General features: G+C 39.0%; 1 protein-coding gene and 1 non-coding gene across 2 annotated transcripts; both read right to left on the bottom strand.

The window, feature by feature from the left end:
• Positions 1 to 17,036: 17,036 nt before the first annotated feature.
• Positions 17,037 to 17,173, bottom strand: LOC111757531 (small nucleolar RNA SNORA2/SNORA34 family). The gene has a single exon (XR_002791857.1). It is a non-coding gene; the product is annotated as a small nucleolar RNA SNORA2/SNORA34 family (small nucleolar RNA).
• A 24,615-nt stretch (positions 17,174 to 41,788) lies between these two features.
• Kcnv2 (potassium voltage-gated channel modifier subfamily V member 2) lies at positions 41,789 to 54,199 on the bottom strand. Its single transcript, XM_003472194.4, has 2 exons — positions 52,553 to 54,199; positions 41,789 to 43,070 (listed from the first exon to the last, which is right to left on the bottom strand). Exons 1-2 carry the CDS (start codon positions 53,945 to 53,947, stop codon positions 42,789 to 42,791), a joined length of 1,677 nt encoding a protein of 558 aa, XP_003472242.2. The 5' UTR covers positions 53,948 to 54,199; the 3' UTR covers positions 41,789 to 42,788.
• Between the last annotated feature and the right edge of the window lie 17,890 nt (positions 54,200 to 72,089).

Here is a 72,089-nt window from a genome sequence, read left to right as displayed (position 1 = left end):
TTTCCCCACTATGCTATTTTTTCTACTTATATTTCTTGACTAATCTTAAGTGATTACTTTTCTCCATGAACCTTATGATCATTTTACCTAACTCAGTGGAACATTTTGAGGTTAAATTTTCCTGATATAGCAACATTGCATAGAGGGATAGCTTGAATATAATGCCAAAATTACACATTAAATTATTTATTTCTTTCTGAACCATATTTTTTATCATTAAAATGGAGATGATAATTCTTGCCGTACCTACCTGCCCACCTCTAGCTTTCCTATATAGAGATTCTCAAATATGTAATACGATAAAGAGTTTAGTTTCCACTAGTCCAAGCTTTGTGTGTGTGTGTGTGTGTGTGTGTGTGTGTGTGTCTTTGTGTGTTGAGGGGGACCAACATGAACAAGAACTAGATAGTGCAGGGAAATAGGACCTTTCAAATATTTTATAGTTGAGATAATTTGTTTCATATAAAAGGAGCATTTCGTTTGCTTTTGCAACAGTGTAGGAAATACATTATAAGTTTATAACTTCTGGTATATAGTGTTTCAAGAAAACAAAGGCTTATTTCTATAGGCATCAGGTCAGGTTCCCATCATAGCTTCTATGTGTCTGCTCTGGAACTTGGTACTTCCTGTGTCCATAATCTTAGATAAATTGTAAGGGAAAATACCAAGTACCAGGTAACCACTGGTCAGAATATTCCTTCTGTCCTCGGTGTCCCAGTCCTCTCCGGTGGAAGACATGTCAGTAGTTCTCAATGCCTTGACCCATTGCAAAAAGCTTCCTGCCCCACTGGAAGAAGGGTGACCAGGCGTGAGAGGTCCTAGTATGTGAGCACAATGTCCTTCTTAGACCTTAATGGCGCTCCTGTTCAGATCTTCAGAATTATGGTGTTCACAGGGAACCAATGGATTGTTCCAACCCTAAGTGCTTGTGTGCTTTGTTCAACAAACTTGAGCAAGTATTTGAAGCACTATGACAGATGTTGTTTTCATTTTAGCTGTTTTCTTGGGAACAGCAGGTTGAGCTAGCCTTATAATACTGTTGATTGGTTTTTTTTGTTTTGTTTTGTTTTGTTTTGTTTTTTGCCTTAGCGAAAACCAGGGTATACAACAGAAGGTCACTAAGTCATATAAAATTTGTAACCAAGGGTTTTAGAAAGGTATGAGTCTGTTCAACTCCTTCATTTGCAGGCTTTTTGTATCCCAATGTATGCACTGTTACTGAGCTGGTCTTTGTTTCAAGACTTTTTTAGTAAAGAGAACTAAGGTACTAAAGTTATTCATCCTTTTTAGAGAAAATATGTCACAAATTCATATCTAGTATATAGGGTTAAGATTAACAAATGATTTTAAATTGATATATCTCTTTATTTGTATTGAAAGCCTTAGTTCCTGAGTACAAATAATATTTTTGGTTTTTTTCTACAAGAATATATTTAATTAGGTTAGAATAAGAATGTCAGTATTATCACTAGTTACATGATAATTGAAAACCTTTTAAAAATGGTTCTTTTGGTATTTTGAATATATCCCACTAAGGATATACATTTGAATTACTGTGTTTCAGATTGACTTGAAATAATTCCTTTAAGAAATTATGATATCACCTAGACCAGACATTTCTTTCATTTGGTTTTATGTTTAAATTTTTCATTATAATTTTGAGTTACTTTAGTTTAAAATTATGTATTTATATGGATAAAGTCAAATTTTAAACATATCCAGAAAAGTCTATTTTTTATTTAATTAGTATATGTTTGCTATTTATGTAGTTTGCAGTCACCTTGGGGAGTGATTCCATGTACATAATACATCCGGTTTTTTTTTTCTTTTTAGCTCATTAGTACCCTGTTAAATAAGTATCTATCATTTTTGTTCTTTGACCTTTACGATTTATGTTATAATAATTAGCCTTATATCTATATTTGTGTTTTTTGCCTCTGAGCTAGATTCCTAGAAGCAGAATTAGTGGCCCAAAGGGTAATTACTTTTACAATCTTGCTAGATATTCCACCAACATTTAAAAAAATACAAAAACATTAATGCAAATGTGGAGAAGGAAAACCGTCTACAACCATATCAAATTAACACATCCTTTCAGCTCTTGTGCACGTGCATCTCCCATATGGTGAAAATAAATTTGAGCAATGTTGTAAGGATTATTTTTCTTTTTCTCTAGAGAAATAAACCTACCATTAGAGAGAACAGCTGTTGTCTAACTCATTCTGAGGGCACTGTGACTTCCAACCCAAGAGTTGCTGTAAGTCTCTTTGGTAAACCTGCTGCCAGATGATAGAGGAGGTTTGGTTGTAGGTCTGCTGTGGTCACTTCATTGCCAGTGATGCTGCTGACCCTGATCCTCTGGCAGCTAGGGGCCATGCTCCCCAGGGGTGCAGGGAAGCCTTTTCAGGGTCCCCACTCTACACTTCAGCGCTGCTTCTATACTGCAGTGCTTCAAGTCCAGGCATGCAGGTGTCCTAGTTAGGAATTTGGAGTGCAGATTCTGACTGTAGGAAACACAAGATTTGCATTTGCTTCTCAGGCTCAGGAGGGTACCTTTCCCCCCACGGATGATGCCAGTTCTTCTCTTTAAACTCGAAACACCAGTGTCTATCCCCTCTCTTCCATTCTCAGCATAGTCTTACTTTCTACACTTGGAAATAAACAAAAACTGTATGACAGTTTGCTGATAATTCTTGATTTTACTCCTGAAATACTATACTTAAAATAATTCACTGAATCAAGAGAGCCGTATATACCAAAACAAAAACCAAGGCATGATAAAAATCTTCTAAGAGTCTCCAATATTAACACAGATAAGTCAAAATTATAAAAATAAATTACTTCTCGTTTTTAAATAAGTACAAACAAAGTAAACATAGTATTTAGTGCCTTGTCTAGCTATTTGAGAGGCGAAGATGGAAGCTTGCAGATGAGTCTGGGCTGTGAGAAGCTGTGACCTTGGCCATATCGTGAGTTCCCATCAGCTTTGTAACCCCTGAGTTATAATTCTGCCATCATCCAGAGGATTTCTGATCTCTCAGAGACCAACCAAGCTTGCAGAGCACAGTGCTAACCCACAATGACAGTTACTGATCTGTGTCACGAATGAGTAACTTTCGAGCATTTCAAAGCTGGAGATCAGTCCTTAGTAAAGATTCGTCGGTGGCTGCTGCCTGCAGCAGTGAACCAGACAAAGTCAGTCTCCTCCCTTGTGTGTGAGCAGCCATTCGTCTGTTTGTCCTCTTCCTGTCACAGAAACATACACCCCAACTTATGATCAGCAAGCTGCTTTGTGAGCCTGAAAGTGAAGTCATAGTGAGGTACACAGCCTGACGCAGTTATAGTATCTGCCCTGATAGTCCATGAAGGTACACTGAAGAGTCAAGACCTTCTCTCCTGACACATGCTAGAAACAAGCATTATTGTTGGGTCTTCCGTGCTTCGGGTCCAGATCTTTCATTAAAAAGATTAAAATATATGTGTTTTAAAATTTAAAAAATATAAAATGATAATCATTCACTTCTTACCACCCAGATTTATATCTTGGGTCATTTCTCTTTTAATAATTCTTTTAAAGGAAGATCATTTGACTTTTTTTTTTGTAAGTAATCGTATTTGTTCATTATAAAGAATTCAAATAATTTACAGAAATGAAAATATTGTTAAAAACAATCATCCAAAATATGCCACTTTGTAAGTACCCACCATTGATATTAGTTGAACACTTGAAATACGAATTTGTTCAGTTTGAAGAAAAAGTAGATACAGTGGTAATAATAATTTTGTAAAAAATCGTCTTCTATGTGTTATTTTTAGATTAAAGCTATTAAAGTTTATCTAAATTAACAGAAGAAGCAATAAATGAAATTAAAAGAATTACTAGACTTCCAGATGATTTTTTTATTTACGAGCAATGATGTTATTTGAAAGATTAGTTAAGATTTAGAGAAAGTATAAGAAATAATAAGATTGCAGAGATATTTTTAAACTTAGGTGTCAATCTGTGTAAGGATAACTGTTAAGGCTTATGAAACTTGTACCTGTGCTGAGGGTCTTTGTCTTCTGGAAGTCCCTGGCCAGGGTTGGAAGTTTGTGGACCAAGCTGTATTGCCAAGGGTCTTTAGGGTCAGACTTGTAAGATGTTTGAGCAGACCTGTGGCTGTTATTAATCTCATGACCATCATATGTCTCTTATATCACACAAGTGCAGGTGGCCTCTGTAAGCTGGAATCAGAGGAAATAGTCCCTTATAGATCCTCCAGAAGAAAAATGTCATGCTGTACACCTTGCTTTTAAGCTATGTCACACTTCTAACCTCCCAACTGTAAAGTGGTAAGCTTGTGACTTGTTAAATTTTTATCTGTGTTTAGTTTGAGGCAGGTCTTTGCTATCTAATCGAGGCTGGCCTTGGATGGGTTATGTAGCCCAGGTGGTCCTCACACCTGTTGTCCTCTTGCTTAGCCTCCATAGTGCTAAAATGGCACGCACCATCATCCCTGGCAAGTTTGTGTGGCTTTAAGCTATGAAATCTGTAATCTTTTAATCACCAGTAGTTAGCTATTACGCCACTTCTCTCCAGATTTTAGGGTATTAGTGAGAAGTCTCAGGGTTTTGTAAACTTGCCTGTACATGCTTTGGGTGAGGAGAAGTTGTTCAGTGCTCTTTAGGAAATGATTCTCCTGGTAGTATTTAATTTCCTCCTAATTTTATTCATTACAATTTCCTCCTTTTCCTATTGGGTTAGTATTGTTTTGTTTTAGACTGACTTAGCTCAAATTTTCCTCATGTATTACATTTACTTAAGCAAGGAATATTTTGATACAGTTTCTTTCTGCTCTCTTTATTCAGAAATACCTTTACTGATGGGATTTCACTAGGTGTGGCCCAGGGCTCAGTGTCACAGTGCCTGCCTGTCAAGCATGAGGCCATGAATTTGATCCCCAGCACAAAAATAAATAAGTAAATAAATAAATGTTCATATAGACTTCCGCTCAATTTTTCCTATTCTATAAAATTAGCCCTTGATATCTTTTCTCCAAGTTATCATTCCTTCAAGTCTGTAAGAACTATTAGAAGCCTTATTTCTCCAATCTGAGTCAGCCAATGTATTTTCTGTGATATGAACATGTTATTAGTTGAAATTGTGAGACGCTGTTAGGAATGTATTTATATAGGGCTGGACGGTTTCTATCATATTTGGCTTTGGTTTATATGTGGCAGCTTCTGCCCATACTCAAATTAGTTTTTATGTATTTATGCTAAATTTTCAGATATACGCCACATATATGTAGGGATAATAGCGCTCCAAACCTTAGCCCAAGTAACTCCCTCTTGTAGCGGCCCCACTGTTCAGCTGTCCACAGGGCCCTGGACAGGTGACAAAGCTGTGTGCTTTGACATCACCTACCATTGTGGCTGGACAGCACTCTTCAGGGGGACTGCAGGAGCTTTTGGATAAGGATGGTAGTGGAGTATACACAACTTTTCCCAAGCACTGTGCTCCTTTGCTTCTGCTTTCTGCAGCCATATAAAATTAGTAGCTGAGCAAAGAGGGATTGGCAGCTTTGCTGTTGCTGCAGCCTACAAGTTGTCCACTGCTGTGTAAGTAACCCCGGATAAACTCATTTACTCGCCAAGCTTGGGGTTCATTCTGTGGACCACTGGTTCTTTGTCTCTCAGTGCTGAGGCCACTGTTTCTTCTAAGTCTGTCTGGTAAATTTATGGACAGTCCCCCTCATCCCACACATGTGTACATGTATACTTACATATGTATGTGTATGTGTTCCTACTCAGCAGAAAAATGTCTGACTTGGAAAAAGGAAAAAAGGATTAGAGGTTTTATTGTATTGCTTTTCTAACTCAGTAGTATTATGGCCATGTCAGCAATGCTAAATTTCAATAGTTGATTTTCATTTATATTTGAACACAGGTACCTTCAGCCTAGTACTTTGAATGAGGCCTAATATAAATGGAAGCCACCAGGATACTGTGTGATGGGGGAAATAGTCCCCTTAGCCAGAAATAATTTGAATTTAGTAGCTACTTCTTTTTTTTTTTTTTTTGTCTTTTTCCTTTTTATCAGTACCAGGGATTGAACTCACGACTGCCTGCTTGCAAGGCAGGCGCTTATGCCACTGAGCTAAATCCCCAGCCCCTTTGTAGCTACAACTAACAAAAATTACTGCCATCTCCTGCTTCTCTTTGGTTCACCAAACAGCAGCAGCCAAAGTCCTGGAGATTCTGATATATCTTGCCCAACTAATAAACAGTTGGTCCTCTTACTGCCTGTAAAGTAAGCTGCATTTCTCTGACAGGTTTGACTTGAGAGGAGAAACTGGAGACCAGTTGACTGATTCTGCTCTGGAGTTGCAGAGGCAGCTGGGAATATGGGTAGAGGCTGGTGTTAAAGCCTGCATCTGAAAGTGAAGGTAGCAAAATTTTAAGAAAGAGTAAAAATATCCAGGCCTTTCTCCTTTGGCAATCTGTCTTGGAATCCTAGAATCTTTGAGACTGAATTCACATTCATACAGATTTTTTAAAACCAGAAACCCAAAGAGAAAAGCTCTACCTTATGGTGGTTCAACAACTCCTGTTGAATGTGAAAATTTTAGTTAAAGTTTCTCTTGTCTAGAATCTGTTCTCCACCCACCAGAATTTCAGAGCAGAGAACAAAGGAAGTGAAAGGAAACACACACACACACACACACACACACACACACACACACACACACACACACCACCCCAGCTGTATGGGGGAGGGATTCATAATTTTTAAGCTTAAAGAACAGTTGCAGGAATTGTTCATGTATCCTTCCTTCACTCAGATTCAGTAATTATTCATGCTAGCTCTGCTTGCTGTCTTATTCTTTATCTACATTGATTTTTGTACGTAGGTACATGTGCATACTTTTGAATCATTTCACAGTTAGTTGAGGAGACAATGTGGCTTTATTCCTGAATATTTTTGGGTCTTTCCTTAGATAACGAGCACTTTCTCATGGCCATAAGGTAATTCTCAATATTAAGAAATTAAATGTGAATAAAATACTATTTTGTAATCTACATGTATAGTGCATATTTTAATTTCTTAGAGTGTCCTTTAAGGCTTTTTCTGTGATGCAAGATCTTTTTCTGAATCCCAGGTGCTCTAGGCTGGGTGGCTTATAAGCAACAAATTTCTCATAGTTCCAGAAGCCAGGAAGTTTGAAATTAAGGTGTGGAAAATTGTGTCTAAGAAAGGCCTATTTCTTTATCCCTTCCTTATCATAAGGAAGGGATATGAAGATACCTTTTGGCTCTATTTTATACAGGCCGTAATCTCATACATGAGGATTTTACCCCTATTACTTTCAAAGATCCTACCATGGAAATGGGGAACAAGGAGCAAAGATTTTAACATAACGATTTTGGGGATACAAAAACATTAAGACCATAGCAGTCTCTTGCTTCTCGTTTAATCTAGAACATTTCTTCTGCATGTATGCATCAATATGTTTGTTTGTTTGTACTGAGGACTGAAACGGGGACCGCCAAGCTATATACTAGCACATTGTTCTTTTATTTGGAGGCAGCGTATCACTGAGGTACCCAACCTGGCCTCAAACTTGTGATCCTTCTTCCTCAACCTGCCAAGTAGCTGGATTATATGTATGTGCCCCATGCCCAGCCTGCTAGTCTTTACCTTGGAAGTTTTGAAAAGCATGAACTAGTTATTCTAGAATGTCCTTCAATTTGGGTTTGCCTGATAACATTCAGTTTGCATTTTGGGCCCATTTTGGGCAGAGGTGGTTCTAAGCCTTAGGAGTCTTAGGAAGCACCCACTTGCAATTTGTCCTAATACTGATGATGTTGACTTTGATCACTTAGCTGAGGATCTGCCCTGTCAATTTTAAAGCTATATGTGCTTCTTTTTTAAATAGTCGGATGTTTTATGAGACTGTGACTGTCTATCACAAAACTTTTACCTGCTAGTTTTAGTAATGATTGATGAGTCCCTATCATTTGGATCCCCTTACCATTTGGAAGGGGTTATGCTTACAGAGAGCTGAATAATAATTAAAATATTCCCCAGTGTCATCTTCTTCTTGATGACTCCTCTTTCTCCTATGTTTTTTAAACTGCTGGGACTAAGGCCAAGTGCCCAGGGAAACGGTGAATAGTGGGGATCATTAATGGAGTAAAATTCTTAACCTGGAGCTCCAAAATAAGATCTTAAAGTTACAGCTATCAGATTTAAATAGATTTTAATTTTTAGAGGAGGCTATTTTCTTTTTCTTTTTTCCATTCTTTTATTGACAAAAGCAAATGATTAATTTAGGAATGAATATTAATGGGCACCAAAATTTGCTCAGAAATTGGCTATTTGTTGTATGTCAAAAGATAATACCTCTTTTTTTTTTTTGTACTGGAGATCAAATTCATGACCTAACGCTTGCCAGGCAGGCACTTATGCCACTAAGCTAAATCCCTGGCAATACCTCAGGTTTTAAAAAATAAATTTCAAAGCATAGGTCATATCTGCGGGCAAGAAGGCACAACACCATTTTGGTGGGCACACAGGGAACAACAGTCCTGAAGTCAAATGGAACAAAATGTTGACAGATGTTGGACCTAAGTGAATTTTCATTATTCTTTTTAACTTTCTATTTACTTTTCCTTGTAAAAATCAAAGAGATTGAGGGTGGGCCTTAGCAGACTCAGAAAATTGCTTGTGCCAATTAAAGAAATACGCAATAATTTAAGAGAGACTTTCTGCCATACAGAGGATGATAATATGAGAGACCAAAATATGCCTCTAAAATATGAAAGTTTATTGAGCCGAAGACAATTAAGAAGTACATGCAGGCAAACTTTCTCTGTTTACCTAAAAACAAGATACAGCTTTACAAAGGTGAAAGGTATCTTTTCCCTATCACTACCAGCCAGAAAAACATTAACCTCTGAAGACAGCTTTATCCCTTGGTGATGGTACCAGAGGAATCCACAATGATAAACTTCACAAGCCACTATTAGTTACTTGCTTTTTCTCAAGTAGCTGCTTATAGGGAACACACACTCCTTTTCCTTTGTCTTTTATGTCTCTAAAAATTTGTTGCTCTTTAAGATATTTCTTCAGTTTGAATTCAATGCCACCTCCCTAAGAACTATTTGAAAACTCTGTCTTGTATATATACTTCATATGTATGAATTACAACTGTTGATAAATCAAATGCTTTTCTCTTATTAATTGGTCTGTTTTAATAAGATCCATTCTAACCAAGGACCTTTGGGGAATATTATGGTTTTTTCCAACAGAAACTTTCATCTGGGCTAGGTAGGGATGACTTGAGAGGATGTAATGAATTGAATGGGGATGAGTAACTGCTGTTGATTTTTGAGAAGGGAATCATCATTCCATCTTCTGAGTTGAAACTTCTTAGCAGGTAGGCTGAAAGGAAACACAAAATCTCAGGAAACATGAGCTCTGAGGATCGGAAACTTGTGCCTCAAGTTCTAGGGTATGTTTGAGGGAGATTTCAGGTATCTCAGAGGAAGCCTCATGTGGGAGAACTGGTTATTACAGTACAGACGTAATGGTATATTTAGGAAAAGGGACCTAATTTGGTACCACAAGTTCAGTGTTCTGCAATGTTCCAAGGGTGTCAGATAGCAGTTAGAATGACTGTAAGGGGCCCCAAAGGCTGTGTGGTGGACGTGAAGAAGAACCAGTATGCTCCGTATCAGCTAGAGACTGGATCTCTGATGACAGCACCCAAAAGTAAGTTCAGGAGGCTATGAGAAAAGGAGCAAAGACCAAATGGGATGTGTTACTTTAGTAAAACACGCCACTGGAGAAATAACTGTGGCCGGATATCCATCCTGCCTCTAGACATACCTTGTTGTAAGGGAGGAAAATATAATTTTCACTGTACTCTTTAAAGTTTTCAGCTGGGGTCTCACTAACAAAAGACAAAATAACAAAAGGAAAACATGAAACTTATTAACATGTGAAGTTTGCATATATGAAAAACACTTTCCCCTCAAAGAAAAATATGAGAGTTGTATTTGTTGTCATACAGATGTTTTATTACAGAAAACTACAAAAAAGTTGCTTGTATATACAAAACTCATCAATATTCACGAGGTGATATCCATTGAACCTTTATCCAACAACATTTTGTATTTCTATTAGGAATAATTTGCATCTCATCAAACCTCAAGTATTTAACTTCTATCTTTATAGTACTGCAAATTAATCAAGACAGAAAAGGTCTAGGCCCCTTTGAAATTGGATATTAGAGGTAGGGATCTCTGCTAACCCAGTAAGGTATTTGTGGGGGCAGCAGCAGTAGTGGCATGCATGTGGCCTGGACCACCCCAGTTAGGGAACCTTGGAAACCCAGGAAGGCATCCATTGTAGCAGCAGTGGCAGAAGAATGCAACCAACTGAAGCAGCCCTTGGGGCGTTGCCCCTAAGATGTGAGCGTGGTAACACACCAGCAGTTGCTAAGTCAGGTGAACCAGCTTTGGCACAAAGACAGGCAGAAGAGAAGTAGGTAGATGGGGTAGCCAATCTTTCCATTTAAGAAAATTTATATATGTCAAAGGGCTGGGGAGAAACCCAGCAACAGAATGCCAACCCGGCCCCCACATCCAGAGGCCAGGATCCACACTGTACCCAGCTCAAATCCCACTGAAAAATTGGCTGGTGTAATGGTTTGTATATAGATGTCCCCCAAAGCCTCATGTAGTCATGGGGACAGGGTTCTAGAATGTGTGATTGATTCATGGTCCAGTGCTGGGATTAAGGGTATGAGTACTATACTCACCCTAGGGTGAGTGGCCTACATTTACTATAAGGGATGCAAGAGTCTTATTTCATGTTCCTTCCTTTTGCTCTTGTTGCTTTTGCTGTCTTCTGCTTCCATGAACTGTTGTTCCTCTGCTATGAGCCAATCTGCTTTGGAGCTAGCTGAGTATGGATGGAAACCTCCATAAAAACTATGAGCTAAATAAACCTTTACTCCTTTTACTTTGAGTATCAGATGTTTTGTCCCAGCAGTGAGAGAAAAGTAATCAAGATAACTGGAGTACACAACACATTTCTGAGATGAGTCTTGGACCTACCACAAAACTGTGAACACTGGAGGAATTTTACTTCATTCATGTTTCTATGTTTGCTGGATTGGTTTTCCTTTTTCTGTCTGATTGAGATATTTTTTAAAACTTGGTTTAATTATTACTCTCCTTTCCATCTACTTGTCTTCTCTTTCACTATCTTGCTCAATTTTATGATACTTTAGTGTGAATAAGCATTGTTTTTTTTTTTCTGCCTCATTCATTTTAGTACTCCTCTGCTTCCTCTTCCATTCTTTCCCTCTTTTGTTCTCCAGTTGCCTAAAACTTCAGTGATCATCCTGTGCCCTCCAGCTTTGATACTACTACGTAGGACCCCACTCATCTCTTCATCTTCCCCTTGAGCTGCTTTAATACATACACATACAACAAGGTAAAATCACTCCAATAAAGGGAAAATTATTGCATGCAGGTTCCTGATATATACTGAATTTTGTTATACAACTGTAGAATTTGTTCCTGTTATTAAATGTATCAGGCTAATAGTTTGTCAGTAGCCAGGCTGTGCTTGAGACTATTGTTAACTATACTACTTTAGTCAGGATACTATAGCTGCTATAATCAGTTTTTCTCTCCTGTATGACAACACTGTATGGATTGTATGGGATCATTACCATTATAACATTGTATGGATTGTAGGGATCATTACCATCACCATAAGCCAGGATTAAAGGACTGGTGCTGAGTCAAATAGATAACAACTTCTCACCCTCAACACATTGGGAAGGTAGGTTCTTTGGATAGACACAAAGAACAAGAGCCACTTACCTCTAGAATATATCCCTGTGGAATAGCCATTTCTTAGGGAAACCTTGATACTAGGGATAAAGCTATTACCATAAAAAACTATAAGCATCAACACATAAACCAATACAAAAAGTAGAAAACAGAAAATGACAAGATATAGAAGCAAAATGCAACCCCACACCCCCAGTCCACCAGGACAAGCATAGAGCACAATAAAATAGAAAAAATAAGAAGCCAACCACTGAAACTTTCTGAAATAATAGCAACCTAAGTAAAAAAAAAACAAATGGAATAGGCTATAGAAAAATAACTTCTAAGGTGCAAAAAAATAACAATTAAAATGAACAACATTAAAACAGCCAAATAAAAAATAAATAGAAGAGCTCAGGGAAATAATGGAAAACATGAAAACCCAACATAGGAAAGAAAGAGATTCCATGAAACAGATATAAACAAAAGTCTAGAGATTAGAAACCTCCATTTAAAGATTTCACAATAGATTGAATGAAAGCAAGGGTAGAATGTCAGTTCTAGTGGCTAGTGACCATGAAAAAAAATCCTAAAAGTAGCAAAAGACCATGAAAAATTAATCCAACAGCTACAAGACGAAGTAAAGGAGAACAACAAAATTGATTGGTGTCAGAAAGCCAGAAACAGTGAAAAATACATAAAAATAAACCTCTTTCCAGAAATAATGGCAAAAGCTTCTAAAACTGAATAAAGAATTTGATGTGCAAATAAATGAATCATATAGAACTCCAAATAGCCATTACCAAAATAAGCTATACCAAGACACATAATAATAAACACTCTAGAAATTCATTGCAAGACCACAATATTAAAAGCAGCTAGACCACAATATTAAAAGGAAGTAAATTGCTTATAAAGGAAACCCTGTCAGAATCACAGCATTCTCAACACAAGTCCTCAAATCAAGGAGAGCTTGGAATGAGGTACTTCAAGCCCTAATGTAAAACAGTCTTCAATCCACATTGATGTACCCTGCAAAACTTTCAGAATCAGTGAAGACATAAGATACTTTCATTACAAAGATTAACTGAAGAAATTTGTGGCCACCAAACCAGCTCTAAAGAATTCTCTGAATGCTATGTTAGAAAGAGATATCAAAGACTGCAAACACATGAACATCAACAGAAATAAGCCACCAGGCAAGGTGGCAATTAAATAGAGGAGAAAGACAGAGAACCAGTAACAGGAAAATGACATGTAAAAGATAAGCCAGTACATATCAGTTAAAACCTTCATCTTAAATGGTCTAAACTCACAAATCAAGAGAAAAGGACTGGCAGAATGGATCAAGAAATAGGATCCCCAAACCTGCTACATTAAAGAAACACATTTAACTCAAAAAGAAATTCATAAACTAAAATACAAAGGATGGAAAACAATTCTCCATTCCACAGGAACCCAAAAAAAATCAGGGGTAGTTATTTTATTTGCAGACCATGTAAACTTTAAGCAAAAACTGATAAAAAGAGACATAGAAGGTCACCACGTACTTAAAGGAAAACTTCAAAAAGAGATAACAATCGTAAACATATATGCACCAAACACCAGTGCGCCAAGTTACATAAAAAAAAAAAAAAAAAAAAATATATATATATATATATATATATATATATATATATATATATATATATATATATATTGTCTTTTTCCTTTTTATTGGTACCGGGGATCGAACTCACGACTGCCTGCTTGCAAGGCAGGTGCTTATGCCGCTGAGCTAAACCTCCAGCCCCATAAAAATATTAATAAATAGGAAAAACCTAGTAAGTACTAACACAATTGTAGTGGGGAACTTAGATGTTTAGAGTGTTCTACTCCTCAAAACAGAATACACGTTTGTCTCAGCTACATATGGGACATTCTACAAAATATACCATAGATTAGCCCACAAACATGTTTAAGTAAATGTGGAAAAATTGAAATCATCCCATACATACTATCTGATCGTTGTGCAATGAAACTGAAAATCAATGAAAAAAACCACAAAAATACATTAAAACATGAAATTAAATAACATCCTACTGAACAACCAGTGGGTCACAGGGGAAATTAAAAGTGAAGTTAAGTAGTATATACAATTCAATGATAATGCCAGTGCAACATATTAGAATTTATAATGAACACTCACATCAGGAAAACAGAACAAGCTCAAATAAACAATCTAATGTTGGACTTCAAACTTCTAGAAAAACAACAAATCAAATCCAAAACTTTTATAAGGGAGGAAATTTTAAAGATAAGAGCAAAAATTAATGCAATTGAGCCTAAGAATATAAAGAATCAATGAACTGAAAAGTTGGTTCTCTGAAAGAATAAATAAAATTGATAAATCATTAGCTAACTTCATCAAAAAGAGGAAAGAAAAACAAAAATTTAATTAGGAATGAAAGGGGAAATCAGTGGATTCTACAGAGATCCAGAAATTCATCAATACCTACTATGAGAAACTATATTCTAATAAGATGGAAAACATAGAAATGGATAGATTCCTAGACACAAATTACCCAAACTAAATTAAGAACATACAAAAATTCTAAGTAACACAGTATCAGTTAATGAAATTGAAAATGTAATTAAAAATTTACCAACAAAGATAACCCCAGGCCCTGATGAATTTACAGCTGAATGAGTTAGGGAGCATTGCTTCCCTTTCAATTTCATTAAAGAGTTTGAGGAGTATTAATATTAAATCCTCTCCAAATTTCTGGTAGAATTCAGCTGTGAATCTGTGAGGACCTGGATTTTTCTTTTTTTGGTAAGCTTTTAGTTACATTTCCAATTTCATTACCCATATTGTGTTATTCAGAATTTTTATATCTTCTTTATTCAGGTTTGGTAATTCATATGTTTCTAGGAATCTGTCCATTCTTCTGTGTTTTCTATCCTATGCAAGTAAAGATTTTTGAAGTAGGTATTGGTGATCTTCTAAATTTCCAGAGGATCTGTAGTGATTTCATCCTTTTTATTTCTCATTACATGAATTTGAGCCTTTTCTTTCCTTTTAAAAATAAGACTGGCTAGGGGTTTATCAATTTATTCTTTTAAAGAACCAACTCTTTGATCATTAAGTCTTTGTATTGTTTTCTTTTTCTGAATTGCATTAATTTCTGTTCTGACATTTATTTCCTCCCTTGTAGACCATTACAAAGTTTTATTTATTTTCCCATTTCTTCTGAAATCTATAAGTAAAATTTCTATACATTAAAATTTTTGCAGAGAATATAATTCATATAGGGGAAATGCCAATTACCAAATATGCCAAATTCATGTCCCCTGAAGTCAAAGAATGATTTATAAGGAATAATAGAGGTTTAGAGTGAGAAAACTTATTAGAGAAAAGTAATGGGGAAAAGAATAGCTCCTGAGAGACAGGCGGGGTCTGAATGGAATATCAATGAGCCCAGCTCTCAAAGGAAGTTTTATAGAGCAAAATCATGAGATGCATACAATGTGAGTCAGAATTATGCTTGATCATTAAGATTGCAAGTATAGTTGCTTAGGTAATTTTGATCTAATGTTAACAAGTTTAGTGAGTGACATCATTAACCTTGCTTGATAACCTATAGTCTTGTCTTTAGTCTTAGTGGTCTAAGTCTTAATCTCAGTGGTTTTAATATTAGTCTTAGTGATCTTAGTCTTACTCTCAGTAGGTGGGAGAGCCCATCCCTAATGAGATAACGAAAAATCTCAAAAGGGTGATACCAATAATCTCAAACCTCCATTCATGACTTAAGAAAGTATGTAGAACTAGCCATTGTGACTTTAATGTTCAGATGCACCTGCAGTCACAGTCCTGATGAATTCTCATCTTTTTCATTGACTCCTTCAAGGACCCAGCCCTGTCTGATTGGTTACTATATTTTTATCTAATTTAGCTGTCTATAATATAACCAACTGTGCCCCATCCTACTTTTATCAAATAAGAAAATTTTTATCATGTTATTTTTCTATACATTAATGTGTACACATATATTCTAGGAAAAATATATATGTATACATGCATTACATAAGATATATATGTCTACTTATAAAAAAGATACATTCCATCTATTTTTGTGCTAATTATTATACTAAATCATTTTTATTTTTTTAATTTTTTATTTGTGATGTTCATAGTATATAATTATCACATTTCTCAGGGAGAATAAGAACATTAACATAACACATCTTAATTCTTTTTTTTTAAGAATAAGAGAATTTATTGGAGAAAAGGAATGGAGAATAGGAATGGGGGACTGGAGACTAGAGAAAGCTGAGGCAGAAGGGTCCTGAATGGGTTGTCAGTGAACATACCTCTCAAAAGAAGTTTTTAAATTTTATTTTAAAGAGAAACAACAAAACAAAACAACGGGAATGATATTGTATTTCAAAAACAAGACAGTAGGAAATCAACCATAGTTACTGTAATGCACATTGTTATCTTCTAAATAGATGCTCAGGTTACCAGACACAGGCATGCAAAGTAAGCATGAAGTTGTCTCTTTACTTCAGCTGCTATCATTTCACAAATTCAGGTGTGTGACTTCTAATTTCTTTTGTGCCTGTTTCTTCTGGACTTGTTCTGGGCTGGAGGTCTAAAATTGCACCCTGCTGCTTTGTCCACTAATTCGAGGTTCCTGGGGTACCAGAGAGGTGTGGGAGCATTTGTTCATTGATGTTCCCCTCATGGTGGTGGAACCACGGGGGTGCAATTGCCTCTCCTCCGGGACCACAGTGGTGGACTGGGCCCACCAGGGGGCATTGTTTTTCTAGGTTCACAATGGCTGGCTCAGTGTGGGGGACATGGTGTCCTCTTCTCTGGGCCCATGGTGATGGGCTCACCATGGGAGATAACTTGCCTTTCTCCAGATCTACTGTGGGTAGATCTGGAGATCAGAGGTATGGTATCTTCTCCTCTGGGCCTGTGGAGGTGGGATCACTGGAAATGTGGCTTTATTTTCTCTGGGTTTCAGCAGCTGGCTCACTGAGAAGTGTGCCTCCCTTTCTCTGGGTCTGCAGTGGTGTAGCTTTTTCTCCTTTGGGCCCATGGAGGCAGGTTCACTGAGGGACGTGGCCTTTTCTCCTCTGGGCCCACTATGGTGGACTCACTTAGGGGGCGGGTGGCCTCTTCTCCTCTGGGCTCACAAAGGCAGACTCATGGGGGGGGGTGTTTTGTTCTAATGAATTGGCCATTACATTTCTATACTTCTGAAATGGTCAAAAGGCCATAGACAGATACCACTTTAGGTTCCTGCTTGAAACCAACAGCTTCAAAAAACTTCTGGCCTTGAGTCAGGGCTATTCTCAAAGGAAGTTTTATAGAGCAAAATCAGGTGTGAGTACAATGTGGGTCAAAGTTATGATCAACCAATAAGACTGCAAGTGTAGTCACTAGGGTAATACTGATCTAATGGTAGGAAGGGTACAAGAGTGACATCATTAACTTTGGTTGATAATCTGTAATCTTGGCCTTGTCTTTAGTCTTGGCAGCCTTAGTCTTAGTGGTCTTAGTCTTAGTAGGTGGGAAAGGATGGCCCACCCCCAATGAGATAATGGGAAATCACAGAAGAGTGATGCCAATAATTCCAAATTACTGTCTATCACTGAGAGTAGTATGTAAAATTAGCCATTGTGACTTTAATCTTCAGATGCACCTCCAGCCACAGCCCTGATGGATTTCCATCATTTGCACTAACTCCCTTGAAGGCCCAGCCCTGTCTTTCTGCCTACTATATTTCTATGTATTTTAGGTATTTATAATATTTTCCCCTCTGAGGAAGTACTCCTAACTGCAATCGGGGGCAAAGGGATATAGTTTCCATCTAGCTGCTTCAAACTGAGAAAAGTTGGTGAACATATCTTAATTCTTTATCTTCTTCCCCTCCCCTCTCTCTTTCTCTTTCTCTAGTTCCCTTCCCATATATAAATGATCCATCTCAGTATTTCTTATTGTCTATCTTTTATTTTACTCTTTGTTTATATTTTGGGTTTTCATATATAAGAGAAACAATGCATGATTTCAACTTGTGTGTCTGATTTATTCCTCCTAACATAAATTCAAGTTGTATCCATTTCCCTATAAATGATGTAAGTTTATTCTTCCTTATGGCAGTGAAATAATTCATTATGAATAAATACAATACTATCTTTACTCACACATCTGCTGATGAATGCCTAATTTACTCCCAAGACTGAGATATTTTGAAGTGTGCTACTACAAACATAGTTATGCATGTGTCACTGTAATATAACGTCTTTAACTCTTTTAGAAAGATACCTAGAAAGGCAATAGCTGGACCAATTAGAATTTTGTTTCAGTTTTTTGAAGAAACTCCATACAGATTTTTACAATGATTGTACTAGTTTACATTCCCACCAACAATGAAGAAGTGATCCTTTCCCCCCTGCAGCTGCAGCTGCATTTGTTATCTAGTGTTTTTTTTTTTTTTTTTTTTTGATGAAAGCTATTCTTTCTGGAGTAAGGCAGAATCTGTGTTGTCTTAATTTGCATTTCTCTAATGATCAGAAATGTTGAACGTCTTTTTGTGTATTTACTGGCCATTTGTATTTTCTTCTGTGGAGTGTCTATTTAGTTACCCATTTTGTGATTGGGTCTTTTATATTGGGATCTAATTTTTGATTGCTTTGTGTATTCCAGATGTTAGTCCTCTGAAGAATAGTAAATTTTCCTGTTTTGTAGATTGTGTGTTCATTCTGCTGATGGTTCCCTTTTTTGTACAGCAGCTTTTTAATCTGATGATGCAATTTGTTGATGCTTAGTGTTAATTCTTGTGAAATTGGGGTTCTATTCAGGAAGTTCTTGCCTATGCCTATGTCTTCAAGAGTTTTATTGTCTAGTACATCAAATGTTTCTGTTTTCATAGTTTTATCTTTGATACATTTTTATTTTAGTTTAGTATGTGGTGAGAGATACAGATCTAAATTCAATCTTATGCAATATGGATACCAGTTTACCATCACCAATTATTAGAAAGGCTATTTCTCCCCCAGCATCCATTTTTGACTCTTTGGTCAAAGATCAGATAGCTGACAGTGCCTGGAGTTGTGTCTGCACCCTATATTCTATGCCATTAAACCATGTCTGTTTTTGTGTTAATTGTTTTGTTTTCATCATTGTACCTTTGTAGTATAACTTGAAGGAGATTGTGTTGCCCTGTGCGTTGTCTTTATTGCCCAAGATTGCTTTTGCTATTCTAGGTCTCTTCTGGTTCCAAATGAATTTTAGGATTGTTTTCTGTAGTTTTGTGAGGAGTGCTATTAGTGTTTTAATTGAGATTTCAATAAATCTACTTAACAGTTTCAGGAGTATGACCATTTTGACTATATTGATTCTGCCTATCTATGAACCATAGATGTATTTCCATTTTATGATGTCTTCTTCAATCTCTACTTTTTTAGAGTGCTGTAATTTTTGCTATAAGGGTCTTTCCCTGCCATAGTTGTATTAATTCCTGTGTTTAATTTTTCTCAATGATATTGTGAAAAGTGTTATCTCTAATTTCTTTCTCAATGAGTTTATCATTGGGGTGCAGGAATATTACTGAGTTTTTGTGTTAATTTTGTATCCCTCTATGCTACTGAATTTGGTTATTATGTCTAGGAGTCTTTTGATGGAATTTTTGGGGTTTCTATGTAGAGGGTCATGTCGTCTCCAAATAATGTTAAGTTGACTTATTCCTTAATTACACATACGCCTTTTTATTACTTTCTCTGGGATGATTCTCCTGGCTATAGTTTCAAGAATTATATTGAACAATAATGATGGTAGTTAATATCCTTGTCTTGCTTCTGAATTTAAATAGAAAAATCTTCAGCTTTTCCATATTTAATATGATCTTGAGAGTAGGTTTGCCATAAATGTCTTTTATCAGATGAGATATGGTTCTTCTATGTTTGTTTTCTTCAGTTTTTATCATGAATGGATGTTAAATTTTATCACTGGCATTTTCTGCTTCAATTGAGTTGTGCATGCGACTTTTGTCCTTTGCTTCTGTTAATGTGATGTATCACATCTGTTCATTTGTCTATGTTGGATCATCCCTGCTACCCTGGGATAAATCCTATCTGGGCACAATGTATGATTTTTTTGATGATTTGTTGAATGATACTTGCTAGTGGATTGTTAAAGACTTTTTTGGTCTATGTTCATTGAAGAGTTTAGGCTAAAGTTCTCTTTTTTTGGTTGGGTTGTTTTCTGATTTTGAAATGATGGCAATGTCAACCATCTGATTTACTTAACTTAATATTATGGTCTGAAAGTGCATCCATTTTCCTAGAAATGGCTGTAACCTGTTGTTCTTTAGAGAAGAGTATTCCTCCATTGTATATACACCTCATTTATAGGGTGTACTTATTTCCTTTCAATTTCATTAAATAGTTTGAGGAATGGTAGTAGTAGAACTTTCCTGAATTCATCAGTGAATCCATCAGGACCTGGGCTTTTCTTAGTTGAAAGGTTAAAAAAGAAGAAAATAATTCTTCTTTCATCTCACTATCTAATGGATTATTCATGATTTTTATATCTTCTTGCATCAGCTTTGGTCATTCATACCAAAGTAGGCGTCTGTTGTTTCTTCTGAATTCTCCGTTTCTTTAGAGAACAGGTTCTCGGAGAAGTTACTAACAATCTAACTTTTAGCAAAGTTTATTGTGATTTTGCCTTTTATATTTGTAATTGAATTTATTTGGCCTTTTCTTTTCTTTTTTGGTAAGATCAGTTAGAGATTTGTCCCAATTTCCTAAGTGCTTATAATTGTATAACACAAGACATAGCTACAGGTATCTATTTGAAATCTATCTGTTTGAACTTGGATTTTTTTGGTTGAGATTTTTGGCCTACCTTTTGTCAATTTGTGGTAGTGGGTATTGAAGTCCCCAATTATAGTTGTTTTGGTGTTGATCTGATTTTTTTATGTCCAGTAGTGTTTACTTTATGAAGTTGGATGTCTATTGTTTGGTACATATACATCTATGATTTTTTGTCTCTTCCTATAAAGATAACAAACATATTCCATTGACAAATATATGCTGACATTATTTGCTTCTATGATCAGTTTTTATTTGGAATTAACTTTGATATTATGGATAGCTATACCTTTTTTTTTTTTAGGTTCATAGTGCATGGAATATTTTTTTCATCCTTTGATTTTTAATCTGTGTATTTCTTTTTTGGATTAAATTTGTCTCTTGTGTACTGTGCATGTCTTTGGATATTATTTCTTGATCCATCCTGCTAATGTGTCTTTTCATTGGGACCCTGCAACCATTCACACTGGGAATTATTGTAAGTACTGACTTATTCCTCTCACTGTATTATTTGCCTGTTACAGACTCCCCACCCAACACGCATAGCTTTTTTCTCATTTATGCTTAACTGTTCACCCTGCTTGGTGTATTCAGGCTAGTAGGGTTTCTTTTGGGGGGAGCATTGTTGAGTTCACTGTCTTTTTCTAGGATATACTTGAGAATTTTGCAGTGCTTGTTTGAGGTGCTTTTTGTCATGGAAATAACATTTCTTCATCAATTTTACTTTATTTTTATTGTGAATATGTATGTATGTATTGATTGAGACAGGGTCTTGCTATGTGGTTCAGCCTCATTATTATCCCCCAGCCTTGAACTCACAGTGATCTTCTTGCTTTGGCCTGGGATTACATACATGCACCATCTTACCCAAATACCAATTTTAAAAGAAAGTTTTGTAGGATATATAAATTTGTGTTGGAAATTGTTATCTTGAAAGTCTTTATTCCTAGCTCTCTTCATCTTTAAGATTTCAGTTGACAAGTCTGTTGTAATTCCAATGGGTCTACTCCTGTGCATGATTCATTATTTTCTGTAACAGCTCTTAAGATTTTGTCTCTGTGTTGAACTTTTGGGATTTTGACTATGATGTGACAGGAAGAGGTTCTCTTCTTATTTTGGCTATTTGGGGTTCTATATGCTTCATTAATTTGTCTTTTATTTCTTTATGTTTGGAAAGTTTTCTTCTATTTCTAGAAATAGGTTTTTTATGTTTTTGTGCTGTCTTCAGACTTTTCACTTATTATAACTACTGTGATTAATCTTTGCATCATCTAGCAGATGTTAGATTTCTTTTCCATCTTGTCTTATTGTTTTTAAGGTATCTCTATGTAAATTATCTTTGAAAGTATCCCTATCTCCTAATTCTAATATTCCGTCTTCACATTGGTTGTCTCTGCTTACCATGAATTCAATATAATTTTTAATCTCCTGGATTTCTACTTGTATTCTTTCAATGGAATTTAATTCTTCATTAAATTGGCCATTCATGTTTTGTAAAGTTTTGTTTAAGTCAGCCAGGTTTTTATTTGTGTCTTTCCAAAGCTTGTTGTTTATTGCATGCATTATCTATTTATTTATATCTCCTATGAACCTGAAAAGCACCTTATTGATTTGCTTTTAAATATCTTCTGTTATTTTTCCAAATAATTCAGTTGTGTATCTTCTGCTTTCTTCCCCCTTGATGCTTCAATATTAGATTTGGAGGAGTTGAGAGTTTTCAGAGGTATATGGTTGCCTTGTCATTTAATTTTCTATAGTTTTTATTTGTATGTCTATTTTGTTTTGTACATTGGTTTATGGTCACCTGTAGTTGAAATCCTTTGTTTTTTGCATGGCTTCTCAGCCTTTTGGCTAAGGTCAAGTGTGATACTTTGTTTCATGTATGGAGATTCCTTTAGTTCTTTGGTTTTAGTGATGCACTCAGGGGATGGCTAATAATAGTCTTTTGACTCTGTTCTGCAATCAGACCACTATTAATTTGAGAGGGCTGATGTAGTGTAACTGGTCCAGCCCTCATTCTCCTAGAGGGACTGCAGTGTTCATGTCACAAAAGTAACCTGGGTGTTGGCGTCCAGAGAAAACTTTTTAATAGTAACAATTATGTGACCCTTGCAATATCAAGTTTATCAGCAACAGTATTATCATTTAAGACTAACTACATATTGACATACCATATGAACCAACAATGTAACACATTTAACCTTAGAGAATGTCTTAGTTACTTTCTACTGGTTGCTGAGACAAAATAACTGATGCACCAAGTTGGGAAAGGAAAAGTTTATTTCTTACAGTTTTTGGAGGTTTCAGTCCAGTTCAGTTAGCTCCAAGACAGGCTGGCATGGCTGGGATGCAGTTCATGGTGGCTGTAAAAAGTAAGGCAGAAACCAGCAAAAGAGCAAGACACACCTTCTTCCTGCCATTGCGTTACATCCTGGTTCCACCCCTAGGCCAGTGTACTACTCACATCCCCAATCCAAGCACAAGACAATGAACTAATCACAAATGCACAATGCAAATGCATGAGGCCTGGGGGCCACCAACATAAACCATGACATTCCACCCCTGGCCCCCAGGACTCATATGCATCCTTTATAAAAAGACATTTAGTTCATCTCCAAGAGTTGCCAAAGTCCTAATAGTTTCAGCATTGCTGAAAAGTCCAAGTCCCAAGTCTCCTCCAAGAGCTATGGCAAACTCTCAACTGTAACCCCTTGTACAAATGAAACAAGGTGAAACATTTCTGAAATGTAAAGGCACAAGATAAACATTACCATTCCAAAAGTTACAAACAAGGGAATATAAAGCATTGGAAACAAAGTAAGTTGAACAAGACAAACCTTAAGTCCTAGAGTTTTATGCTCAGCATTTGAAGCAATCTAGTTGCAAGCTCCAAAAGGCTTGGGTGATTCCACCCCCAAGGCACTTCGAGGGATTTCAGCTCCTGCTGCTTTTCTCTTAAATCCTCTCTGCTCACTTTTTGCAGCTTTCCTTGGATCACTCACATTCCTGGCTTTTCCAAACTTCTGGTGTCTCCACTGCACCTTTGGCTTCACCTTTACATCTTTACAAATTGCCCTTTCAGGGGCACACTGCTTGGCCTCCCAGGCCCTTTACAATGGAAGTGGAAGCTGTCCTACCCTCCAAATTTGTGCATTTTTCTTGCACCTAAAATCAGCACCATGTGGATGCCACCAAGGTTTGCTGCCATCTGGAGCAATAGCCAGGCTTTTCTGTCTCTTGGCTGTTGGGGTCAATTGCCTGGATCTTTAGGCCCTGTGAACCTGATTGTGAAGAAAAGCTTCTGTATGTTATCACCATTCTGGAACCTCATGTGGCCTCCATGGCTAATCTGGAGCATGGTGCTCTGCAGGTTTCTCTTCTGAGCAAATTCTTTCACCTTTGCAGTTTTGAGGCTGCAAAGGGTGGAGATCCGCTGCTTCCTGGGATGGCCTGGAGCTATCTTTTTTATCTCTCTGTTTCTCCTCAGCAAAGTCTCAACTCTGTCTTTACAATCCATAGCTTTTCTAGAATTTTCCTTCTGGCTAAACTCACAGTATTGTAAATTACCCGGCTGGGCTCTTTGCTCTTGATTTGCAGCATAAAGCTGGCTAAAAGCCCCCAACAATAGCCATGCCACAGCCTCAATATTTGACTGCTTTGAAATTTCCTTTTCCATATTAATCAGTCTGTTACTCTTTGTCTCAGTCTCAGGCAGAGTCTCTGGGCAGGAGCAAAATGCAGACAAACTTTCTGCCAAGCCATAACACACATCATGGGGAGTCCAACAACCAATGTAGTCCTTCCCAGCAGAAACCTCCCAAGCCTGGTCTTTACCATGAGGCTTTCTATCAGCCTTCTGGTCTCCTGAGCTCTGACCAGAATCTCCTCTACAGAACAGCCTAAGCTGCTCCATCTCTATGGATCCAGGCAACATGTCTGAACCTTTCCAAACCCTGCCCACAAGCCATTTCCAAAGCCTCTCGAAAAACATGGTGAGGTATAGTCACAGCAAATGACCCCAATCTCGGTACCAAATTCTGTCTTAGTTACTTTTTACTTGTTGCTGAGACAAAATACCTGATGCACCAAGTTGGGAAAGGAAAGGTTTATTTCTTACAGTTTTTGAAAGTTTCAGTCCATATTCAGTTGGCTCCAAGGTAGTGTGGCATGGCAGGGCTGCAGTTCATGGTGGCTGTAAACAGCAAGGCAGAAACTGGGCAAGGAAAAGAGCTAGACACCCCTTCTTCCTGCCATTACATTACAACCTGGCTCCACTTCTTTGTGGGTGTAGCACTGACACCATCAATTCAAGCACTTCACAATGAACCAATCACAAGTGCACAGTGCAAATGCATGAGGTCTGGAGGCCACAGACATAAACCATGACAGAGAATGAATGTATACTTATAGTATAAGTTCTAAGAGTAACCAAATATTGACATGCAGCAAACATGTACGAAATGTGATAACTATACTTCCACCAATGATTACAAACAATTCAACAGCAGTAATGAGTTAATTATGTAAATATTAATTAAGTCTACTGGTTATAACAGTGGCAGAAAACCTATGGCATCTCTGAAAGGTTTACCATCACAGGCTTACACTGTTATAGGAATCTGAAAATGGGAGCCTGCAAGAGTAAAAATTTGAAAATTAAACAATGGATGATGAGACAGGAGATAAAAATGAGACAAATGTTCTCCTTGAGGAGTGGAAGGATATTACAGAATCAGATAACTATAGTGGAAAAAGACAAATGAGGAGCAACATAAAAGAAAAAATGAGAGGAAAAAGAAACAATATAGAGAATAAAAATTAAATGGAAAAATCAAAGAAGAAAGAGAGTTACAGAAAGAACAAAGAAAGGAAGATGAAGGAAATCCCCCAAACTCCAATGAAGTGAGAAAAAAGAAAAAGTAAAAGAGTTCAAAAACAGGAAAAAATGTTTCTCTCTATATTTGAATGAGTGGTTTCTTTCCAGGATCCATAGTTTTGGAGTTTAACAAATCGTAGTTTGCCTTGCCTTAAGGCCTGTGAGTTTGAAAGGCAAACTTGTATTCCACTGACCCCTTTGTTGACCCAAGGCTGTGGCAATGTTCATGCTGAGATTTGTCCTTGCTCACATTGGTAGGTAGAGAAGGCAATCAGACCTCAGGTGCTGATGTAGGCAGCAGGGCAAGGGTTCAGTAGTTAATGCAGCAATCTGAGACCCAACTTGAACACAATTCAAGTTGTGGCTGGTGTCTCACTGTGGTGTGGCAGGCCTATGTGTTTCGTGGCCTTAGCCTACACATTTGAGGGGATCTCTTTCTAGCCTATATACTCTCCACTGCGGTCTCTTCTCAGTCACTGTGGGAGGGAAACACTAGGATCTCTGAAGTGAACTTGCTTTTTAGTTGTCTGGGTCCTGAGACCCAGATTTAAATAATCAACTCCTTTTTGAAGTGGTGCCTGATCAAGCACTCTGGTGATATTAGTGGGAGTCCGTGCTGGAATTCTACTCTTGCTGTGGCCTGGTATGTGGAAAGAGTCCCCTTAGAGAAATGCCCCACACTGCTTTTGCAGCTCACCACAGCTGTGGACTATATCACCATTTCCCCCTGGGGTTCCCACTCCTGAGTGCTCACCTTGTTTCTGGTGCTCCTCTCCATGAGTTGCAAGCTGGGGATAGAGTCCATTTTCTACATTGTGGGTTTTCTTTCCAACTTCTCTGTAGCTTCTAATTTTCCTTTCAGTGCTTTTCAATTCCCAGAGATTTACTTCTCTGTTTCTTTGCCAAGCTATTATTCTCAAGTGTCTGGATTCTGGATCTTGGAAAAGCTGAATTTTTTTCAGGTCATCCATTTCTCTTAAAGACAAAGAGCTATACTTAAGTTTTGGTTTATACTGAAGCTATGGTTAAACTTAAGCTATACTTAAGTTTTTTTTTTTTTAAATAATTCCATCCATTGTTTTGGAGATAAAGAGTATATTTGAAGTTTGGAGGCAGACAGACATGCTTGAGAGGTTCTTATCTGGAACACTCTTTTACCCTTATAGAAATGTGCCTATTGACTTGTCTCCTCAGCTCAAACCTAGAATCACCACAAGAAGCAAACTTACAGAACTGAAATTGTGATTTGATGAAATGCCTTATGCTACAATGCACACTTGGGTCCAGCTGCTGCTCCTTAAGCCCTTTCCTTCCCACCTTTGGAAGACTTTTAATGCAAACAAAATACTGGAATATTTTGTTTTAGTCTCTGGATAGGTTCTCACACATAGACGGGAATGTTTTCCTGTTCCTTCCTGCCTGAGGAGGCTATCAGTATTTTTAAAGTTGAAGGATTATTTAATTTTCACTGAGAGTTGATTAACCCTGTATTTAGGTTGTACGACTCCTCTGTGAGCAAAGGTTTCTTTGTAACCATCGAAGAGGATACACACTATGAAGCTTAGGAAGATCTGATTTGATCATAAGGAAGAGAATAGACTATTTGAATTTTGCAGGGATTTGTGGCCCAGAAAGAAAAAGGGAGTTGTTCAGAGTTACTCCTCCACTCACTGGTAGATCTAGAGAGAGAACGGCATGTGGCAAGCAGAATTTTAAGGTGGTCATATGACCTTCACCTCTTGGTAATGCTTCTGGAGTTAGGTTATATCATTTGTGGCAAAGTCTTTCTTTGGTCAAACCCTAGTGAGCTCTTGTGAGTTCAAATAGGCCTCAACTCTGGGCATATATCCTCTGAAAGCCCAATTTAAGCAAGAATACTGATAAGTTAGTTTGGCCAGACTCTCCTACTTGATCAAATATTTGACCTTGATATATGACCAAATTCTTCTTTCCCATCATTTCTCAGGTGATGTCTGACTATATTGATCAGGCTTAAGAAAGAATTCTGTTAGATTGATTTAACCAAAATTCCCCCATAATCCTGATATTTCCTCTTAGTAATTTTCCACCCATTGTTTCTTGATATAAATTTCCAGTTTTCCTTGTATTCATATTTGAGCTAAATCTCTCACCCCTGCTGCAAAAACCCTATCATAGTAAGACTGCATTCTACTCTTAATAGATTATCCTTGAATAAAATGTTTCTTCTCTTTAACAAATGTTATGTGTAAGTTTTGTTTTACCCATGGCCCAGAGAGGTTATCAAGGTAGGTTTAATGTAATTCCAAGGGCCTTCTAAGAGCAGTCAGTGGCAAATGTCAGAAATACTTGAAGTATCAGAAAGACTTGAGGTGATAGCAGTTTTCCACTGAAGACTTGGGTAGGCCTATGGAAGGACCAGCAAGTGGCCTTTAGGAGCTGAGAGGAACTACCCTCCTTCCTCAAAGGGAGCAAGAGGAAGGGAATTTTAGTCCTATAAAAGAAAAGAAATGAGTTTTTCCAGCAATCTGAAAAAGCTAGAAATCTCCAGGAAGACCCTGGTCTGACTGACCCCGACCAGAGACCCCAACCAAACCCTTTTGATTTCAGATCTTCCAAACTTTGAGATAACAGATAATAAGTGATTATTGTTTTAAATGTTTATGTTTGTTGCAATTTATTTTAAAACAATAGAAATATGTCTAGCCATTAGCAAAATACAAAATTTGAAATGAAAATCAACATGAAGTTGAACTTTCACCACAGTGAGAATAGATATTACCAAGAACATAAATAGTATATAGTATAAATTCTGGTGAGGATGCGAAGTTGCTGGGTTGGAGAGTGGAGGAAGGAAGGAACCTTTATACACTATTGGTGGGAGGGTACAGCTGTTATGGAAATCAACACGGAGTTTCCTCAAAAGGACTACAAATGGAGCTACCGTTTGGTCCAGTTATTTCATTCCATTCCATATCATATATACCTGAAGCAACTGATATCAGCACATTGTAAGAATATCTTCATGCCCATTTTATATCAAAGAGCCAAGATGTGGAACCAGCCTAGATTCCCATCAACAGATAAATGGATAAAGATAATGTGAACAGAATATTATTTAGCCATATGGAAGAATGGAATTTTGTCATTTGCAGAAAAGTATGTGGATCTAGAGATCATCATGTTGAGTGAAACAGTGCAGACCCTTAAATGTTTTGCATGTCTTTTTTTAATTTTAAAAAGTGTAAAACTAAACATAAAGCAGAATAAAGCAGATCAGAAGCAAAATGTGTGTTTTCCCTAATTTGTTGAATCTAAAATAGATGACAAAATAAGAGGACGTTTTGTAATTAGATAAGAGTGTCTTGGTTAATTACTCTCATTGTCGAGACAAAATACCTGACACCCAAAGCTTATAGTTTATGGAGGTTCCAGTCCATACTTAGCTGGCTCCAAGGCAGGCTGGTATGGATGAGGGGCAGCCTTTCATGACAGCCACAAGCAACAAGAGCCAAAGAGCAAAAGAGAAAAATCAAGCCTCCTTCCCTCCCTTATATTGTATGCCAGCTACCCATCCCTGGGTGGGTACAACAGCCACACGGCCGGCCATCCCAGTGCTAGACAAAGAACCAATCACAAATGCCAGACTCAACTGCCTCCGTGACTGCATGAGACTTTGGGGGGACATTGAAACAAACTACAACAAAGAAGAGGGGAAGAAGGAGGTAAGGATAGGTAATGGGAAGATGGATTTTCCCATTTTTGCCTTCTTTTCTCATCATTTTTTTCTTTTCCCTTTCTTCATTTTCCGCTCCCCCTCCCTAGTTCTCCTTCCCATTTGAAAATTTTCTTCCTGTTCAGAGCATTTTGTCTCCTCACTGACTTCAGGAACATGGTCCCTCTGTTTCCTTTGTGAGGGGTGGCATGCTTTAGAAGGCGAAGGAATTTGAGATAAGCTAATAATCTCTGCTAATCATAATTTCACTGCTATTTTTTTGTGAGAGCTATAATCCAGGTATTGCAATACATGATTTGTAGCAGGATAATTTGGCACTGTGTTTGGCTCTGGATGACTTGTATAGATGTACAGGTAGAGGAATTTCCCATTTGACAGATAAAGGATCTGAGGCCCAATAAAGTAGTCCAGAGTCATGTTTGCTTCTAAGAAGTGGCATTAGAGAGGTTCAACCTACGGTTTTGTGCTGATGGCATCTGGTAGCCTTGTCTTCACAACTAGATGCCTTAGGCAACAGAAATTTATAAATCAGTTCTGGAGCTGGAATTCTGCTATCTCCATTTTGGTAGGGTCAGCTCCTTCTAGGGTGGTGAAGGAAGATGTATTTGGGGACTCTATCCTTGCTTGTGGTAGTTTGCTGGAAATCATCACTGCTCCTTGGCCTGCATGTGTCACCCTGATCTCTGCTCTCATACATAGTGCTGTGTGTCTGTCTGCCTCTGTGCACCAATTTCCTATTTTTATATGGACACAGTCATAGCAGGCTAATGCTCACTCTAAGAACCTCATTTTAACCTGATTATCTAAGAGCCTCTTTCCAAATAAGCTCAGTTCACAGACCCTGGAAGTGAGGATTTAAACATGTTTTAGGGAGATGAATTTCAACTTATTTTAGATGTCAGAGCTCTGGTTTTTATCTTAATGGCAAGAGAAACACCAGTGTTTGCAGATGCGTGTTGCCTTGCCCTGTTAATCTTAGACTTAAAGATTGATACCAGTACCCAAGCCCCAAGCCAAAGGATTAAAAAAAACAAACAACTGTTTTCTCTTTCTGCCTTTTTAGTCTTTCTGTTTCTTATCACTCCAGCCAAAGTGTATAGGCTGTGTCAGCTTCCTCAGATCCTCAAAGAGGGAAGTTGTCAAGTCCCCCTGATCTATTGCTGGCCCCTGCCCCTGCTTTGTGACCCATATCCTGCCTATACTCAGCAGAGCTGCAGAGATCTTCAGTTCCCACTGGTCCAGACCTGGAGCAGGGTATGGGCTTCATGGCTTTCCTAGGAAGAAAGCAACATCTCAGCACAGGCCTGATGTCAGGTAACTGCTGCCACTTGACTTGCTTCTCTCTGTTTTTCCTGGAGGAGAAATTATCAAAAGCAATGAACCCTACCATTTATACCTTGTACGCTGCCAGCCACGCCCTCCTCTAAGGACTTTAAATGTAAGATCTCACATTATTTTCATTATTGTAGTTAACATTTGCACAGTATTTTGTGGTTTGCAGAGCATTCTCTCGTCTGACCTTTGCCATGTTCCTTTGAGAGATTAGAGCAGCTTATTTCAGCTTTGTGGATGGTGAGTGACCTGCTTAGTGTCACCCTACATATGAAGTAGACACTGCCTGCTAAGTTCACAGACGTGCAAGGCCTTCTGTATGGGAGCCCCTTAAAACCCTCCCCCTGAGGAGTGTTTTACTCCCACCTAGAATGTGGATCTTTGGAACTTTTCTCCCCCTCAGGCATAGTGGATAGAGTTCAGGGGTACCACCCTGCATCCTGAAACTCACATGCATACTTATCTGTGCAGCTACACGTGAGCTTTGTGATCTCAGTTTTGGAAGAAAGCAACAGCTTATTTTGGAATGTTCTCATAAGGGCTCTGTATCCCCCAGTTCAGTTTGTGCTACACTCTAGTCCCCAAGGGACCAACCAAAGGGAAGTCTAAGGAATTCAAGGGAAGCCCAGTGCAGATACAATTCTGAGCTGGAGTTTCTTAAGTTTTTGCTACCCACTGTTCTTTGAAAAGTTGAGTCCGGGGACACATAATGATGGTCTATATTCATGTATTAGTTATTGACTATTGCCTGACATAGCTCTGACTTAGTAGCTTAGAGCAACACACATCTATAATCTCATTGTTTCTGTGGTGGCAAATATCCAGATAAAATTTAACTGGATGGCTTTGGCTTCAAGGTCTCTCTCATAAGGTTGCTGTCGAACTGTCAGTTGGTGCTGAAGTTCTCTGGGGCAGCCGGGTCTGCTTCCAGGCTCCCTCCTTGGGTGGAGTGGTTAGCAGGACTTCATTTCATGTTGCTATTGACCAGATTCATCAGTATACAGATTATGCCATTGGCTCCTCAAATGTCCTCATGGCATGGCAGCTGGTTTCTCAGGAGCGAGGGAGCTGAGAGAGAACCTTAGACAGAAGTTGGCTGTTTGGGTCTAAATCACAAAGAGTGAGGAGAGCAAGAGTTTAGAGTCTGGATTGGGCTTAAGTGGGAAAAGAAGGCACCAGATGTAATGTGACTTCAACCCAGCTCCCTACGGAATCTGGCAAAGCAGTGGCAGTACCAGCTGCTGCCACCACCCCGTGCTAAAAGGGTAAAGCAACCTCCAAGGACACCTGTGTGTAGGGCAACCTGGACTCCGTCGCTGTACGACTGCATCTTGAACAGGTGGCCTCCCACACTCTGAGCCAAGAACAAGTTGGGAGAAAAAATATGCAACATATTTGCTCTGTGTTTGACATGGTGCCCTTGACCTTCAAGCTGTAGAAACAGCTACCAGTGTGACAGGGCTGGAAGAAAAATGAAAACTTGGAATGTGCCATCCAGGAGGAGGCCTGTATATTCTCAAGTCTGCCTTAGAGTGCCATAGAAGACTCTTCTGCTTCCGGGTAGAACCCGGCCCTCCTTTCTTCCCCTTCTAGTAGTCTTGAATTCTTTTTCTGGGTTTGGGTTGCTCAGGCTAGTTCAATCTCAGATCCCAATCTCTGTTGGCTTCCAGGTCAGCAGGATTTCACCTTACTCCTTGATACCTTCCAGTCTCCCAAAGGCCTGAGTAGCAATCTTGAGCACTTCTAAGAGAAACTCCCAATTTTTCTTGAGACAAGGAAGTCCAGAGCATAAAAGCCGGATGACTCACTTTAGAAATCACTAGAGGTAGAGGAGAAAACTACCTTTTTATGTTTTGTAATCTTTTCCAGAAAAAGGAAGAAATCAAAACTAAATAATTCATCACATTATCCTTCCATTGATTCCTTTTAAGAACACTACGTATGTGATATGGTTTTCTGACCTTATTTACAAGAAAACCAAAACTCAGATGGATTCAATACTTAACCCTCAGTAAAAAATGAAGTCAGAATTTAAACTCAAATGCATGTTACTTGCCTGAGTCATGGGCTGGTTCAGCTTCAGCATCCATTCCACACTTACTTCCCAGACATGGTTGAGTTCTGCGGCATAGTTCTCAGTGGATTACTTTAGGAATTACAAAACTGGGTTATCGAGGTTAAGTGACTTTCCCAAGGATTAGAGCTCAGATGTGGCAGGAATCCAGAGGAGGCTGGAAGGCCCTTGGAAGACTTCCTTCCTCCCCTCTCCAGGGCAAGAGTGAATGCCAAGCTCTGGGTGCTCCAGGTAGACTGACCTTTGCATCAGCTCCCTGCCGCCATCTGTGGAGGAAGAACAGCACGTCCCTCCACTTTCCACAGTGCACCTTGCCCCTGCCTGCAGGACCATCTCAGTGCTGTTCATCCTTGGTTAAAACAGTCACTGTAAGACTCCTAGGACTATAGGGTGGTCACGATACCCCCCCCTCCCCCAACTTTTATTATGAGATTGCCTTTTCTGACCCTAACTCCTACCCTTCCAAAATTCTTCAACGGGAATTCCACAGTCCTTGTCAATTATCAGGCAGCTCCAGTTTAGTCTTCATGCTTCCTTTGAATGTTGAATGCTCTCATTCCAATGTGGGACTATTACATGCCTGGCAGCGTAGGCATCCTTGGCCCACCTGACCACTCAATGCCATTTCTCTTTCCTGGTGAAATAAAGATGAGATATCTGATAAATGGCCCCCCAATGGGAAAGTTCCCTCCTCATAATCCTCTTAGATAATGGTTGTTTTCCACCCAGAGGCCCTTTAATACATTGGATATCCTGAGCCTACTACTGTGCATTTAATACAGTGGAGATACTGAGCTTACTACTGGGCCTTTAATACAGTGGAGATACTGAGCTTACTACTGGGCCTTTAATACAGTGGAGATCCTGATAACTCCTTCTTGCTGCTTCCAGGCCATTTTGCTTCCCTCTTCCCTAACTGTTCCAAGCTAAGTGTGAGTTGTGAGTCATCAGGTCTTTTTCTCTCTTATCAAAATCATGGACTGGTTTCTCTGTCTTCTCTCTAGGCTCCTTCCCACCTTGGGCATTACCACCACACTCTGTCTCATACAGATTAAATGTCTGCCTAGATATACTTCTAGTACTCTTCATCTCCTCACCTTGCTTCGTCTCCTACCTTATGTCAGCCACTGGCTCACGTGGTCTGACCTAGATCATGCCCGGAAGTGCGAGCAACCATTCCACAAAGTCAGTTTCAAAAGTTCTGCTTTTATCGTCACTTTTGTTTGCAGTTCATACTCTGTAGTGTCTTAAGTTAAACAACTCTTTGCTGTACAGCCGCAGGACCTCTGGTGTAATGATCTCTCCATGTCGTTACTACCCCACAGCCACCCAGAGACCTCCTGATTGCTTCTAGACACACCGGGCACAGGCTCACTAGTGGACGGGACCAGTGTTCATTCTGTGGGGTTTTCTGTGGCTCAGTAGACTCTCTCTCCAGGCATCAGCACTTGGCGTTTCTTCTTCCCCCAGACACTGACACAGTTTTATTCATACTTTATAGTGAGGCTCCTTCTGATCATTTCATCTAAATTGTAATTTGCCCCAATATTGTTATTGCCTATTATTCTTCCTCCTCATCCTTCTCCATTGAACTTATTGCTGTTACTATATATTTTTCTTTTAATTTGTTCCTCTAGAATGGAAGCTTTATGATGGCAGGAAGTTTTGTTCACTGTAACTGTGTCTAGTGCAGTGTTTGGCACATATTTGGAATGTAAGGAGGAACTCTACAAAATATCTTTAGCAATGTATTGGTGATTGGCAATACAGTACCAATTCAAATTCTGGAAAACAATGCAAAAGCAGATACTGTTTATACAGTGGAGGCACCGAATCACTGTCATTGCAATTCTTTTTATCTTTCTTTTATCCTTCTCCATTTGGATTTCTTTCTTCCCCTCTTCTAGATATCTCCCCATTTTTCCACATTTCCATTCCCTTTCTGCTTCTCATTTCTTTGACCCCTTTTCTCCTCTCTGCAGGTTTTTAAAGAACAAAGCAAATTATTTTCTTGGAAAAGAATTTTAATTTCCAAGGCATAGGAAGTGAAATTGTCCCTTTTCATGAGATTCCCTTGAGCATCCTACAGTCTAATGAAATAAATGGCCTGGAGGCAGCTGTGGTGTGTGGAGGTCTGGGGGTGGTTCTGTCCATGTCTGGCTTTTCTTCTTCCTCACAGCTTGGACTCTGCAGCTCTAGGGGGATGAGCAGAGCAGGGCAAACTTGTCACTGCCCCCTTGTTCCATGCTACTTATGAAATAGCAATACATGACAGATGAGCCTAGAGATTTTGTAAAAATGAAGGAGAGAGAAACTTCTCTTGCTAGCGAATTTTGTAGATGGTAAAAAATATATATAATCCTCTTCTTGAATACAAAGTTTTTATTTCTGGGCTAAGTTGGCATGTGGAGCCTGGTGGAGAAACTGTTCTCTCCCCTTCCAGTAAGTTAGCCTCTGGCAGCTGCAAGTGGTGGACGTGGGGACAGTTCTGCTGTCAGGATGCTCACCCCTTCAAAGGGAAGCAGAACTGTCCAAGAAGCACACTGCACAAGCTGTGGGGCCCTCAGTGGGCTTTGTGAGTGGCAATGTGGAAAAGGCCAAGACTTAGGTTCCCGTACACACTTGGGTTCAGGCCTGCTGCATTTTTTTCTGCCTCTGCAAACTTAAGAACATTACATGAGTACTTTGTGCCTTAGTTTCCTTTTCTGCTAATTGGAAATAACAATCTCTTCCTACTTCACTGGGTTGTCATAAGGACTGTCTAATAACGATGGTGATGAGTGTGACTTTGGACACCGTATGCCAGGCTTGTTGCTAAGTGTACACATTCATGTGCATGAAGTGCCCAGGAAAGTGCTTGTCAAGCAATGTGTGTTTGATGAATCTTTAAACTACTTTTACCCACCATTGTGTATGATGGCAACAAGAACTCTCCAGACCCATGAATACCTCAGGTCACTTTCCCCTTGTAAGAGGAAGTTTCAGGTTTCCTGGGATCTTGCGGTAGAAATATTCATCAAGATGGGTTTGGTTGTCTATAAACAACTCCCAAATTTCAGTTCCTTTACCTAAAAAAGGCTTATTATTTCTCAAACACACTGCATGTCTCATGGAGGTCACCTTGACATCTGTTTCCACAATTACAAAAAAAAAAAAAAAAAACTAAAAGAACAAAAACCTAGAAAAGGAGAACTGAAATAGAGAAACAGCCTAAATGCTTCAACTCAGAAATAATATAGAAAGTCTCTGAATTAGGAATGGATTCTGTTCTGGGAGATTGTTTATGAGTTAAATGCACTTGTGATCTGACAAACTGTGTCTTATACAGGACACATGTGAAAGTTCAGAACTTAAATATTCAGAAATTGGAGACTTATAATACAGATCTTTTTGGGTGGAATGTGCTTGACCAAAGCAAGCCGTTTAGACAGGTAGAAATTGAAAGTGTTGGTGAAATGCCATCTACCACATCCATATTCTGGAAGAACTAAAGTATCTGTGAATGACCTAATGACTGTGGACCTTGATGATCACCTCAGAAGGGCACACTATGGATGGTGGAAATTACTGACCTTTTGTTCATCCTCCCCTTCCAAGGAATAAATGCTATCATAAACTAGGTATCCACGACCAGAATGTGATTGCCATGGTGCCAGGTATATATCCTGCATTCACATATCAGATAGTTATCCCCAAAAGGTCAATGTCCTCCATAAACTAGTGCAGAAACCATGGCTCAGGAAAAGTTAGTAGGTATTAAGGATAGCATAAAAGGATTCCACACAGTTTTTTTGGATTATAGAAGAAACTTCAAAAAGAACAGGAGACCATAGAGACTGATTTCCAGTCCTTCTTCCTTATTTTTAAAGTCTGGGCACATGCCAGGATGCAAGCCAGGTTTGACAGATTCATGTTGTTTTCTAGAGAACTGTGGTGAGAGATGGGAATGAATGATGTGGTTGATTAATGTCTGCTATGGACACAGGGAAAAATGGCAGCGTGGGAAACGGGGACACCTCTAGGAATTTTCTTTCATTTCCTGGGCTTTGGTTATATCACCTGCTAAATAAGGTGAACACATATACCTCACCTGAATGATGGTGGAGCCTGGCCAAGGTGACTTTTCTGGTGTCATTTGAGGGGCACCAGAATTTCTAGTTGCACATATTCTGACTGATTTTATGCACAGCTTAAATTCATGAAAATGCTTTTGTATGTGCAGGATGGGGTTGAATAACAAAACAGCTCCTTAAGAGGGAAGAATGATAAGGCTGAATAAGTTTAGTACAGTGCCAATCATCTATGAGCTGGGATGCATCTTAGTCCTCAAAGTTGACTGTCTCTCTTAGTCTGGTGTAATATAGTATGGAGCAGTGATTCTCAGATTAATGTATGCCATATTTTTTGCGGCAGTTTGGGAAATACAAACATATTTTTATCTTAAAATATACAAGTATGTTAATCAGGATTCCATCAGGAAATAGATGATACATTTATTTAACAGAAGAGATTTTTAGTAAAGATTCTGTTCACAGAGTTATAGTCAGGATGGAGTGGTATGTCATACAGGGATGATAAGAGACCACTATCACCCCTAGGCCCCCCGGACCCACAAGAGACAAAGCTGTTGCTAGGGTCTGTCAGTGCTGTGGCCCAAGAGAGCTACTCAACAATGCCATGGCTCTGGGAACACAATCAATAACCTCAGCCAATGCCAGAGAAGTCGGGGAAAAAACACCTAGAATTTTCTCTTCTCTGGTCTGCAGATACTTTACCTTTCTTTCCAGGATACCAAGAGCCTTGCTGATACCGACAGGAGAGAGACTCCTTGGGCCATGCAGCCATGTAGGGAAGCTAAGTAATAGGCGGAAAAGACCTGGCAAGAACAGTGAAAGCAGAAAGAGGAATTCATGTGGGTCTTAGGGAAGTCACATCAGAGAACAGGGAAAGGAGGACGCCCTGGTGTATATATAAGGACCACATTCATCTTGATTTAGGGGCTCAGGGCATCAGGCTGGGAGAAGGGAATTTGGAGCTCAACAGAATTTAAACCTACTTTCCTAGATATACAATCTTTGACAACATGTTTTGCTTTTTCTTCTAACAGGCCATAATCTAATGTTTTCTCTTAATTGTAAGGAAAAATTTCTTAAAGCATTTCACCTTTTTCTTCTTAAAGCTAAGGTAAGACAAGAGCTGCATTTTCTGCTGGTTTGAATTATAAGTCCAAGGAGAAGTGTGTGACCAGGCTTGGCATAAGAGAAGGAGCCGGCTGTCTGCAGGGTGAAGATGGGGATCCATTTGAATGGAGCAAGTCTGCTCAGGGCTTTTTGCTGTTGTTGTTGCTCATACTTTGGAGGATTTTGCCTCCTTTCCTATGTAGTAAGGCAGGCCATCTGGCTCACCAATCAGATCAACCACATTAGTTTTCAATTCTGTGCCTGTTGGCCTGAAAATCCATCCCAGTTTCAGCCAGAACAGGAAGACTGTTAGTTTCTCTTCTTTTCTTTGTTTTCCATGCCCCTCTCTGCCAACGACCCAGGTACTTTTCAGATCCAGACAGAAGAAAGACCTATGCAATACCTTCTAGCTACATGAGCCTGTTTTAAATTGAAAATGAAATGCATTAAAATGAAGTTCAATAAAAATTCATTCCTGAGTCATTCTATCTGCATTTTATATGCTCAGTGGCTACATATGGTTGGTGGTGACTGTGTCAGACAGTGCATAATGTCCCCACCACTCCAGAAAGTTCTTCCAGATATAGGATTCAAAAGCTGTTTCAACTCACTGAATCCTCTCTTTAACAGCGAGGTACTCTCTGAGATTGCACAATTTTCTTGTGCAGCCAAAACGTGTAATGATGATGAAGATGATGATACTGACTGACGTTTATTTAGTTCATAACAGGGCCACATGGTGTGCTAAGGGTTTTAAATACACATTATATAATTTAATTACCACAATTGTGACAAGATACCACTCTCACTTCTTTTTCAAGTTCACTGAAATTATAACCACACAACAAATGGGTTGTATCAGACAAAACTGCCAAAATTCATCTGTTTTTGGTGAAAATGACAATTTCATATGGCTCAATCTCAGAGGAAATGGCAGAACCAGGTTTAATATCCACACCCAAGTTCAGTGCCGTTAAACTTCTATACATGACTGACCTCCTTGAAACTTAGTTCTTAGGGAAATGGAAAGATTAAATGAAACAATACTGGTCCTGTGCCCAGTGCGCAGTGATGCTCTTGAAATGTTCTTTTTGTTTGGGCTTTATTCTGTCCTAATCCTGGGGAGGCAGTGCACAGCTGTTTGAGCAGATGTAGCCAGCCAGAGTGAGAGGGAGAGGAGGAGGAAGAGGCGGAGAAGGAGGAAGAGGAGGAGGAGGAGGCCTGTGTCCATTTGCTAGATCCCAAGCAAGGGCCTGGAAATCCCACCTTTGTCCTGAACACCTCCCCCAACCCTTCCCCAGTCCCTACTCTTTACTCTTAGGGAGTCTGTTTTGAAGGGCAGGTCTGCGTCTTTTTTCTCTGTTCCCGCAGTCAGAGGGGAGGTGACAAACCATGGCCTTTCCTATTCCTCCTGTCTCTCAACCGCCCCACAAAATGGACTTCATCAACAAACTCCTCCCTTCCTGGCTGCAAAAGGAACGCTGAGACTGGTGGTATGTTGTGGGGCAGCTGCTGTGTGGAGCATGTAGGTGGTGGTGTGAGCTGTGCTCTGGCCCCCTGCACATCTGTTTGCATTAACTGTCTCTGCAGAGGATACAATCCCGGTAGCTCCACATTCCTCTTCCTCTTGCAAAGAGGGCAGAGATCTTTTTTTGTTGGAACTGCTGTTAGGGTGGGGTTTTTAGGGCTTGGGTAACTTTTAATCCATTTGTAGGGAACCTTTGGGAAGGAAACTCTCGAAGGCAATAGCAAGGACTGGCAGGTTTAGCCAAGGAAAATTATAGGGTATCCAGCCCTTCAGATAAGCAACAATATTTAACAAAAGTAAGACACTCAGTATTTGGGCTAAGTTTTTACTAAAAATTATATGTTTGTGTGGAATTCAAATTTACTAACCTCAGTATGGTTTGAATAGTGTCCAAAATCCAGGTGTAGCCAATGTGGTGGTATTAAGAGGTGGGGCATTTAAGAGATGATCAGGCCACAGAGCTCCTCCCTTGAAAAGGTAACAGAGGCCTTTACAAAAGAGCCCTTGCATGGGATTTGGTAAGCTTGCCCTGCACTGTTATAGTACAGCATTTTCCTCTAGAGGATATAACAGTAAGGTCCCATTTTAGAAGCAGGGGGAAACCCTCATTCAAGCAAATCTGCCAGCATCTTTATCTTAGAGTTGTTAGCTTTCAGCACTGTAAGAAATAGACTTCTGTTCTAAATTATTTAGTCTGTATTATATTCTAATACAGAAGCATGAAACAGGCTAAAAAATCTTGGCATCTTGTACTTTACTTAGCACCCTTACAGCAGTAGCACTCTGGTCTCCTTCTGATGCCAGGTGACTTATGATGATGCTAAGAACCCTTGGAGTAAGAGGGAGAGATATAAGCAATAGTTTGACCAGGCATTGCCTGTTTTCATAATCACAGCTCCTAGCAGGAAGGACAGAATTAAGTGATGTGCCCTTCACCTTCTCACATGTGTTCCTGGTACCAGTAGTATTAGCATCTATAATTTATTAGTAGTGCAGAGCCTCATGCCCAACCCAGACCCAGGGCCAGGGCCAGGGCCTACTACTGTTCTAACCAGTCCTATAGGTGATGATGCTGATGCATTGGGAGAACCACAGGTTTAGGCTTGGATCAAGATGAACCTTAGGGATCATATGACCCTGGGCTTGAAGCTCAGTTCCATCATTTGTTGGTTCCATGAACATAGTCAAATTATTTAGCCTTTCTACACTTTTTTCTTCCTAAAAAAAAATAGTATCTTATTTAGGACATGTTTAGTGTTAAATGACGTTATATACTGTATTTACACTCTGCAGTGCTTATCATCGTAAAATATGTAAGAGTCACTCTTATTTGTGACCTAGGTGTGTCTAGAGTCCTGCTCTGGGACAAATTTGATTCTCAGTATTGAAAGCTCCAGTTGCAGGGTTAATCTCTGTGTGCCCAGTTGAGATGAGACTGTAATTTCAATAGCTCCATGGAAGGTCAGAGGACTTGAAAAGAAAAGTAGAGACAGAGACAGACAGACAGACAGACAGACAGACACACACACACACAGAGAGAGAGAGAGAGAGAGAGAGAGAGAGAGAGAGAGAGAGATGATGATGATGATGATTGACATCCTGTGGATACTGGTTTCTCAACTCAAGGGTAGAGTCCTTCTGTGCAGGGCTTAAGGCAATTTTTCAAAAGACAGGTTTGTTTTTTTCCCCTCTTTTGTGAAAAAGATAGTGATTTCCAAGGAGCATTAGCACACTTGGGCATGTTTCATAGTTGAGCTGGGGCTGCTATACCAGTCTAGACCAAAGTTTCTCAACTTCAGCCTTTTTGAGATTTTGAGCTAGGTAGTTTGTGGTTGTTGGGGGCGGGACATGTACTATGCATTGTAAGATGTTTGGCAGCATCCCAGGCCTCTACCTCCAAAAGGTCAGAATCAACACCCCCGTGTGCATCCTTCTTCACAATCAAAAACATCCCGAGATATTGCTGAAAGTCCCAAATGGGAGCAAAATTGCCTTTGGTTGAGAACCACTGGCCACGAGAATCTGTTAGTACCTTTTTGAGCAATTTGAACAGCTATTGTCTTAGTTACTTTTTACTGGTTGCTGAAACAAAATATCTGATGCCCAAAGCTGGGGAAGGAAAGGTTTATTTCTTAGTTTTTGGGTTTCAGTCCATACTCAGTTGACTCCAAGGCAGGGTGGCGTGGCAGGGCCGCAGTTCATGGTGGCTGCAAATAGTAAGAAGGAAACTGGAAAGAGAGAGAGATACATCTTCTTCCTGCCATTACATTGTATGCTGGCTCCACCCCATTGTGGGTGTAGCACTGACACCATCAATCCAAGCACTAAACAATGAACCAATCACAAATGCACAATGCAAACACATGAGTCCTGGGGGCCACCAACGTAAACCATGACAGCCATCATTTATTGAGAATTTGCAAATAGTTCCTCCACTTTACATAGTCACTTTGCAAAATGTGTTTTGCTACCTACATTTTAACTGTTGAAGAAACCGAGGCTTGAGTTAAAATGACTTGCCTCAAACTTACATAGCTGGTAGATTTAGGATTTTGACTGTGAGGTTGATCGAAACCCCAAAGCTCCACAGTTGTTGCTGTAACAATCCATCTCTTTAAAAAAAATTAACACTTTAAGCTTAGGATGAGGCTGAGCTCGAGATCAACCACACATTTGTGGCTAAAGCAAGGCCAGCCCCAAGAACATGGAGCACCAGAGGCGAGCCATATAAACATGATGTTGGGACTACAGCAAAGCCAGTCCAGCAGGTATCTGGCCTTGGTGCTCCTTCCTGTTAACTACAGCACAGAGAGCGCGGAGAATGTTGCCCTTTCAGTGTTCCCAGCAAAACACTGAGACCTTGCACTTTTGACTCTGTTGCATACTTCCCCCTTCTCAATGTGTTTAAATAAAGATGCACATCATGCTAAGTCATCACTCCCTCCCCATCAGAGAGGTTGGGTCCCACCCATCCCAGCATTCCTATGTGTCTAGTTTTTTCTTAATCTCTCATCACCCCCTCTCAGGACCCCATTGGCTGTGCAGGTCATGGCGATAAGGAAAATCTTCAAGTTAAAAAATATGTATCAAGCCAGATGCTGTGAGAAGCTAACAGAGAAATCCAAAATACTGCTTTTTTCATATTGTCTTCAATATCCATGTCATTGGTAAGGTGAGATTCTCACACACAATATAGTTAAAAAGCAATATGAAGCATTCCAAGTTTGGACTACAAGGAGCATTCCCAGAGGTACAGATGTGAACTGAATGTTGTTGGTGCATGTCTGCTTCCTGCATTCTTTTGAGGTCAATTATGAAGGAGAAGGAGGAGGAGCAATGAAGCCTTGAAGGTCACAGTATCTGCCAGCCAAATGTCATTTGAAATATTAGTTCTCTTGCCTTTGGATGGGCTGTATATTGCTTCCAGTCAAACACTCAGCCATCTTCTTTCTGGCCCTCTGCATGAAGTTCACCTTTCCTCTCTCTCTGCGTATGGCTGTGTATTCATAAGCTTTGAGCTTGCTGTAGTAATCAGAAAACTTGTTGTAGAGGATGGAAATGGGCATTCCATTGAGGATAATCCCAAAAGCAATGCAGAGGAAGGCAAAAAGCCTGCCTAGATGTGTTTCCGGGTACATGTCTCCATAGCCCACTGTGGAGATGCTCACCTGTGGAGCAAAGCAGGATGGGATTGTTAGCATGATGAGGGAGGATAAAGTGAGAGAAGCAAGCAGGTGCATGGCGTGAGGGGCGGGGGAGTGTCACAGATTCCCCAAGGAGGACCAAAAAGTCTGCCTGCAGGGATGGTGTCCTGGAAAGAATACGAGCTGTGCAGCCAGAAGACTTTTAAATCCTACTGTAACTCATAACTGTTCTTACATATAAGATGTGGAAATCATCCCTACTTTAAAGGGTTGTTCTAAACAGTACTTAAGAAAATATATGTGGGGTTCCTCATGTAAAATGCACTCAGTAAATATTGATCATTGTCTTCCTATCTCCCCGGACCCCAAGTGAGGGCCAGCGTTAGGGGCTCCTAGGGCTTATCTGGATCATGTGTGCTAGAAAGGGCTGGAGCTTAGCTCTTGTGAGTCCAAGTCCCTTTTGAGCTGAGAGACCAAGGACAAAACATTCAGATACTTAAAGCCTTGGTTTCTTTGTCTAAAATAGAAGAATGCCAGCTAAGCCTCAGGATTCTAGTGCAGGCTAAAAAATATACGTAGAAGGCATTCAACATAGTATCAAACATGTACAGAACAGGAAGACCTTCCATTTTCTTCCCTTTCTCTTTAAAAGGAAGATATCTATTAACACTTCAGATGAGGTCTTTGATATGAAGTTACTTTAATTACCAATGTCTGAAGAAATATGCTCTGACTAATGTGTGAAGGGACTTTTTGGTCAGTGAGGATTTCCAAAATTTGAACACCCTTCATGAAATTTTTATCATTTTTGTCATACTGCTTTAAATTCCATAATTAGAAATTTATTTAGGTTAAGTTTCTATAAATGTAAGTACCCTTGGGGCTAGTTATCAGTTAGTGTAGTCTGAGAAAATCATGGAAAAAATCTCTTGGGGACTTTTTTTTTAATGCCTCATATGCCTTAGGTTGGTCTTCAGGTATTGGCTAAGTTATTTAGAATCTCTAAGCAAGGCTGCTGTTTAAACTGTAAACATTTTGCACAACTCTAGGGGGTGCTCATTGCTCTATCGATTTGTATCACTGCCACACTTTTCCAGCAGATAGCAGTAATCATACAAACTCATCCTGTTAAAACACCATACTAGGGTAGCTTTTAGAAATATAAACATTTTTGTTTTGATGATGCAAGGATTCATTTGAACTTACAAGTCCTGCTGATTGATTAGAATGAAATGGAAAAATGAGCCAGCTGGGCAAATCTGGAGAGACTGATAAGACCCACAACTCCATTCCGCCCATAAAAAGCAACGGTGCACCTTTTTGGAGGACAGGTGAGATATCAGGTGTCACTGCTCCATCACTGGTAAGAGACAATCTAAGAGATGGGCTACTTTGCCCAAAGTGGGAGAATTCAAGTGAGCACAGAAGAGCCAGGAGAGTGGAACAGAGGATAAGGAAAGAGAAAAGAGCCAGGAGAGTAGAACAGAGGATAAGGAAAGAGAAACTATATTAAACTTCCTGTGTCTGAATCTACTTCCCAGCTGTGTGAGTTGGCCATCTGAATTCTCTCTGCCTCAGTTTCTTTTGACATACGAGGAGAAGAGCACCTACCTGACTAGGATCGTTACAGGAACTGAAGGAGAGCCTGACACTGTGTGTGAACAACGTTAGTGTATACGTTACATCTGTAAGCAAATGCAGGAGGGCTCAATCTGACAGCTGGCGGCAGGTGAAGGGAGGCAAAAACCATTTTCGAGGAATTTTGTGTATGTCGTGGTTATTAGGTGCACAGGCTGTAGAAACAGGCTCCTCTCTGATTTCTGACAATGCTTATTGACTGGGAAATGAGGGCCTGATGGTCCTGGTGGAGAATCTCCTTTTCCTAATTTCTAGCCAACACGGTGATGAAAGGCCATGAAGAATCTCAATGGCTGTATGCCGTGAGCATTGTCATTGGTCACATCAATAGTCAAAGAACCTGGGTCAGATCTCTGTCCAAGGGTGTGAACTGAGCAATAACCTTCATTTGTCACTAATAGGATCACTCTTATCTCACAGGATGTTCCCTGGGGAAGGCTTAGGAGTTTAGATGGAGAGGTGAGTGGCAGGAAGGACAGTTTTAGAAATGAAACATCTGAGAAAGTCCAAGGGAGAGGCCTTGCAGGAAACCAGCACTCAGAGGCCCATGATGTAGAGGGCAAGAGGAAGTCTGGAGGGAAGAAAGAAAATGACTAAGATCAAGGGATTACTGTAAACTTCTGCTTAATCTCCATACAGGCTTTGATTTACTATTAACCCCAGTTCTGTGTGTATGTGTGCGCACATGCGTGTGCCTATGCTGGTAGAACTTTGCAAAGTTGAAAGTAGAGAGAATTGGCTTAAGAAGAGTAAATATTTGATGTACATAATATGCCCTGCATGTTTTTGTGTATCTTGGACCTCTAATTTTAGAAAAACAATCTCTTGTGTTAGGAGGCTGTGTATTACTTGGTTTCCAAGAATTTGCTCAAAATGTACAGTTAATTTATGTGTTTCCTTTTTGTGGATAATTTGATTTAATAAATGATTTTTTTCTTGATCCTTGGCCCTTGAAGGAACTCAGAAATCCTTGGCTTTCTGGAACTTTTTCTCTAGATTTTGTAGGCCAAACTATTTCTCCCTGTATACACATTAAATACTGAAGGCCCTGCATGACACAAGTGACCTCACAGAATTAGTTCTCACATTAGTAGGATCTGGGTTTGAAAACATGAGTAAAATATCTGCAGTCCAGCTTACTACCTAGATAAACTGCCTGGCTGACTTGCTTAGTTACTTTGCGAACTGGAAACAGCATTTTTCCTTAGCTTTGGTCCTCAAAAGCCAGAATGTGACCTTCCCCCAGCAACTCAATCACTAATCAGCAAATCTAGACCTGCCAAACATTATGAGCACAGGCATTAAATTTTCCTCTGAAACCTCAGAATGACCATACTTGGGTTTCTCATCCAAAAACGAATATTTCTTCTATAAAGATTTATGTATAGCGTGTTGACACTCAGTAGTCTATGAATCTAAGAATTATGATTCCAAGAAATAAAACCCATTTAGAATAATTAGTATACCTTCTAGCTTCCCCAAAGAGCTAATTTGTAAAGAATCACATCTGCCTAAAATTATTATAAGTCTGAGTGCATGTTACCTTTCCAAGGAGTCAGTTTCAAAGGCTGCACAGATGTTCCTTGTTTAACAAATGAGTTCTGTGTCTGTGGCTAGATTGTTAAAATGAATTGGTTACTAAGTGAGAAAGTGTATGTGTATATACATGATAATATTAAGAACAAAGAAATGGTCAAAGGAAACTCCAACTTGATGACTTTGCTTTTGTTTGGATAACTCTGAAGTACTGTAATGTACAACAGAACATAAAACTACACTATTGTACTGTACAGAGCAATATGCAAAATTATAGCACTGCCATGTACAGCCCTGGGTCGTAAGTTTGAATGGCATGCCTTGGTTGTAAGTCTGAGCATGATAAACAAGCTGTTACACATAAAACATCTGTACTTATTTGTGCTATTGTTACAAAAATATTTTTGGAATTTCTCTTTTGAATTATAATTTGCACAAAAGAGTCACTGACAAGACCTTGAGGCAAATGGTCATACCTAACTTGAGGGATAAATCTAAGTACTACTATTAAACTCAAGTGTATTTTGACTACATGAAAATATTGAATGCATCCTCAAAGAGGTACCTACTTAGAACCCTTATGAAGAAAGAAACGGACGTGTCACAGGCTCTGAAGGTAATTCCTCAGTGGAATTCAAAGAATGTTTTGATTAGTGAAGCCGTGGCGGTTCCATTGTGTCATGCTTAGTATTCTGGACTCTGATTAGTGAAGCACTGTAAGAATTAGGCCAAGGGTGACCACCTTAAAGAGATCAATCCTCATCTGTGGTCCTAGCATACGTTAAAGTGTTACAATGAGGAAGAAGTAGGAGAGGCTATAATAGAAAAGCAAGGTCAACCAGGTGTACAGCAGTGACGATGGCCTCTTCATTCTCTGCTTATTTGGTACTTCTCCCTGTCCTATAAGTTCTATCATGTTCCAGTGAAGTTGTATTGGGCAAAAGGAAAAATGAATGTATATATTTATTTTGTATCAGGGATCGAACTCATGACCTCATGTTTGCCTGGCAGGTGCTTATGCTGCTGAGTTAAATGCCTGGCAAGAACATACTTTAAAGACATAAAAGGAGACCACTCCAAAATCAGGACCAAAAGTCGTGTTTATTTACAAATCTTTTTCCAGTTGTAACTCTGGTACTGTTTCTGAAAAAATAGAGGAACAGTAAAGTTCAGGGCCAGGTATTGCCTCCTGTCTGTCAGTTCCCAGACTGATAGACATCTGGAATTCTGTAACTGGGAGTCTGTAGACTTCCTTTCCTGAATTCCCTTATCTGCTGTCACCCAATTATGGTCTGTGAAGGAGACGTACTTTTGGGAGACTAGAAATTGGGATAGGACATAAGGGTTTCAATTGCTGTTTCTGGTTGTTACCATTTTTCCATAATAGCATATAATGCTCCAATATTTTTCAGCACTCTTAGCAGCCACCTTATGACTGGCATCTTACACATATCTGCAACAAGTACAGAGTCCACCAAATACATACACACACACACACACACACACACACACACACACACACACGCACCTCAAGAAAAGAAAACTAGTGTGATTTTTTTTCAGTAGATGGTGTTATGCTCATGTGGGGAATCCTACAGATGTTGTGTATTTCAGAAAACTCACTACACTATTGGCCCTAGTTCAAAAATTGAAAATGCATGTGCAAAAATATTGATGACACAAGCAGCAGTTCATTGTATTAATAAATATCTGGAAGCTAATGGCCACTACTTTGAGCCCTTCTTGTAATTGTAGAGAATAAAGTAAGCTGAATTAATATCATGACATATCAATAAATTTAATATTAAAGTATTTATTATACCAGTTTATGTTTTCCTGAATTGTGTACATATGTTTTTCGAGCAGACTCTATATGCAGCAACTCCTACTCTGTACTCCTACCTTCTAGTAACACAACCTTTCCCCGTATGTTCTAAAGCCAATAGTTATGGCTTGCTTTTGCTATTCTTGCTGTTTCAGATTTCCAATACTGATGTATCTATTTCTCCATTTCAAAACCCCACCTTACTTTGTATTTTCATTAACATAACCTAACTAATTTAACCTTCCCAAAGGATCTCTTCAAACTAATCAACCAATATGAATACATATCAGTGATCTTGTGCCAACTCTTTGTAAGAAAGTGATCACCTACTATAGGAAAACAAAAATGGGCGCAATGTCTCTGGGGCCCAATTATTTGGTACCTCAACTTGAGACAAATACTCTTTTGGGAGAGTATTTGAAGACATTAGTTGATGCCATAGTTTCCTGTTTGGTTTCTACAACTTTAACTTTTCTGGAAGGCTCAGAAGGAAGTGACTTGTTGACAGTCCAATTGTCTCTTTCTACTTAAAAATACTCACACAGGCAGCCAATGGTTACAACTTTATCATAGAGCAAATTGTTGAGTTGCACCATGCATTTCCCACTCTCAGACGACCCAGAGTTCCCAATGATTGGTGCTGCAGAAGGCATGGACTGTTTGATTTGCACACACGGAAGCTCCACTGTGAGGGAACAGCTGATCCTTTTGTATGTTTTATACTCTCTCTTCCTTCAGTAGATAAGGAATCACTTATGTTTTAATTCCTTCAAAATGAATCTGAAAGCAAACATTGTTTCCATGCATTAAAGAATACAATGAGTCAGATATTATAACTGCCATTTACTGCAGATCTACTAGACCTGAATATGCATATTTTTTATCAGGGCTCACAAATAACCTCGGACAGATGAGTAAGAATAGGGCTCTCATCCTAATGCATGAGCATTTGCAGGTGTAAGGGTCCATGAGGAATTTGTTTTGCAGCTGTAGGAGAATTCATAAAATGAAGCTGGCTGTATTCCTCTGCAAACCCTAAGTTGAGTTACAGAAGAAGGATTATTGGCATAGAAAGAGGGAGGATTATTACAAGCAAGTCAGATTTAGGCTGCTTGGAAAGTACAAAACACATAATGGATTAAAGAATCTGTCTCATGTGGGGTAAAGATTCCACAAGGGAAATAGCTCTAGAGTAGGGTAAGAAAAATAGCAGTCATTTGTTTTAATTTCATCTTCAAATTGTCAATTTGTGAGTGTATGTTTTCCGATGAGTATAATGTATTTGAGCAGTAACAATACCACAGTAGAATGACTCTGTTGTTGGACTTCTTTGAACTTCCTGTAGCCAAGCTGTTTGCCATTTAATTTTACAGTGCTTTTCCCATCATAGGTGGCTAACCTGCCCCACCCCTGGAATGAGTGTGGCCATGTGACTTGCTGTGGGTTGAACAAATATGAACAGAAGCAATACAGTGCCTGCGTGATTGGGCTGTACTCAACTTCTTCCTCTTTGTCACTGACAAACAGATGGCTGTTGGAAGTTGAGGTATGTGTCGCCTCTTCTCTCTTCTTATTCTGTTTGTCATCCAGCTGACCATCAGACATGAGAATGAGTGATCCTAAGTGAGAAGAACCTTCCACTTAAAATCAGACTAAACTGCTTACTTTTATACTCATGCAGTAAATGAATGCTTGATGTTTCAAGCCACTGAGCTTTGGAATACTTTTGTTACATGGATACTGTGACAATAAATAACTTGTGTAATTACTTATAAATAATTTATATTTATCTTGGGTTCATACTCAAATTTTTTAAAAATTTGAGATGTATAATCAACATAACACTTGGAAACCCCTTTAGAGTTACTTTTAGGATTCCACTTCTTAGATGCTCATCTCTGTTTAGTCATAGATATTCAGGTGAATTTGTTCTCAGAATTGAAATGTTATTTCAATGTCATTCTCCTCAAGAAGGCTTCTCTGATTATACTATTGAAGGATGATTCTACCATCCAAGTCACTATCCCCATTAGCCTGTTTCCACTAGGATTTGAGCTCCATGATGGAAAGAGTTTTACCTTTTTTCTATCATTTTATATTCTTAGTACTTAGGAAATAGTGTTGGCATATTGAAGGTGCTCAGAAATTTGAAAAAGAGGGCAGGATTTGTTGTGGCTTACATGGGAAATTTGTTGTAATATTCTGTCATATTACTTTGCATCTACTTATGAGCACTAAGACATTTTCATTTTCATTGTCTTCTTTCCTCTTTGCTGAGAAGATGAATCCTCAGTCTACTATTCAAGGCAACCAGAAGGGCATTGATCAGTAACATCAGTTCTGGGGAATAGAGCTATCATAGAATACCTAAGGAAAGGAGTCCTATTGTGTTCACAGAGTCACTTAGAAAATAATACAACTTATCAATGATTGATCTAATTCATTATGACTTATACTGGTATACATCTCAGACTCAAATGAACAAAGGTCATGACATAAAGGGAAAGTTTGGACAATGGGAAGGTTGAGATGTGCAAAATTAGGTTAAAATATGAAAATGTCATCAACAGATAATGGCACAAAAACAGGACAACAAAAACCATTTCCAAAATTAAAGATAATGGTTGCATGATTCCTGAACTTCTTTTATAAAGTTTACAGAAAATACTGTTCTACAGAAAATTATTTCTGTTAACAAAAATAGGGAATAATCTGAAAGTCAAAATTAACTGCACATTATGCAATTCAAAAAATTAAGTAGATCAATAGTCACTTCAGGAAATATTTTAAAAATAAAAATAAAAAATATCCAATTAATATGTAAAACATTTTGAAAATATGTGTTAAAACAACCATGAAAATATTCCCTAGGTCCAATGTTTACAAACACTAGCCCTTTAAGATACTTGGATGAATGATAATTTGATCTCTTTATTATATTACCAACAAGTGGATTTGCTTTTTTGCCTTTCTACTGAAGTCACCTCCAAAGTAAATGTCATTTGCTAGGGACAAATCATCTTCCATGAGCTCCATCTGTACACATGGTTTATCTGCTATGGGGATGACCTTTCATAGCTTGGAACATGATCAGGAGATGCCAATCAGCTAGCTCATTCAGAAGAGCCCAATGTCATCCTGCACTGAAGAATACTCACAAGTCCTGGCATATGTAAGAGCTCTCTGCTTTCAGAGAAAGAAAACTCACTAAACTGTAAAGCTCTCCAAGTCCATCTCTCCTTTTATAAAAGCAGAAATGAAGTACAGGGATGATGGAGTGTGGTTTTTATATATGTTCTAAGCCACAGTTAATTATTGGCAGTTTTGAGACTAAAACCTGGTGCATTAAACCTTCCAGCATGCGCTGGGTTGCTTTGCTTTGCAGAATTTCACACTGGACTGTGAGTTCTAATATAACCAGTAGTAATGTTGAAAATACCTGCATTCTTTTTATGTTCACTTAATATCTTGAAAGGCATTAGAATGTACTTTAAAAAATGAGAAAACACATCTAACTCTTTCCCATATATGCCAGTTTAGTCACTGATCTAGAAAGACCCTGTTAGCATTTATTTGCAGGGATATAGCTAGCATACCAGGAACACATGTGCATAGGTAAATGTCATAAATTATTACAAAAGGTCAAATACAAAGAGACCAACATAACTAAAACAGTAACTGGGAAAATTAGGCAAAGCCCGTGAAAGAACCAAAACTTGTAAGAGGCAATGCTTCAGTGAAAAGGGCATGGATTTTGGAATTGGGTAGATTTGCATGTTAATCTTGGCTTTGCCACCGTTAGCTGTGTGTTTATACTCAAACTCTCGTACCGCTGTTTCTTTTGCTATAAAACTAGACAATCTTCTCTGGCTCTGAAAGAGCACTAGGGATGCTAGAACTGGTTCCAGGTTTAGATGCTTCTTTTCACATTTGGATTTACCTAGAAGCAGAAGCAGTGGGATTTCAGTTCAGGTCGACATTGTTCAGCCAACTCTCACTTCCAGCCCTGTATAAATCTATAGCTGTCTTCCAAAAATGAAACTACTTCCCATTTGTCCTTTGTGTTTTAAAACAGCAGTGATAACCACCTCACACAATTGAGATACTTAAATAAGTTTTATAGACCATTTAGGACATTGTGTGTTCCATAAATTTTATTTGAAAAATTATTTTACTTAAGTGGTTATTCATAACAGTGATGGTGAAGAAGCAGCCCACATCCATGAGGAGTAAATCTGCTTTAAAACCTGCCTGGCAAGCATTTTAAAGACTAATTTGGATGTGGGGATTCTTAGGACCAAGTCAAATTTTGTTACTTGTTAAACTACAGTGTCTCCGTCTTTCCATCTCCTCAGCCTCAACCATTATTTTGTTGGCTAAAGGCAGTGACAGGATGAAGAGAGCAGTGTTCTTTTGCAAGGGAGGGGAAAGACCAAGGAGAGAGAAGCAGCAGCTTCTGCGGGGGTGGAAGGTAGAGGACAGGGAGGACTGAAGTCATGGTACTCACTGCCGCCCACCACCAGGCGTGGAGGATGCTGGTGAAGTTGGTGCCGGGCACATCATGCTCCACGGAGTAGACAGCGGCGGAGAAGGCAAAGATGCCCATGGTGATGAAGAGCATCAGGCAGCCCACCTGCTGGTAGCACTGGCGCAACGTGAAGCCGAAGGCGCGCAGCCCGGTGGAGTGGCGCGCCAGCTTGAGGATGCGGAAGATACGTAGCAGGCGCATGATGCGCAGCACCTGGCCCACCTTGCCCACGCGACCCACCGTCTCCAGGTCGTGCTCGCGTGACGAGCCCTTGCTGTCCCGCTGCTCCTCGCTGGTGAAGCACTCGAGCAGCAGCTGCAGGTAGAGCGGCAGGATGGCTACGAGGTCCACCAGGTTGAGGGCACTGCGCGCGAAGCGTCGCAGGTCTGGTGTGGAGATGAGGCGCAGCAGGAACTCCAGCGTGAAGAAAGCCACGCACAGCGTCTCCACGTGCTCCAGAATGGACCGAGGGTCGCCGCCGCCCACTCCCTGCTCCGCCTGGTGCTGCATCTCCTCTACGGTGTTGAGCGCCAGTGCCACGACGGAGATGAGCACGAAGAGGTTGGAGGCCACCCCCATGGCCTTGGCGGCCACCGAGGAGAAGGGCTTCTCCATGAGGTTCCAGATGCGGCGGCGCTGTGGGCCGTAGAAGCGCATGTCACGGAAGAGCTCCTCGGCCTCCTCGGCCTGCGCCTGGGCGCGCAGCTCGCGCTGAATCTTGAGCTGCTCGCTCAGCTCATCGCGTCTCTCCTCGAAGCAGATGCGGCAGCAGCGCGGCGTGTACTTGAGCCGCACGCCCCAGTAGCCCAGCTCCTCCAGGAAGTTGCGCGGGCACAGCTCATCCAGCACCAGCAGCACCCCCGAGGTGTAGAAGTTGTAGATGAGCTGGAACACAGCTGGGTCGCGATCGAAGAAGTACTCGTCAGTCTGGGGCTCGTAGTCATCACACAGGCCCAGCTGACGGCTGCGGCTGGTGGAGGTGGCCAGGCGGCCCAGGCGCGTCTTGGGGTGACAGGCCAACTCGCAGTAGTCCAGCTGATAGCTGTGGCCACCCACGTTCACGTTTAGCATTGACAACTGGGCTGGAGTGTTAGCACTGTCATCCGGCTGGGTAGTGGTGACCTCCTCGGCAGCGAGGTCATCATCCTTCCACGCCTCCTCCTCTTCCCCCCCATCCTCGTCCTCCTCAATGTAGTAGTTATAGTTGCCTTGGATCCATGGAGTGATGCTGATCTGAGAGCCAGACAGAGCCCCTGTGGAGCAGATGCTCGGTCGGTGTTCACTGCTCCCCGTCTGTGGCTCCCCCTCACACTCAGAAACACTCCAGCGCCTGTAGCTCCAAGACCGTCTCCTCTCATTGCTTTGCTTCAGCATGACTGCAGGAGGTGGACCCTTTTCTTGTCCCTGCTGGCTCCTCACTATCCCTAGGGGAGGACCAGTTACATGCCTTGCCCTGTCTCAGAGAATGAGCCTGCATCAGCAGACCTCGGGTCCCAGGCACAGCCTTTAGACTCCTATTCCAGCTGGTGGGAATTCAGCCTAGGCTGCTGGTCTGAATTCAGCCAGTAGAGCACTGTTGACTAATCTTGCTGATAGGAAAGAAGTGTTAGAAGGGATTTGAGGCCTCTTAGCCTGTTCTCTCCCTCTACCCCCATCAGACAGGAGGGTGATTACGTGGCTTTAAATCTCTAGATAATCAGGAGGCAGAGATTATTGCTAATAAAAATGTCGGTCAACCTTGCTCCTAGGAAGTGCTTAGGGAATGTATACTGAGATAAAATCCACTAAATTAGCTATAGCATATGCCTGTGTCTTGGAGTTTAAGAACTGAGACAGATTGCAGCTTCTTCCCTAGGTAAACCTACCATTAAACAGGGATGACAACAATAGAATACTGACTTCATGGCCAGTTGTTTTCCCTATGAGGGTAACTTTTTGCTTGCTCACTCAGAGCCAGTGATTCTACAAGATCTTGAACAATCTCCTTCCCACCCATTTACATAATCACATTTTCCACATGGATTCTTGTCAGCAGCACTGCTCTGGAGTCCAATCAGGGTTTCTTTTTGTTTGTTTTTTTCATTTTTTTTTTTTTTTAATTTTCCAGTCAGTTCTTTAAGTCAGTTTCAGCTTCTTTCTCTTAAAAAGCATGTTTTAAAGTAAAATCCTAGTGTTGTAGTCAAGGCATGCAAGGAGAACAATTATATACAGGGAACAGAATTGATAATATTATTTTATTGATTATACAGAGCTAAGTACGAGGAAAGTTCAGGAAATCTGTCCACAACACTAAAGACCTAGAAAATCCAGCTGAGATCCTGGCAATAACCTGCATGAGTTCAACTGAAAACCTAGAGCCCATGACAATGCCCCCCATAAGTCCAACAGGAGGGCTAGAGCCCTTGACAATCACTCATGCAAGTCTTTTTTATGGATCTGCCTTTTTGGGAAGGCCCAAAGGTCAGTGGTAGAAGCTATAAAATCTATCCCAGTAGGATGAAGGAGCTGTGCCAGTAAGTTAAAGGTTCTACATTGGAAAAAGAAGTGGCACTCAAGGACCAGGGCTCCCCAGAAAAGTACCACAGCCATCCTCAGCAACAGTGAGGTCCTGAGCTCCTTCAAAGATGAGAGCAGCCAAGTACATATCAGGGAGCCAGTATGGCAAACTTCTCCTGGAGATTAAACAGCACAATCTTCCCCTCTGGAACCAGGAAGTGTTGCTCGGTGTAGGACCAGAGCTCCCCCAAAGTGAGCTGCAATCATTCTCAACAAGGTCCTGAGCTCCTCTGATGATAATGGCTGAATTTATATCAGGGAAGCTAGCATGACAAGCTCCTCCTGGAGAACCAGCAACTCCAAACAACAACGCTTAGGAGAACCTGCAACACCTCACTCTTTCTGTCCACATGCCCTTTTATGCTGGCAACTTTGCTCTGGTGGGCCGTCTACACTCAGCACCATGCTGATTTAATTCAGCTGGCATTAAGTTGACCACCAATTTTTAATCCATAACATCCAGGATTGATCAAAAGAATATTTTAGGGCCTTGTGTATGCCAGACTTCTTTCGCAGAAAAGGATTTTCATCATCCTTAAAAACATCACTTTAAAAAATGACTTTTTAATGATTGAGAACATTGTGCCAATGCTGGAAATGCCACTGTGATAGAGATATTGTGGTAGCACTCAACGATATTGTGGTTTTATTGGTGATATAAATGTGCAAGGACAGCAAAAGAACAGGTGAAATAAACAAGTATAGCAGAGAAGAGGCCAAGAATGTTTTGAGAAGAGAACAGATTTTGATTTCAATTCATTTTGCATAGCTAATATATGTTTATGATAAAAAATTTAAGGATACAAAGATACATTACCATAAAAACTTTCTCTTACCCCTAACATCCAGCCATCAACTGTGTTTCCAAGGAAGACTACTTTCTGGCTATGCTTTCAGGAATATTCTAAACATGTACAAGCGAAAATCTAGCCATCGCCATCGATCATCTCTGAATAGCCCTAATTCACAGATCACAGAATGCTGTGTGCTTGGCTTTTCTCCAGTAACTCTGTGACTCAGAGGTGTTTTTATATCTGAGCATAAATATTTGTCTCATTTTGAAAATAGATGGTGATAGATGACCAAGTTGCTATCACTGTTCTTATAAACAATGGAACAATGAATAAATTGACATATATTACTTTGCACATGCTCAAGATATATGAAAGACAGAATTACTAGGTCAAAGACCACATATTTGAAATTTTGATTGATAGTGTTAGATTTCCCTCCATAGAAAGTTTTATTTATTTATAATTCTCCATCAATGAGTTGGAATGTATTTGCATATTTTTTGAGCTCTACCAATTTTATAGGTGAAAATGACATGTAGGATAGTTTTAGGTTGCAGTTTTCTAGAATGTGAACATTTTTAAAGCTATTGTATTTATTTTTCTGGTGTTCACACATTTGTTCATATTTTTCATTCAGTTCCTATCAAATTATAGATGAGCTTAATAGATTATGAAAAAAGATTCTTCATCTATCATATAGATTGGAAATACTTTTTCTAAGTTTATTTGGTGATATTATTCCAAGTGAAATTTTAGTTTTATTATTTCCAGGCACTGTGTCATATTAGAAGGTCTTTATCATTTTTATTCTTAAAATGTTTCTGAATATTTTATTTTTAAAATTAAAATTACTTACCAGGAAAAAATTTGATGAGCAAAGTAGGGACCCAATGTTGTTCTTGAAGTTTTTGTCCTGATAGTCCAATATACTAACTGAATTAGCTGTCTTTTTCTTACTGATCAGTAATGCTTTGTCTGCTGTTAGAGGTATCATGTACTTCAGCTTAATTATGTTTTAAATTTATTATGACAGATAACTGTGGGGAGAGGGTCTGCACCCACTAGCATAATACTCACTGATGTTTTTCAGCTGGCAAGAGGCCTCAGCCACACAGGCTTATGATAAATCTTCTTACCAGGCTTAGCTTCCGTAGTTCCTGAATGCATCTCTGGTGCTCTCCTGTCAGCATACGGTGTTGATACTGTTTCTTTAGCACATGCTTCATGATTATCCAGTTTCCCACTTTCTTTGTATGATACTTGGTGTTGTCATCATAGTTGTCAGGTGTTGTGTACATTTATTTATTTACATTTTAAAGAGGAAAAACCAATAACATCAATGATACAGAATTTCAAAACAAGATAGGAAATTAACAATGGTGAACATATTGTGTATTGTTATCTTCAGAGAAGTTGTTCTGATTATGAGACATAGGCATGTGAAATTGATCAAACAATAAAAGCTCTGTCATGGTTGATGTCAGTGGCCCCCAGGCCTGATGCGTTTACATTATGCATCTGTGATTGTTTCATTGTCTAGTGCTTGGATTGATGGTGTCCATGTTATACCCACATAGGGGTGGAGCCAGAATGTGATGTAATGTCAGGAAGAAGGTGTGTCTCTCTCTCTTGCTGGTTTTCTTCTTGCTGTTTGCAGCCACCGTGAACTTTGGCCCTGCCATGCCACCCTGCCTTGCAGGCAACTGAGTACGGACTGAAACCTCCAAAAACTGTAAGAAATAAACCTTTCCTTTCCCAACATTGGGCATCAGGTGCTTTGTCTCAGCGACAAGTAAAAAGTAAGTAAGACAAGCACAAATGCTTCTTTTCAATGAACTAAAAGAAATTAGTACTATAATTATCTCACTTATGTATGTATGTACATATGTATATATATTTTTTCCTTTGTTCTTTTCTCTTTTCTACCATTCCAATTATTCTTTCCTTTTGAGCAGCTTTTTCTCATTTTCAAAATATCTATTGTGTATTTTAGATATTATTAATTCTTTGAGTTTCTTACCCTAGGGTGACAATACTATGTTTACACATGGGAGACTGATTTATTTCACTTATGTATATGGTTTCTAGTTGCATGTATTTACCTATAAAACCTTGAATTTATCCTTCATTATAAAGGAATAGTATTCCATTGTATAAAATATGACATCTATTTTATTCATTCCACGGTCAATGGGTATGTGGGTTGTTCCCAAGATTTAGCTACTACAGATTGTGCACCTATAAACATTAGTGCACATGTATTGCTGTGGTGTGATGTTTTAGATCCTTCTGAGAATATACTGAGAAGGAGAATATCTGGGTAGACTGAGACCCTAATCCTAGTTTTCTGAGGAAACTCCATAATTATTTCCAAAATGGTTATATCAGTCTACACCCTCATCAATATTGGAGAAGGGGTACTGTTTTCCACAGCTCCACTAGCATTTGTTATTGGTTGATTTCTTGATGATAGTCATTCTTTCTAGAGTGAGATGGAATCTCAGTGTTGTTTTAATCTGTGTTTCTTGAATGATCAATGATGTTAAGCGTTGTTTCATATATTTATTTGCCATTCGTATTCCTTCATTTGAGAAGTGTGCATTCATCTCTATTGCCCAATTTTGGTTTAGATCTTTGAATTTAAGGGGCTTTATTGTTTTCAGTTTTCAGTACTGTTTTAATTTGCATTTCTTGAGTAACCAATGATGATGTATATTTTTAAAAATATATTTATATGCTCTATATATTTTTTCATGTGAGAAGTGTGTTTTTATCTCAGATGCCCATTTTTGGAATGGGTCTTTGAATTTAAAGTATTTTATTTTTTTTCAGTTCTTTATATTGTTTTAGATAGAAGTCCTTTGAGGGATGCTTGGCTAAAAACTTTTCCAGTCTCTAGGTTGCCTTTTCACTCTGTTGCCCATTTCTTTTGATGCGCAAAAGCTTTTTAATAAGAGATCCAAGTTGTTGGTTCTTTGAAGTACTTCTCATGCAGTTTGGTTTTTATTCATAAACTCTTTGCCGACACCTATATCTGCAAGATTTTTGCCTACTTTTACTTTCAATAGATTTTGTGTTTTGTCTTAGTATTAAGGCCTTTGATCCATTTTGACTTTAGTTTACTGTATAGAGATAGACATGGGTCTAGTTTTAGTCTTCAGTTATTTGAAAGCCAGGGTTTTCAGCATAGCTTATGGAAAGAGGCTATCATTCTTCCAGGGAATATGTTTGTCCTGTTTGTCAAACATAGAGTGTCTTTGTAATTGTGTCTGCATCTTCTAATCTGTTCCACTGATCCTCAGATCTGGTGGGTTTTTTTGTTTGTTTGTTTGTTTTGCCACTAGCAGGATGATTTTATCACAGTAGCTTTGTAATATAATTTAAGTCCGGGATTGTGATGCCTCCTGTCTTGCCTTTTTTTTTTTTTTTTTTGGCTAGGATTTCCTTTGCTAGACTAGGTCTTTTCTGTTTCCAAATGAATTTTAGGAATATTTCCTCTAGATCTATAAGGTATGCTAGTGTTATTTTTGTTAGTATTGAATTAAGTCAGTATAACAGCTTTGGAGTATGACCATTTTCACAGTGTTGGTTCTTCCTCTCCATGAGCAAAGGATATCTTTGTATTTTCTGATATTTTCTTCAATCTCAGAGTATTGTAATTTTCAACATATCAGTCTTTTACTTTCTTTGTTACATTGATTCTTAAATATTTCATTTTTTTGGATGCTATTATGAAGAGTGTTGTTTCTCTAATTTCTCAGTGAGTTTGTTGTTTGTGTCCAGGAATTCTATTGGTTTTTGAGTACTGATTTTGTATTCATCTATGCTTCTGAATTTGTTTATTAAATCTAGAAATCTTTTGGTGGAGTTATTGAGATCTTTTATGTAGAGTATCATGTCATCTGCAAATGATAAATTTAGTGTCTTCTTTTCCTTGCCTTATTCCTTTTATTTCTTTCTCTTGTCTAATTGCTCTGGATAGTGTTTCTAAAACTGTATTAAATAGGAATGGTGATAGTGGATATCCTTGTCTTATCCCTGATTTTAGGTAGAAAGCTTTCAATATATGTCCATTTAGTATGATGTTGTTGTTGGTTTGTCACAGATAACTTTTATTAGATTGATGTAAAGAGCATCTATTCCAATTTTCTCTAGGATTTTTATCATGAATGAATGTTGGACTTTATTAAAAGTTTTATGTGATGTATAGTGATGATCATGTGTTTTTTGTCTTTGGCTCTGTTGATATGGTATATTATATTTATTGATTTCTGTATGTTTCACTATATTTGTATTACTGGGATGAATTCCACTTAGTCAAGTTGCATAATCTTTTTGGTGATTTGCTGCATTCTGTTTGCTTGTATTTTATTGAGGATTTTTGCATCTGTACTCATTAGGGAGACTGTACTGTTATCTCTTTTTTGGTTGAATCTTTTTCTGTTTTGTGTATCAGGGTAATACTTGCCTCGAATAATGAGTTAGGAATAATTTCTTCCATTTTAATTTCACTAAAGATTTTGAGGAATATTGGACTTATATCTTCTCTAAGTTTCTTGTATAATTCAGCTATGAATACATCAAGCCCTGTGCTTTTCTTAGTTGGTAAATTTTTAATTATGTTTTCAATTTTATAAGTTGGTTCTTGGTTATTAAGCATTTTTATATGTTCCTGATTTAGGTTTGGTAATTCAATTTCTAGCAATTGGTCCATTTCTTCTGTGTTTTCATTCCTATGTGAGTGATGATTTTCAAATTAGAAATTGATGATCTTCAGAATTTTCACCAAATCTGTAGTGATTTGACACTTTTCATTCCTTATTTCACGAAGTTGAGTTTTTTTTCTTTCCTATTTTTCAATATGATTGGGTAGGGGTTTATGAATTTTATTTATTCTTTCAAATAAACTTTTCAATTCATTGATTCTTTGTATTGTTTTGTTAGTCTCAATTGTGTTGATTTCTTCTCTGTTTTTTATATTTTCCCCCTACTGTGGGTTTTGGGCTTGACTTGCTTGCTCTTCTTTTTCTAGAAGTTTGAGGTCCTGTATTAGGTTGTTTATTTGTGCTCATTTGTTTTCTGATGTGGGAATTCACTTTTCCATTTTATTTCTCTCTGACTATCTCTGCCCAAGCTCTGTACAATGCCATTTGTCAAGGATGGTCATCTTTCCTTCATCCAGGCCCTCCTGCCTCAAATCCTGGTCATACACCTACAGTGTTCAGTTATATTCTTTTAGCACAGGTTGAATTTCTCACAGAAATAATGGTTTCATTCACAATCCAGAATTTGAATAAACTTCTTTATGTTAAAGCAGCACCTAGTAGAATTTTCTGTGTTGATAGTATTTAAACACCCACATACACTCATGGCTACCACCTGGATATAATGTAAGCATTAAGAATTACATGTAAGTCTGAGTTCATCACTTAAGGAATACTGAATATCAACCTCTTTCTGAAGTGAATTTGCCAGCAGAAACTGGCCTACTATTTCCACGAGTAAAAGGGAAAGGATAATTTTAAGAGGATAGTGAGTGAAGCAACAGAACAGGATTGAGAAGCCCGAGTCCTTAGAGGACAGATTTGGAAATCGAGGCATTTAGATTCAGCAGAGCTTGATGCTGTGGCATGGATTTTACATATCTCCCCAAATCCTGCATAGTAAAGACTTTGTTCCCAGTTTGGTGCATTGTTAGTGGAAACTTTAAAAACTCAGGCCTAGAGGGAAGTCTACCAGCCACTGCGTTGTGGGGGTGCCCTTGAAGGGAATTGCATGACACTGGTTTGCTCTTTTCTTTATTTTGCCAGGAAGTGAATAACTTTGCTCTACTACATTTTTCTTATTGTGATATGCTGTCTCATCACAGGTGCAAAGGCAATAGGTTTTCCCAACTGTTCTAAATTTCCAAAACTGTGAGCCAAGATAAACCTTTCCTCTTTTTACACTGGCTATCTCAGACATTTTGTTATAGTAATGGAAAGCTGGATAATGCACTTGGGTATAAATTAGTATTTGAAAGAGAGGAACTGAATAGTAGGAATAACAAGGTTGCTGAAAACAATTTTATAAATGTTATGGCTTGTATCTAGATTTCTCCCCAAAGCCTCATGCTCGCAAACAGGTTTTTTGTAAGTGGCTGAATCTAGGATGTGTGAATATGGATAAAAAGTGTGATAATTAAATTAGTCCACTGATTGGTTTAGGGTTGGTTTAGTCCACTGTTTGGGGTTGGAAATTAGGAGGGCTCTTCTTGCATATAGGTGGCACCACCCAAAATGCTTGTGGCCTGGATGGGATAAAGGGAAGGGGAGCTTGCTACTGTTGCTTTGCTATCTTCTGACTGCCATACCATGAACTCTTTCTCCTCTGTGATACCCCTCTGCCATGCTGCCCTGTCTTGGGGCCAACTGACTATGGACTGAATCTTCTACAAATTGTGAGCCAAAATAAACCTTTCCTCCTTTAACTTGTGAGTTTCAGCTATTTTATTTCAGTGATGACAAAAGTAATTGTGACAGTAAATTTTCCCAAAGCTTGTTCTAAAAGTAAAGAGAGAAGGCAGGTAAGGGAAGGAAAGTTAGAAGAAAGAGACAGACGGGCGGGCGGGCGGGCAGGCAGAGAGAGAGAGAGAGAGAGAGAGAGAGAGAGAGAGAGAGAGAGAGAGAGAGAAAGTCAGAGACTGATAGACACAGAGACAAAGAAACAGATGTTAAGAGAAAATGAGAGGGGCAGAGAGAAAAGACAGAGACAGAGAGACAGACACAGGCACAGACAGACAGGCAATCAAGATGGCTGGCTTTGACGTTTCCTTGGAAAGTTATATTTCCTTTAAGGCTTTTGAAGTCCCTTCATTGAATGATTAAGATTGTAACTGTAAAATATGAATTTGTGATGGATATCTGGACAGTTAATAGCTATGCCAAAAAAAGAAATTATAAAACCAGTTATAATTTATAATTATAATTTCCTTTATTGAAATACCTTTCAATAAAGGAAAACAGCCTAGCTTGGCTTTACTTTGTTTTCCACCTCCACAGTCTTTATTAAATCTTCTAAAAATCACCTCCCTTTCCCATTTGCCTGTCTTACCATAGGTGAAATATGGAGTGAACGGGAGCTGCAAAGTTTCTTAGTGAGCTGAATCTTGCAAACCAAATTAAAGTTGTCTGTACATTTGGAGAATGAGAAGTAAATGATTAGGGAAGAGAAAGGAGTAAGTAAACATGCTTCTTTACTGATGTCATCAGGCTTCAGTCTAGAGGTGGCACCTACTTTGCCAGAATTCATTCATCTTCCTTTAATTTCCTCTTTTAAAATTGAAGAACTGGAAACTCACAGAAGTAGGTAAGACTGGTGTCACTTGAGGGACCAGAAGAGCTGATTCCAGGATCTGGGAATCATCTGCCTGTCAGTCTCCTTATCTTCTGCTCCTTCAGATTTCTGTGGCAGAATGTTTGGCCTCTAATAATGTGCCCCTTACTTAAAAAATGTTTTCTTTGATTTCTGATCTTCGTTTATTATTCCTCCTAATTTCCAGGGACAAACTTTTGACATGATTCTTTCTATCCAAGTTGATGTATCAGATCTCACATTTGGAAATGAGTGAAAGCCGATTCATTGTAAATCAGGTATACATATTTTAAATACGGCACTTGGACACTTTCAACCTAGACAACACTCTAAGATTTTCTACTCCCCCCCCCCACTTTATAGATGAGGAAACTGTGATGTCATATAGGTAAAGTGACTTGCCCAAAGTCCCATAGACAGGAGTCAGTGTTAAGACTTTCTTACAATTTTTAGGGATGTCATCTTACTAAATTACATGGCTTGATCTTGAATTTGCAATCTTCCTTCCTCAGGCTCCTCAGTAGCTAGAATTACAAGCATGTGTCATTCAACCTGGCTCTCTCCTATGTTTTGTGTCGCATTGGTTAATTATAATTGTATGTTACATACTTTACAAAACAATATGTTTTCTTCTGCCCGAAACAGGGCTGTCCTTATTTTTGGTAAATGAGCAGTAGTCCCAGTTGACCTTTAAGCAGTTTAACCTGTTACAATTTGACTCTAGTTTGTGTGTAACTACTATTGAATTCCATCCTTCTGTCCTGGGCTCTGCTGGGGTCTATTTCTGCTTCTGTCCTCTGAGCAAAGAAGTACTCCTGACTTACCCTCCAAAAGGGTGGAAACAAGGCTACAGAGCACTGCATTTGATGCAGAAAGAAAGCAGTTGTAGAAAAAGCTTTGCCCCACACTTAAATTTGCACTGAAAAATTTTTTTCAAGAAAGAAAAACATGCCAGAGAAACAGGAACATCTGCTCTATGCCAGCATTACTACAATGACTAGGGGGTTCCTGAAGTTGGGTGATGGAAGGCAGATGAGGCTCCTGAGGAAAGTTGCTGATTTAAAGTGACATTTGTGAAATCCTGGTAAGAATATAAGGAATGTGGTTAGACAGATGGTACAGGAAGAACATTGAAACAGAACCATTCCCTGAAAATCTTTTAAGGATTAATAACTATGGTGATGGGAAAGGATTATAAATGATGAATAATGACTCAGTTATATATGCAAATTGCCTATGTAGCTTTAATCTAGAATTATTTTTTTGTACAGGTCAGCATCTATCAGTCAGGACAAAATTATATAGTGTAGATCAATACATTTTATACAGCTTTTTAAAAGATATTTTCTATGCTTTACATGATCTACTTAGAAAGTCAAAACAGAAGAATTAGACCTTAGAGGATGAAAGTCTATGTTGGAGTTACACTTACTGGAAAGCAGAAGTGATTTTAAGTAAATATATTTGTGGTTATATTGTTCTTATGTTGATCCAGATTAAATTATAAAGCAGTGTAACTGGTTTTAGAGAAAAATAAGTATTCTGAACTGAAGCTCAAATTGGAACCAGACAAAACATTGCCACAAAGAGTTTATGGAACAGAAATGATTATAATTGACATAGCAACTATCTGCATGTAACCCCGAGCTAGGTGCTGCTTCAGACCTTATGATTAATGAGTAACTTATTCTTTCAAGAAGGGTAATGATTTTCCTTACACTCATAATTTCACCCTTGCTTTTTTTCCTAAAACTAATTTGGCAGTGCTCAAATTTAGCTCCTGATTATGTATGACTAAGTAAAGTCAATTTAAGAATGTTTATTGCATGTATCGTTTAGAATTTCATTTAGTTATATTTACCTTAAAGAATGCTAAATAAATGCTACTACATGTAGCCATTTTTTTCCTTCCATGACAAGATTCCCAAAGATTGGCAGTGCAGAGAAGTTGTGAAAGCTGCTGTCAAGAATCCAGTCTCCTCTTACTTTGCTTTGTTGTGTTCTTAACTTTTTTCCTATGGTGAAAAATGACTTTTGCACTTTCAGGGATTGAGTCTATGTTTCAGGCTATAAGCAAAGGTAAAGACTAAGAAAAGTGAATAAGGGACACGAGTATTCTTGGAGGAGAATATTTTAGAAGAAAACTTCACCTGGCACCTTCTTTTAATTCTCATTTTCTGGATTTAGCCACATGTGAGTGTGGGAAGGTGATTATGCTTTCCAATATTTTGTAATGTGGTTGGTGCTCTAGATGTTTAGACTGGGCACTAATGTGCCAAATTAGTTTATCTGTCATCTTGTATAACTTTGAATTGCTTGTATTATTATAGTAGACTCTTAGATAAAACCCAGATGAATTGAAAATTTTAGAAAGGTGCATTATTTGATGGTAGATACAGTTTATTTCCCCCATTCATTTTTCTGGATAAGTAGGCCCTACAGTGATCTCTGTATCTAATGTTTATGTTTTCACATGAACCTTTGTTTCAACGCACTTGTGCTCTTGTTGCCTTAATAAAGATGCCTGAGAACACAGGACCTCCAGTGGCATGCAAGACTGGAGCCCACCCCTTATGTGCTCCTGCCATGTGGCCACCCTCCATGGGACACAGGACTTTCAGTTGAGCACAAGGCTGGGCCCCCAAGCCTTCGCATCCACACCTCACTGTCCCACCACCCACCTCAGGACACAGGACCTCCAGTGATGTGCAATGTGGGGGCTCTCTAGCCTACCCCTTCTGCGCCCCTGCCAACCCACTGCCCACCTTGGGACACAGGACCTCCAGTGGTGCTAAGGACCAGGCAGAGCTGGCCTCTTCTGCATCCCTGCCATCTTGCTACTGCCCACTGGGATCCCCCCACATCCCAGATCTAATATTGCTGTTGATCTTTGGCTCTCATTCCTTGCCCCAGAACCTAGGACTGCAGTAGATTAACCATGCTGTATTTATAACGGACTCAGTCATCTCTCATTCAAAGAAGACCTCAGCAGGCTTCCATCAGTGTGGTGAGTTTGCCCCTAAAATAGGAATACAGTTTGCCATCTTCAGGAGCAATATCCAAGCTCCCTTCAGGAGTAGAACTTTTCACCCACACAAAGAACATCAGGTAGGTTGAGGAGGGTGCAAATAAGGCCTCTCCCAACCTGGAGAAAATCACAAGGGCTTATGAGATACCCAGTGACATAGTAGGGTCCCAGACAAGACAAACACCATAAACAGGGAGATTTGGTGACTTGGAACAATGTGAAGACATAGTAACAGCAGGAACTAAGGGTTGAATTACATCAATACTTCTAGGCTTGTCAGCCTAAGAGGATATAAGACTTACCCAACAGGCCTTGTAGGAGGAATTCAAGTGACTGGCCCATCTCTTCATTGTGGCACCCAGCAACTGGACAAACATCAACCACACAGTAGGACCCTAAAGATACACACTACTGATATATGAGACTAGTGGAAATGAAAGATCAAATATTAGAGACAAGAAGATGGTGGCTTGCTAGGTCATTGGGTAGAGGGCCTCTCTGGGAAAAACAGCTCAGACACTGGAATTTGACAACATAGAGAGGGCCAGATGAGTGGAGAGGGATTCTCATGACCCCAGGAGGAAACTAAAGGAAAAAGAAAAATAGGAAGAGGAAGGAAAAACACCGGTGGAGGGCTGGAGCTGGACGTGCTCACTGAGACCCATCCCGTGCTGTGCTGGGCACACCATGGAATCAGACAATTCAAGGTCACGCTGAAGCCGCAGCTGCCGATAATGGGAGTTGGTGAGTCCTGGGCCCTTGGCAGGAGAACGTTGCAAAGCATGGAGTAGAGCCAAGGTGGAGAGCTGCATTAATTCTCGGTGAGTGCTGGAAATTGGGTCCCGTGGCAGGTGAGGCTGGCTGGAAGACATCTTGGAGTTGGGCAGAGTCTGGTGCTGTGGTGGTGTCAGTCAGCCACCCCTGGCTCAGAGAGAACTGGTAGGATCAGCTTGGGCTGAGTCACACCCCAATAGTCAGGAATGAAACTGTCCATACCCTGGGATGTCAGCCACAGCACAGCCTAAATTGTTGAGGGCACTTGCCGGTTGACTGGCTCAGAGAAGAGCCATTAGCTCACAGTCCCTGCATGCACCTCAAATAACAGCAAACTGGAGAGGGCAGCAAAACCCCAGCCAGCATGCTTCAGAAAAACCGTAAGCAGTACAGAGAGCACCTGAGACCTCCACCACACACCTGTCTGAAAGAAACCAGAAACATGACAAGAGAAAGAAACAAGAAAAAGCCTCTGGCCACTGACCGTGGGAAAATAAGTCCAGGAGAGATAAATACTGAAGAGAATCAATGTAGCAATCATGCAATATTGGCCACAACATCAGCGGACATAAAGAAATACCTTCGTGACCTCATAAATGAACTTAAAACTGAAATTCTAATCCAAGTGAGACAAGACATAAAACGATTAATAAAAGAAATGTTAAGCCCCTCTCAAGACACAGATTAAAGAATGGAGGATTGCAGAAAAGGAAGAGAAACCTTTGGTGAGGAATATAAACAAAATCTAGACTACATGAAACAGGTTCAAAGAGATTACCAGGAAATTAAAAACTCCATTGAAAGCTGGCAAAATGCCTTGACAGGCAGTAAAGTTAGCCTTTCAAAACTTAGATTTATGATGTGTGATCGTGAAAGAAAAGACCTATTAAAAATAACAAGGAACCAGGAAGTAACAATTCAAAGGCTAGAAGATAACAAGAGGATCTACAACTTAAGAATAAAAAACATGAGCAAAGAAGCAGAAGTAACTACAAATGAATTACAAAGATTGTTTTCAGAACTAATTAAGGAAAACTTCCCAACGATAGGAAAAAGAAATGATATCCAGATAAATGAGGCATACGGAACTCCAACTACAACCAAAACAGATCTACATCTAGACATATAATAATCAAGATCCCCAAAATCCACCACAAGAACAGAATATTAAAAGCGGTCAGAGAAAAGAAGCAGATCACCTATAAAGGAAAAATCATCAAAATAATGACAGACTTATCAACACAAATTCTCAAATTGAGAAGAGCCTGGGGGGAAATAGTCCAAGCCCTGAAAGAAAATAACCTCCAACACAGACTGATGTACCCTGAAAAACTCTCTCAAAATTAATAGAGAAATAAGATGTTTCCAAGACAAGAAGGAACTGTGTAAGTTCATGGCCACCAACCCAACCCTACAAAAAATACCAGGACTCCAGAATGGGGCAGACAGTGGAATGAAGGAGAAAAGTGAACAAATAATAACATAAAACTAGAATAGCAGAGATGAGGCAGAGAAAGTGGGCTATAATCTCTAACACAGATAGCCTTGATACACTAACAAAAAGAAATGCAGGCAGAGTAGATTAAAAGACAGGATCCATCGAGATGGTCTGAATAGGAAATATACTCAACCTGAAAGAGGGTTAATAAACTGAAAGTCAAAGATGAGAAAATGATGCTCTATGTGACAGGGAACCAGAGAGAAATAGGGACAACTCATCCAGCAGTCGCAGATAGATTGGAAAGTTATGACACTTTTGTGTGGTGTAGAACTACACAGCCAGAAGGAAGGAAAACCTTGTGGCTTTAGTAAGTAAAGGAGTACAGCTCAAGATCAAGCTTAGGGATAAAAAGGTTCAGCACCACTCAGATGGATAAACTTGTCAACAAATGTTGGCAAGGCTCTAGGGAAAAAGGAACACTTCTCCCCTATTGGTGGGAGGTAGACTGGTGCAGCCACTATGGAAATTGGTATGGAGATCTCTCAGAAGACTAGGACTAGAAGTTCCATTCAATCTAACTATTACCCTCCTGAGTATTTTTCCAGAAAAACTGAAAAGGTCATGTCACAGTGATATATATCCATCCATGTTTATAGCAGCACAATTTGTAATAGCTAAATCTTGGAAACTACCAAAATGCCCATCAATTGCAAAGAGGGTGAAAAAGACATGGTATTTTTATACAATGAAATATTACTCAGCTATAAAAAGAATGATCTTGAGGCCTTTAAAGGTAAATGGAGGCAACTGGAGACTATCCTCATACGTGAAATAAATAAGAATCATATTTGTAAATATCACATTATCTCTCTAGTGTAAAAAGTAATAAAAACTGTAGGAGTAATACAATCTGAAATGTGTAATAGCTATTGTAAAAAAGAAAGGAAAGTAAAGTGCTCTAAAGGTTATAACTACATAATGTTTAAGTGTGTAGGATAGATGACCGTATTACTAAGTTTTTGTTAGACCATTGAAGAGAGTGGTTTGTACTATTTGTTCACTTTTTATGCTTTAATTTTGTGATGAACAACTATTTCTAAGATGACAATATGTAATTTATCAACTAGTGATTTCTTAGTGTTAATTTTGTTTTGAAATTCTGCATTTCTACCCTTTTTTGTTTTTTTTCTTTACATTAAAAAATATGCCTGAGCAACCATTAACTATTAAAAGTAGAAAATGTACAAAGAAGCATATAGACTCCACCTCAAATGTGTCTCATCTTTTTGTGCTGAGATCACACCTGGGCCTCACACATGCCAGGCAACAATTCCACTGCTTTATCCCCAACTCATCCATCTCGCTTAAGACCCCAAACCTATCTCTTTGTCTCTCTCCCTCTGTTTTTTCCCTCTCTGCCCCTCGCCCTCTCCCCTTGTCCTCGGACCTCCCATCTTCCCTCCCACTCTATCTCACTCTCACTGCTCCCCTCTCTGTGATCAATAAATTCAGTGAATCCTTGAATTATAAATTTTTCTTTGAGCAAAGGACAGGAATATATTACCACAAATCCTCCTCACATGCTGCCTCTTGCTTTGGCCACACTTATCCTTTTAGCCACTTTCTGAAGCAGTTCTTAGAAGTTCTCTTTTGGGGTCTTAAGAGATGTAATAAAAAAAATCGGTGAATGCTGCTAACAAGTGCCATCCAACAGAAAAGTAGTTTCATAAAAACATTTCTGTGTATCCTCACCCTCCTTATTTAGGAGATCTGGTACCATGTGAATTCTGGCTCTTCTTTAAAGTCAAAATGACTGTGAAAAATCAGTATTTTGAATCACTTCACGACATTGAAGTAGCCATTACAGAGCAACAAGAACATTCACAATACAGGGCATTCAGAACTGTTTCAGAAAGTGTCAAGAAGAATGGAGTAAGTGTTTAAATCAGGGTGGGGGTATTTTGAGGGGCATTAATGTCCATGTGCCTTTTCCTGTAATTTTTAATTTTAATATTAAACATTCATAGTATTCTTTGATTACACCTTTTATATACTATATACATCTGCAAACATGCATATATAATTGTACACATTTATAAATTTGTAATTTTAAAAATAGGTTGATGATGAATATAACAGTCTATAACTACTCACTGAATGGCATATAATAGTGATTTGTATATGTGTAGTCTATATGTAGATTTATACATTTTGAATAACTGCCTGGCATTCTCTTCTAGGCACCTTATTTATTATAACAAAATATTAATAGAGTATGAGCACCATGACTATGACTTGTGTGTGCCTCTTATCATGTGTCACAATTGTACTATAAAAATCTAAGCACTTGATTGCACAAAAGATTAGTATAGTAAAAAACCTTCAAACTGTAACCTGAGAAGTGGAATAATATGTTGAAGAAGTCAAGAGAACTGAGCTCTTAGCTACTCATCAGCTGTGTAAACTTCAACAAATCACATCTTTTTTTTCTGGGCCTCTTTTTGTACATCTATCAAATAATGAGATGCATGATATAGGGTGGCATTCAAGGCCTCTTACCGACACCAACTCTCATGTTTTATGATTTTATAAAACCTTTTATTCCATTGCTATTAAATAGTTAGAAATGCACAAGAACATAAATCAGATCTATACTATTACTAGTCTATAGCCTTACAACTTGGAATGCAATAGACTCCCTGTAAGGATTTTCTGAATGAATGAACCCAAGTGCCAGCTCACCTGTGTTCTGAATTATTCTCCAAGTATACCAAACCTGCTCCTTCTTTTTGTTTTTAACTAGCTTTTAATACAGAGGACTTATTCAGAAGGGTTTATTTTTCCATTTGATTAGATCTTGCTTTATGACTCTTGGCCAGATTTTACAGATTTATTTTAAATTTCTGCTAAATAGTGTTTGTAATTATAAGCAAATTATTACCCACATTTCCATTTCTACTTGCTTATTGCAGTAAACAGAAAAGTTACTGATCTTTGTTATTTATTGAATAATTTTATCTAATTTAGCTAGTCTAGCCTCTTTTCTTTTTTAACAGGACTGTTTAGGGTTTCTGGAAATAAAATCATATCAATGTCAATTTTATCTTTATTTTTAATGTGTGCACACACTATTTTCTTCTGAATTTACTCATAACTCTAAGACAGTGTAGAATTGTACATAAAAAAATGACTAGGAAATGTATAAAATAATAAATGAAATATCCAACAAGCATGTTGATATGCTGTAACATTTCAGTTGAACCAGGAACTAGATAGGGATGCCAGCTCTCATTTTATGTGATAAAATATACCATAATAATAATGTGAAAAATACTTTAACTATCAGTAACGTATGAAAGTGGCGAAAGGTAGATTAGCCCTCTGGATGGCTAACAGTTTTTTAAAATGCTTCCTATTAATACCTATGAAAAAATAAAAAGTTCACATATACACATTAACCATTGAGTCCCACTCTTTAGGATGAAGGAATATTTCACATTCAGAGCCTTACAGTTCATGGGTTATCTTAGAAATAGTTAAATCTTAGAAGCAGCCTATGTGAGAATTAAC

Source organism: Cavia porcellus, unplaced genomic scaffold, assembly GCF_034190915.1.
Source record: "Cavia porcellus strain 051 isolate PalLab524CR breed Dunkin Hartley unplaced genomic scaffold, mCavPor4.1 scaffold_1, whole genome shotgun sequence".
Classification (NCBI taxonomy): Eukaryota; Metazoa; Chordata; class Mammalia; order Rodentia; family Caviidae; genus Cavia; species Cavia porcellus.
Note: the sequence above shows the minus strand (reverse complement) of the source record. Positions and strands in the feature narration are given on the sequence as shown.

Bases quoted from the DNA above. Each gene is read 5' to 3' on its own strand.
- Kcnv2 (XM_003472194.4), bottom strand. From the start codon at position 53,947: ATGCTGAAGCAAAGCAATGAGAGGAGACGGTCTTGGAGCTACAGGCGC. The intron at 43,071-52,552 runs GTGAGTACCATG...TTTGCTCCACAG, and splicing joins ACGCCTGGTGGTGGGCGGCA to GTGAGCATCTCCACAGTGGG.